This window comes from Meleagris gallopavo, chromosome 9, assembly GCF_905368555.1.
Source record: "Meleagris gallopavo chromosome 9, MGAL_WU_HG_1.1, whole genome shotgun sequence".
Classification (NCBI taxonomy): Eukaryota; Metazoa; Chordata; class Aves; order Galliformes; family Phasianidae; genus Meleagris; species Meleagris gallopavo.
The window spans coordinates 10,788,771-10,855,630 of record NC_139412.1 but is presented as its reverse complement, the minus strand read 5'-3'; the positions used below and the strand labels follow the sequence as shown (position 1 = coordinate 10,855,630).

Below are 66,860 nucleotides of genomic sequence, written 5' to 3'. Positions count from 1 at the left end.
TCTGAAGTGGACTCAGCTTTCAGCACAGGGCCTCATCTGTGCATCAGAGCTTCTTTTCCCACTGTCTCAATTCAATTGTTGGAGGGGGAGGTTCGACATATATATACCTGGAGGAAGATTAAGGCAGTAAAAGTGCATGTCCATAGTACATGCCCTTCCTGTTGGGTAATTGGCAGTTGATCATCCGATTGTGGCACGGTGGGCAGCTAGGTGTGGGCACTGACTGCATGGTGGTCCTCTCCTCTGAGACAACCCCATAAGTCAGCTTGAATGCCCAAAAGAAGCAACAGTCGTGTATAGTTCTCTTACCGCTGTGCTCATGGTAACATTAACCCCAAAAACTTGTTGAGCAGGTTATGTTTTAGATGGGTGTCACTGAACAAGCTTTGAGCCAAAAATTGTGTCCAGCTTCTTACACCCAGCCAGACTGTGTCCCTAAACATGTCCATAAAGCAGATCACCTTGCACTCTCTTCTGGTCCCGTCTGAGACTTTAATTTCGGGGCGGTGAAATCCCTTAATTGGAAATATGAACTCCTCCATCATCATTCTTCTGCCAGAGCTTAGCAAATCCCAGCAGTAAATGCAGTCCCTGTTGTCCAGATGCCAGTGCTAGTGTCTGGGCTCTGAAGGCAGCTATGAGCATGGTTGCACCTCATTGCAAAGTGCATTGTGCACAGGCAGATTGTGCTTGAGATCTCCCATTAAACAGATCAGCATTGTACACACTGGAGTTTCTAGAGTAAAGAAAGTCTCCTAAAAATACAGAAAGTCCAGAGAGCAAAAGCTAAAAGAATTATGAGACAAAGCTCAAATAGGCCAGAAGCATTCAATTTGGAGAGAAGTGGCTGGGATGGAAGTGGAAGTTAGGTTTTCCAAGTCATTAAGAAGGTGGATAAGGCAGATGCAGTGTCTGCAACCACTCGAGAGCTAAGTCATCCTGAGTAGATAAGGGAATGTACTCAAGCTGAGGAAAAGTGCTTCGGTATATGCAGGGAACATGACCATAATGGCCAGCAGCTCTTTAAATGAATACTGAAGGAACAAAGTAGAGCTGCAGCATTACAAACACACAGTACATGGGAAGGGGTGCAGACAAGACGGCAACAGCATTACCACTTTGCATGGTGTCATTTGCAGGTGGGGACACTATTCCTAGAGAATCCCCCCCAAGAGCACATCGTTGCAGGAGGAGCTCAGACCTAATGAAGGCCTAAGGGCACCTGCAGATCTTGGCCATGTCAATCACATACTGTGAGTACAAGAGAAGAACTCAACTGTGCATATCTTTGGGCTGGGTGCTGCTGGGCAGCTGTGCTGCTTCAGCAGAGCTGGGAGAGGTGGGGGGCAGGTCCTGAAGCATTTTCATGTTCCCTTGCACCTCTGTCTTGGTCAAGGAATGAGCATCTCAGCAGGTGCTGCAGTATCATTGTGCCTAGGTACCACTAGGTCCTGTTGCTGGGACAGCCTTAGGGTGAAGCTGTGCTGAGTGTGGTCCCATTGAGCAGTAACCTCCAGTATAGAAGAAATGCTGAGTCACAGCTTGAACCAGTGATTGAGCACCTGGTGGGGAGGCAGGGCCAACCCAGGGGAGCTCAGGTGCATGCAATGTACCTGAGTGACCAGAAAGGGTGGAGCCAGAATCCACCCCTTCCCACACCTCATTTAAGGGTTGGCAGTGGAGGTGAGGGTATCTTGTTGGAGATCCCTGCCTACCTGAGCTCTTCCAAGGGTAAGCAGCTTCCTTCCTTTGTTTCTGTGATCATTGCTGTTGCATTTGATCAAATTCTCACTCATTTCAGCCTAGGATCTTGCTGCTCTGCTCTCATTGTTGCACTTTTCATCATGTTACTCTCAAGGAGTACGGAGCTCTGTTATTCTCCTTCCAAAAGCAAAGAACTGTCTGAGCTTGCTAGGAACCATTTATATAACAGGTCTACAAAAGTGATGTGTTCTTATCTTAAAAAGGGGGAAGTAAATCAGATGTGGTATATGTGGCATAATGGGGGCCAAGAAATCAACAAGTCTGTGAGCCAGTCAGGTTGTACTCTGGTTTTTCTTTTAAACTAACCCACCGTGCTCTGGCATCTCTCTTGTTTCCAGGCGTGTCGTTTCTTTTCCTGAGATCCTGCCTTGGGGTGGAAATCACAGAAAGAAAACTTGCAGCAGAAGGATCCTCTGTCATGATGCATGCACCGGCGATCAGCAATGTGAACATCACTGAGTGGGAATACATAGAGGGCAGCACACCCAAATTAATCTTGCAGTACTATGCCAGCTTGCAGTCTACAGTCATTTACACCGCATACAGAGGCAGAGTGGTTTTCTACCAAACGAATGGCTCGCTTCTCCTGCAGCAGCTGCAGGAGGCAGACAGTGGCCTCTATAAAGCAACAGTTGACCTGATGCAGGACAGGGCTAGGACAACTATCCTGGAAGTAATCAGTAAGTCAGAATAGGTTGAAAGGATGTTTTGCTCTGACAAAGATCTGCTGTATGACAGATGAGATCACAAGTCCACAGACTGGACTGGAGGATTTTCTGGTTTTATCACTGCTTTGAAAGATGTGGACAGGAGTCAGGCACCCTCTTCCTTAACATATACCTCCTTGTTTCAGCATTAGCAGCTGAATTAGCAGGAGGTGAATGTCCTAAAATGTCTTCTGACCTTAGAATTGTAAACTCAAAGCATGGCTAGGGTTGGGAAGGACTTTAAAGACCACGCAGTTCCAAAACTTGCCCGTGGCAGGGACAACTTCCACTAGCCCAGGCTGCTTTTTAGCTAAACATGATGGCTTCTCTTATGCCCCATGCTTCCCCACACCACTGCTATGTGTGAGCAGCCCTTTCCTCTTGGAAGAAAGTGTCCAGAAAGTCCCTGTCATCACTTCCTAGCATAATCCTACCTGGCACCCCCTTCAGGCTGCTATCCTGACCCAGGGGTGCCATGCCTGTCCTCTGAGAGTCAGCACTAGCCATCCTTGAGTTGGCACAGTGGCTTGATGGCAGCAGTTGTTGAACTTTGTAGTTATTGCCTTGCACCTGCAGTGTCTTCTGCCTCTCTGAGCTGAACCAAGGCTGAGTTGCAAAGTGGGAAGGTGCTGCTCTCCCTGCGGGGCTCACAGTTCTTGCACCTCAACCAGGGCTGGCTTTTAGGAGGGAGGAGTGGCAGTCTCACTCCAACTGCTAGATAAAGGGGGGAGATTCTTTGATATACCTGGAATAAGACTGAGACACAAGAAAAGTCAAATGTTGTCTGACCAGTTTATTATCAGTTTAAAGTGATGGGGAAGGGAAAGAGTAGTTATTATTACAAATTAGATGATGGGGAAGGGAAGGTGGGTGATAGGAAAAGAGCAAGACTTTTATGTAAAGCAGGGGCCGATTCTCCTGGCTACCTGATGAATAAAAAAAGGAAGTGTATGGGCAAAGGAAGGGAGGGGGAGAGAATGAAATGTTCTGTACAATCACTACAAAAGATTTCCTGGGTTTGGTGACAAATGTTGCCCTGATCTGTTGGACTTCTCCATCAGTTGAAGAGGTTACAAAATACCCAGAAGATAAAATGTGTTGAATAAGTTGAATCAAACACAGGCTCGTACAAGGAATGGAAATAAGAGCTACAATAGGACAAAGTAGATAAAAATAGAACACGTTTTACCTATGGGCCCTCTGGAAGCAAAGAAAAGAGATCAAAATCTATGTTGTTCTAAATTGGATGGGGACATGAGCTATTTGCTGTATACCTTTAGCAATTTGCTTAACAACATTACCATTGTTGTCAGTCTTTAGCCAAGAATTAGAGTCACTCAGGTTTGCCGTAGACACTCCCTTCTTTGGCTGGTAAGTGGTCAAGAACCACGCAGTGCTGGAATATTGCTGCTCGCATCTGTGTGGCTTGATCTGCAAGGAGATCCAGGGCATGAGTCATTTCAGTAGTAATAATTTCAAGGAGGGTTTGTAATCTGAGAATGCAGTTCAGGTTACAAAGAGGTTCTCGAGCACCACTAACCCATTCGTTGGGGTTCTGGGTAGCTGGCCCGTGGTGTTTGATTATACACTGAGGCAGCCAGTTGTCCTTAGTCCAAGTTTGGCTGCTACCACTTGTTGTGGAGGTGTCAATGGACTGTCATCATCTGAGAACATCATATGCTTTGACACCTAATTCATCACCACCTGTCCCCAGGAGCAAAAAGAATACTAGGAGAATTGTTCCCACGTAACGTACCCCAGAAGAATTTGTAGGTAGTTGCCCGTCAGTGTAACGGGCACAAATCCACTAGTGTCCCTTCAGTGCTGCTGATTCATTTTCAGATATCCATTCCACAGCAGGCTTATTTACATGTTCTTTACCTTGGAAGTATGTGGTGTTCAGAGGTCCTGCCACATTACAGTTCCAGCCTTTACCAGTATCAGTTTCATCCCTGCACCACTTACAACTCCAAGCTCCGGCAGGGGCTTGCGGGTGAATTCATACCTCCGGTTTTTGAAAACAGCGTGCTGTTTATGGAGGACCAAAAATAAGGAAACCCATCCTCAGTTCCCAAATGATTATACCACCCCTATTTATAATTAGTGTGCTTTCCTATCTTGTAACCCGTTTTACGATAAATCCAAGTGCAACTGTTAGTCCCAACCTAGATACCACCTATTCAGACAGTAAATCGATTGGGTGCTGCAATCAATTCTGCTGTAGTTACTTGCCAGCCACTTGAGGGCAATAAGGGTTGAAACCCAAGGCTGGGTGGGTCCTCCACAGACCCAGCAGTTGATGAGGTTAAAAATGTTTGCTGCTTGCTCAACCAGTTGGCTAAAAGAGTTCTTTATACCATTCTCTTAATCCCCAAATTCTTGAAGGAGATAACGGATTGTTCTGGGAGTCGTGACCCATACAGTACATCAAAACAACAAAATTGACATTTTGCTCTACAAACCCAGCCTAAACTTCTGAATATTACAAAGATAATCATTAAAATATAAATGATTAAAATCAACTGCCTTACTGCATTCTGTCCATATTTTCACGTGTAGTTAATTAAGTATTGGGCAACCCTCCACCCACGATGTCCATAATTTGTATTCCAGCTGTTGACAGTTAGGGATTACAGTTCCTTCTAATGCTGCCTGGGTTGTTTCTCCTTGAGACATAACCTGTATTTATCCTTGCAGTTGTATATACCTGCAGGTTTCAGTGGTTCTGGAAGCCCCCTAATTATAAAGGGGTCATCTTCTTGGGATTGATGGGCATCATAGTGGGTAATTTGTGCTGCTGCTGAAGCTTTCTATCATAGATCAAGTGAGGACAAGCAGCCTTTTTGAACACTTTCTGCTAATTGGTCAACCTTCCCAGTAGTGGCAAGAGGGTCTCCTTTTTCTATTGGGTTAGGGCTGCCTGCCCAACAGGCAACCCTCTGCATAAAGGACCAGGGGGCCTGATTGTTACCATTAGTCAAACATACCTCTTACAGAGGCAATCCAAGGGAGTGCTGCCATGTAACTCTTGTTTTCAGAGCCTGTACCCCAGCCTGAACTCCTGAAGAGCTCAACCCTGAACTGTTCTTTCATCAAGTTGACCTGCCTGCTGCCCAATGGAACCGTGGCTGCTGTCTCTTGGAAGAAGGATAGACGTTCTCTTACCCCACAAAATTATTATCAACTCACTCAGAACTCCACTGAGTTGTGGATAAGGAAGGGAGACAAGTCAAACTGTGGCTCCTACTCCTGCAATGTCAGCAATGCCGTAAGCTGGAAGGAGGCAACCTTCAACTTCAAGATAGCAGGTAAGCATCAGCCTGTGGGGGGGCCAGTGCTTTGCTGCATGTTTCGGAGTTGTCCTCAGTGTTAGTTCCCCTCACTTCACTTTGCAGGTCTCTCGCCTCCTCTCCATGGTGCACTGAAGATGACAGTGGCTGCACTGGCTCTCGCTGTCATCACTGCCATCAGCTTTGTCATCTGGCTCCTGCAGCCAGGGAAGCACAGACTTGGTGAGTGCCCACACTGAAATCCCCAAACTGAGCCCTCTCTCCATGCCATGGAGAGCACAGAGGGTGCAGTAAAGCCTTTCTCTACTAGCTCACTTTGGTAGTTGGAGGAAGAACCTTGCTCAATGTTCATGGAGTTCATATACTTCTTTATGCATCTGTATATTGCACAGAAATATAGAGTCCTAGCAGCAGTTAATCCAAATGGCTTTGGGAGAAATCATGCTACTTATGCTATGTATACAATGCATGCCATGGTATCATGGTATGAAGCATGCTAGTCTTTCCTCTGCCATTTCTTGGGCATCCCTGGGCTGAAACAGAACAGGCAGGATACAAAGAGCTTTCCTGTATGAAGTTGCTGAGAGCTGACCCAATACCATGTGGCACTGGTTTTTGTGACCAAGCTCACAGGTATTTGGGTCAGGACTCTGCATAATGCTGTGCATCCATACCTAAGCCTACAGGTTAATGTGGACACTTCAATGACAATCAATATGTTGGTTATTAGAAAGCAAACCATAAGACCTAGCCAAAAGAAAGACCACCCATGTCTTTGTAGTCTTCTTCTATCTTCTTCTACCCATCAAGACAAGAACAATCCCCAGTATGAACGAGATCAACTGAGGAACAGAGGTGAAGCCCAACCATACATGGGAATATTGTCCTAGACTAATCTGTCTCCCTGTATTAACAATGGAGTTATGAATTAGGTCCTGTTTTGGGGGTAATCTTTCCTGAGAGCTCTATGTGCCCAATGCTTGTGGTGAGATACTTGTGCCATCTGAGTTCTTTGTAAACTGGATCTCCAGAAGAAATCCAGTGCTTGCCACACTGCCACTGGGCAGAAGTGTATTAAGGTGCCAAACCAGATGAAATTGCTGTTTTGTTCAGCTTAGAGCAGCCTAGACCTGGCTGGAATCTCAGTCTCTCCAGAAGTCAAGCAAAGCTTTTGTAAGCCTATCAAAACCCTTTGAAGTCCACCAGGTTTTGTCATCAGGGGTTCAAAACCTTGGGGATTTGATTCTTTACAAAGAAAATTTGTGCTTGCATTTATTTTCCTTCACAGGCTGCACCTCATTGGTGAGGTCCTGAGCTCCAATTCAAATCTGATTGCCTTTTTTAACAGGAAAAGAAGCACGGACATGGCTAACTCTACCCATGATAGGGCTGCTGGGCATCTCATGTCTTCTCCTGTTTGTCTCCTCTGTCATCTGGATGCAGGAAGAAGGTAAGATTCGCTGAAGCTGTGCATCCTTGTCTGATGTCCTGGTAGCTGACTGGTAGAAATCAGTGTTGGGGTTCACTGCTCAGCCTCAACCAGAAGCTTTCCCATTCCAATTCTTTGTTTAATTCTTTTTCCCATAGGTCCTTCTGCTGCCTTCATCCTGCATGGGCTTTGCTTCCTTGCTGCAGTCATCTTGACTATGGTGCTGATCGCCATGAACTTTCAGCGCAGACCAGAAGCACTCACCCAGCCCCTACTCCAGACCTGTGAGTTGCTGGTGGGGACACAAACCCCTGGTGCTAAAAGCCCCATAAGAGCCCAGGAGCAGCCTTGAGGTTATCATTACAGGAGGGATGAATGCTGGTGTGGGGCACATCCATGCACGGTGCCCATGCCCTGCTACCCACTGATGCCCATCTCCTCCCTGTACCAGCTCCTCTTCACCACTGCCCTCACCCATCAGAAATTCTCCTCTCTCCAGGCCATCCTGTCATCCTATGCAGTACAGCCATGACAGTGGCAGTCAACTTGTCATTCTCCTGCCTCTTGCTCCACAACTTCCAACAGGTCCACGGTAAGGGCTAATTGGGTTTTCACTGCATGTGCCCTTGCTTGCCTTCCTCCTGGGGGAGGGCTGGGGTGTCTGTGGGGCTGGGCAGTGGGACTCCATGGGCGGCTTTGCAGGCTGGTGCTTCAGGAAGGGGATCTGCACTCCTTGTAGCGAAGGCAAGCCATGTGCTGAACAGGGAGGGAACAGCAGGGCAAGGTTTGCTCCTGGAGCTCAAATGTGTGAAATCTAAGGATGCTCTTCTCCACCTGCATCTGGGACATTCCAGCTCTGGAGGTGGTTACAGGGGATGGAAGAGAGACCACTGACACTTCTTGTTATCTCCCTAGCAGAGCGTGGCTGCTCAGAGACTGTCAGTGTGATTGCCAGCTGCATCCTTGCTGTCCTGGCAGCTCTCCTGCTGCTGCTGTTCTTTCTCTGCTGTAAGTACCCAATGGTTCATTTCCTAAATAGCTGCTTGGTCTCAAAGATCCTGGGCTCAGCTCTCACACTCCAGCGGCAGCTTCTGTGGAAAGAGGAATCCCACTCTTTCCAGGAGTATGCAGAGCATTTCAGAGTCCAGAACAGAGGAAATATTGCACAGCATAAAGCCAAAGGGTGGCATGTTAGTGGTGCAGGGCTTGCAGGCAAGATGGGTGTCCATTTCTGTGCTGCCTTCTTGCTCTCCATCTGAAGCAGAAATCTTGTGTTTCTGAAAATTGAGGGGTTCTGCCAAGCGAAAGCCTCTCATACCCACTGCACCCTGCAGCCCCATTTCCTTCCTATGCCCCATGAAGCACACACAGTGTTGGAAATCCAGCAGCTGATGCCCTCTCCTTCATTTCCAGATTACAAGAAGAAGATGGATGCCAGCACACAGACTACAAGCACCCAAGTAACTGCCTGTCTCCTTCCCCTGCTATTGCTTTCAGAAATCCTCATTATTTAATGAGGAACATGCAATGCTCAGCAGAAAGCACCCAGCTGCCTTTCTGCAGGGTGACTTAGACTTGGTCATTACCCTGGGGGAGGCACCATGAGCCTGTTCTGGCCGTAGTGTAATTGATCCATGGGCACGTGGTGAGGAGCTCTCATGCCAAACGTGCATGTCAGTTTGGGTACAAACACGCTCCTGTCTTCCAAAACACAGAGCTGTGAGTGAGGGAAGCCACAGATCTACGGCATTGCCATTACATCTGCGTGCCCTCATGTTACACCCTTCAACACCTAACACCAGCCCTCAGATCCTGCTCTACCTTTTGGAGATACCAGGGGGCTTTGGGATCTGGGAACCCTTCTCTGTCCTGCAGCTGTCATGGGGCAGCCCTGTCCCACCTTGGGAAGGGATCTCAGTGCCGTGGGGGATTAGGGCCCACCAAAAGAGATTATGGCCCACAAAGGGGATTGCCACCTACCTTAAGGGGATTATGGCCCACCAAAAGGGATTACAGCACACCAAATGGGATTATGGCCCACAAAAGGGGATTATGGACACCAAAAGCTCACCCCCATGTTTTTGCAGGGGAAAGAAAAAGATCGAGAACAGAGCCAAGACAAGGAGAGCAAACTGTCCCTTCAGCATCCTGGAGATGATATCACACAGGAGCCAGGCTAAAAAAAGGATGTAAGGCACTGCAAGCTCTGTCTGCTCTCCAGCAGAGTGTGGGGCAAAAATTCAACCAAAATGTTTTGTTTTGTTTTGTTTTAAAAAAAAAGAGGAAAAAAAAGGAGGAAAAAAGATACACATTCCAGACTTAGCTGTGGACAGTTCTGAGAAGTTCTGTTCAGCTGTCCCAGCTATGGTGTATTGCTACTATTTGTCAGCATGAGAGGAGTACTGGCCCAGCCAGTACATTTTGGCTTCAAAAGATTCCTATCCTGTTTTGCTTTTAGCACAGCTTCTGAGAGTTTCCAGTTCATTAACTGCTTTCTTGTTGTCTCCTTATATGGTGCCTTATAGCTACAGCTGCTTTGTAATCAGGCCTGCAGCTCCAGCACTGCCCTGTGTGCCTTAGAGGCAGGAGTCTTTATATGGCTTTTAAAGCATCCCAGACCTCAAATGCCCTGAACTGATTTACATTCCAAGGATGCAGCCTTGTCCCACCGCATGTCAGTGTGCAGTGGGCACTGTCTGGGCTGACACCAGGACAAGGTGAGGGCGCAGTGCAGTGCTGACACAAGTTATGCCAAATAATTGTGTCATTTTGTTACACTGGCTAAGGATAGTTCTGTGAACAGTGAAAAATATGCAGCTTTGCTTTCAGTTTTGAAAAAGAAATTTGAGAATACGTTTCAAGATTGCAAAAAAATTTATCAACTTACGTTTGAAACTCCAGTTTCAGTTGACATAAATTCATTACATGTGAATTTTCAAATAGAGTGTGTTGAGTTGTGATCAGACATTCAACTGAAAAAATCTGATCATGTCTCTTAACCAGATTTTCAGAAGCCTTCTCTTACCAGGGAGAAATACCCCTCAGTTCACAGTCATGCCTTATTTATGTTACTGCTTGTTGATAGTACACATATTTGTGAAAAAATATTATCAAGAAGAGTGCACTTCCTTGCATGGGAAGAGTAAAATTTAATCTCTGATGAACACTTTGAGAACTCACTAAGAATTGCAACCATTGCCACTGAAGCAACCTCATGCATCAGTTTCACAAAAACTAAGTCATATATCCCATTAATTTTGTGGTTTTATTGCTCACTTTTTTTTACGATGTTTTAATTTTTAAAAAGTTAAAATAAATTTTGTTACTTACATACAGTAGCTATATTATATACTTACTCTGAAAATAATGCCACCTATTTTATGATGTTGGCCCATGATTTTAGAGGCAGATGTTTGTAGGATAGCAGTAGAAGTTGAACCTTCCCACCAGTATTCTGTTACATGTTGCTGTGTGACAGATGGCAGGAGAGGGCAGTGTGACCAAATGGTGTCTGACGTGGAAGGACATGTGACCAAAGATGTGGAAAAAGTGGTAACTATGGACATTCAGCACCTGGTAAACGTTTATGGAGACCAACCAGTGTACGTGAGCACAGTAAGTAGGTGGATGGTGCATTGTGACAGTACAGTGGGTCACCTCCACTGGTGCACGTTTGGACAAGCATGGCATGCAGGCTTTTGTTCATTACTGATAAAAAAACCTAGCTAATGGTGGTGACTATGTTGAAAAATAATGCTTTCTAGCTAGTAATTTTATCTATCAAATATTGTTTTTGTGCTCCGTTTATCAGTTGAAGTTTCCATGAAAATACATGAGAAGTACTTTTGGATACTTTTGGAGTGACCTACCTATATACAGCTCAAAACAATTCTTCTTCAATCAATGTTGTCAAAGGGTTGGACACCAACTCACTAACACGTTCATTCATGAGAAAAAAAATGGAAAACCCATTTAGATCACCATTTCCATCACTTTGCTACAGCTGCCCCGATAACCATATCCCACGTGCATCCTTCTGTCTGCGTTCCCAGTGCGCAGAGGGAGGCCCCATGCTCTTTGGGACCCAGCTCTGGGGCTGGATCCTAACCCCGCAAGCTTTGCACCATGCTTTTGGAATCCAAGGGGTGGGAGGGAACCTTAAAAATCCAAGCTATAGCTCAGCGATGCCCGGGTCGCCACGAATCCCATCCCCAGGGCAGGGAAAGCTCTTGTCAAACGGCCAAGGCAGAAGTTCTTGGAGCCGGGACGCAGACAGTGCAATGGCACAACCTTTTGGCAGCGAGGGGAAGAGCATGACAGCATCTTTCCTCTAAGGAAAGAACCGAGAGGCCTCCAAACTCTGTATGCGGCACGTGGCAGTTACTCATTTGGCACACTAACAAGTTGATTTGTGTTTGAGAAGATTTTTTTTTAATTTACGTCTGACAGGAAAGACCTTCTGCTCTATAATGGACCGTTTTGAGTAGAGCTGCTGTCTGCCACACATCTGGACAACATCCCCACACTGGAAGGTTTATGAACCCAGACAAACCTTGCATCCTAATGGCCACCTTCCAGTGCAAAGTTGACATTTCCTATGTCCATATTCATAAGAAATTGTCCTCCTCCCCCCCCAACAGAAATAACAATGATTTTGTTATTTTTTAGCTTTCTCCAAACCTGGAGCAAGCACAAAAGCTTTTATTTTTCTTAGGACTGAGTGAGAGCAGTGATGTGCTGGTGCTTCAGGAACATTCCTGCCCAAGAATGTCTTGACAGAGAACAGTCCTGATCACCTCCACTGTGGTTGTGTTTCGTGATTTCTGGATTAACTTCCAGAATTTCAGGTAAACGTAATAATCTGCAGTAGTCCCAATGTGTATAGTTTGGTATCCCCTGCAGAATTTGAAGTGGTTGTCACCACTCGAAGAGTCCAACACCAATTTATTTCAACTTGAAACTATGGGGATATTCACTTTCATGGGGAATCAGAACAGTTACACACCATATTCCTAATCAGTCACTGAAATGTGGGAGTGTTTGTTTGACAAACTCCACGTTAGCATGCTTCTGAACAGGATTCCTTTTGTCTTCTTAAGCTCTTTTTTCCCTCAGAGGTGAAATATTTTCTTTGTCTTGCTAGATCACTTAGAACATTTCTATTTAACATGCCTTTGAGACAGTCAAGTTGAGGGCATTACACACATGCTGTGTGCATGCTGGACTGGATGGAGGGCCTCCAAATCACTCAGAGGTAAGCACGGATTTTTTTCTTCCCTTCACAAATTATGTATTCAACTTCAAAGTTTAAGAGACAAAGATTTTCTAGATCAATTGTGTGCAGATATGCTTTTTGAGCACAGTCCGTATTTTCTTGCTTGCACGCCCCTGCCTTGCCGCAGCCTTTTTGCACAGGGGTTATCTCCCAGACATGAAGACCACAGCCAAACAAACACCAAACAACGTCCAAACTTTATTATTTAAACGGACAAACAAGCAACAGCTCCATCGAAATTTTGTTCTTATGCTCCAGGCCTCGCACAGGACGGACACCGGAGCCCGGTGAGGAGTGAAGCTGGCAGCGCGCCGCCCGGCACCCCGTCCTGCCGCCGTCCCCCCGAGGCGCACGGCGCGGCACGGCAGCACCTTGGACAGAGGCGCACCGCACAGCCCAGCCGCCCTGCTCGTCTCACAGATAAAAGCGCCTGTTACCCGCTGTGCTGCCGCGGTGGGAAATAACCGCCGTGAGGTACCGAAGCCTCTCTCCAGGGTCCCACTGGGTTGACTCTCGCCATGCCCAGGGCGGCGGAAAGCGGCGGTGCCACGCGACCACCATCGCCGCTTTCCTGAGGGAAAGCACGGTCACTTCCGGTGGGAGGCGGATATGGGCGGAAGTGGCGGCGGCTGCGCCACCTCCATGCAGGGCGCCGCCTTGCGGAGCGGAGGTTAACAGGGCAGGGTGGGACCCTCACCAAGCGCCTCTCGTCCAGGCTGCAGCCCTGCCGTTGTCGCGGATCACTGAGAAGACGAATTGACCGAGTTCTTGTAGAGTGTTGATTCTCATTCCCAACACCTGCTCCTCTCCATGTCAGCTCTATGGAAGTAAGATGGCAATTTTGGGCTTAGGTATTGACAGGTGACTTCGGAGATCAGCGCCCACAAGGTAAAAACTATTGTCCGAAAGCGTAAGTCAAGGGCAAAGAAAAATCTACCATTCAAAGCTCTTACAGAAAGAACTCTGCATCACCTGCTTTGAACTACCTCTGAGAATCTTTTATATCCACCACGTAAATGTGGGTGTGAAACCCATAATGGCAGTGAGTAAGCAGTAGTGGATTTCTGCTTCCTTACAAAGATGCTAAGTCCTTTCATACAGAGTATGCATGAAATAACAGATCCTTAGGATTTGGAGTCTGACATCTGCCGAGTACAGATAAAGTGGCATTGAACTGAAAATCACATTATGACTTCGTACTTTGCAGAGACATGAACTCTGACTTTAAGAAATAAGCAAATTAAAATATGTTTAGACAAAAAGTGGTTATTTATCTTTTTAATTCTAATACCACGTTTCCCTATCAAAGAGAAGTTTATCTGGAAATGAATTCATGTACCTGTGATCTACTGAAAGTGACTTTGATGGACCTTAACTTTATTAGAATCATAGAATCATTACGGTTGGAAAAGACTTCTGAGATCATCTGGTCCAACTGTGCACCTACCACCAACACTGCCCACTAAAACACATCCCTAAGTACCACATCTTTCTTTAACACCTGCAGGGGCAGTGACTCCCTGGGCAGTTGCACAGGCATTGGCACAGTTGCACAGAGAGGTGGTGGGTGCCCCATCCCTGAAGGCATTCATGGTCAGGACGGATGGAGCTCCAAGCACCTGATTAAGCCCTGTTCATTGCGAGGGATTTGGACCAGATGACCTTTTAGGATATCTTCCAACTCAAATGATTCTATGATTGTGGTGGATCCTGCTCAGCCCCAAGGGGCTTGGTTGTCTTACTTTGCCTCTTGGCAAAGTTTTGGTTTCTGAAGGTGCAGCTGACATGCTGAGGGCTGTTTTTCCACTTGTTAAAATTCATTCTTCCCTTGATGTTGTCTCCTGCATCGGTGTCCCGCAGTGTGAAGTTAGAGCCTGAGGAAAAGTGTGCCGATGTTTTACTGATGCTCGCAGCTCTCCAGCCCCGCGGTCAGTCCTGGACGGCAGCTGACCACCTCCCCACGGCCAGTCAGAGAAGCCCGAGCAATGCGGGCTTCCCCCACACGGTGGCACCGCCAGTCCACCTCTGCCCGGGTGACACCAGAGGGGCTGCCACACTGCGTCCCACACTCGTCCCTTCTCCCTGCACACCGGTTGCCCAAGCAGGGCTCGCATCGGAGCTGTGCTAAGGCTGCTGGGTTGCTGTCAGAGAAGGGATGAGGTGTTTGATAATATTTCTGCTCATCACTAGCTGACTCAGAAGTGTATTTCTCAAAGTTGTCTCCTGCTGCTCCTGTTCTTCACACCTCAGCTCTCGCCTGGACCTCATGTCTCTGCCATACTGAACTGCTTTTTCCAGACGAGCTCCCCAGAGCACCTCCAGTAAGTTCCACCAATATCTTTGCAATCCATCTTTGTTCATCTCTTCCAATACACCCATTACCCCCATTTCTACTTCTTCCTGTTCTCCTCCTCGTGTCCCCATACCTTGTGCTGTCACCACAGAATTGTAAAGGCTGGAAAAGACCTCTAAGGTCATTTAGTCCAACCATCCACCTACCACCACTGGTTGTAAGGTAAGAGAGGGAACGTGAGGAATAGCATGGTACAAAAGACTGCTATCACAAGTTTTCATCAGAGGCAATGCGTTGTGCTGGGCAGCAAGCACCTGACCAGGAGGAGGACTGATCCCCACAGTCAAGAGCTTGTTAGTTTGCTACAGCTGCAGCTACTGAGATACAAAGTCAGCTGTGTTGTGAATGGGAGGTGCTCCTGTTTGCTTTCACCCTCTTCTTCCTCCTTTTTCTTCTGCCAGTGAGTCCAAGTTGACCATAAAAGCAGCAGTACTGGAGAGGGATGAGAACATAGTGGTGGTTTCACCCTCAGAGTCCTGTTCAGCCTGACCTTGAGTGTCAGGAAGACATAATGGATAGGAGGATAGGAAAGTGGCGATGAAAAATATTTTAGCAGAGTGGAATTTGCTCCAGTGCAAGGTAACAAATATGTGTCTGTGCATCCCTACTAGTTAGGAGGGATTCAGAAAGGGTGGGTCAAAATGGAATGAGGAGGAGGGATGATATCTCTATAAAGGGCATAGTGGGCTTCTTCCTTGATCTGTGTGACTTTTCACTGCTCCTTCAGGCCTGGAAAAAGTCATTTTATCTTTCTGATTTATATACTGTTCCTGTACTTGCATCCTCCTTACATTTCAGGTGGAAGAAATCGAAGGTGAGAAATATTGCCTGAAAACAGGTTCTTCAAAAACCAACAGGAACTGGCAGTGCTCAGAGCTCAGAAGGTGGAAGGCTTTTACTGGAGCAAAAATCTGCATAGTTCACTGCCAAACTAAGCTGCAGGAGCTGAAAGCAAAGCTGGTGAATTCCACAGAGGAGAAGGCTGAACTGATGGAAAAGACTCAAAAATACAACGATGCACTTAGAGATGTGCTAGGAGGGAGGCACAGAATTCTTACAGGAATCCAGAGGAGGGAGAGATGAAGAGGTCAGAACTGTGAACTGGCTGATTGGCAGTTCCTATTGTCCTTAAAATCTAGGGAGAGGGCTGGAGTAACCATGGGCTGCCATCTCCATAGGACACCGCATCCCTTGCATCCATCATTCTGCTGTGTAGGTAGTGGGATTATAACTGAGGGCTCTGCTGTTGTGAAGGAGTGGAAGCAGCAATTGGATCCAAGTTGCTTGATCAGACTTCAAAGATGCTCCACCGAAAAGTGCTTTGTCTGTACTGTGTCAGTCCTACACTGTGGCACGTTCTTTGCAAAGTGTTGGGTCTGTATTGGAGATAAGAATGGAATACAGCAAGAAACTCAGTGCACATGGTACTCCTGGCAGGGAGGGTGGCAGCTGTGTATGGGATTGGGGGATCAAATCCAGACTGTCACCTTTGACTCCTATCTTTACCTTTCTTCCCTTACCACAGTGCTTGGGAGAAACATAAAAACCTGCGCATGAATGTGAGCTGGCTTCTCTCATTCATTGCCTCCGGCTCAGAGCTCCAACATATTGACTCTGAGTTGGGTCGCGTGGATGACATCTTGTAATGGAGAAAATACACATGTTGTTACAGCCATCTCTCTCCTGCCATCGTGCCTTTTGTACAGTATTATTAACAAATCACTGGTTTCTTCAGTTGTGCTCTGGGCCATCATTTTGGTGAGGCAGCGTGGCTAGGTCCTCCTTGCCTTCCCTTCATCTAACAGGACCAACGTGGCTGGCAGGGAAAGCTTGATGAAGGCTGTAGGAAGTATCCCAGGAGAGCACACTGGAACATTGCTGGGGCTGCATGGTGTGAGATTTGGGATTTGGAACTTTTCAGCCTGGGAAACAGCCTTGACTCCACAGCCCAATCAGCCCACGCAGCAGCTAAACTGGGTCCCTGCCTTCATTTTCCTCTTGAGCGTGTCTGTTTGTTAAATAATGTAGCAACACAAGGTTCCTTGAACTAAATTTATCTTCCCATGTAGCTATGGGAACAGTTGGTGGAACAGTGACGTTGGGGCTTGCAGTCAGATCTGCTGCAGGGCTCTGGGCAAGTGTGGCTAAGCCCAGTGTCTTTCCACAGATGCTTTCCTGTGTGGGAGCTTCTCCTTTCTTCCAGGTGTGCTGTCTTAGGCAGCATAACCACCCTTCTGAGCCAGGGAATTTAGAAAAACGTGAGATTTTGAGAGCAGCCATAGGCCACACATGCCACATGGCTGTAGGGATGCTGTAGCTCCTTGCCCTGCCTCTAGCATGGCTTAGGAGAAGAAACTAACGAGGGCAAGTGCATGTGGTGGTCTGTCTATGCTCTTCAAGGCTGTATTTATCTCCTGCTCAGAAGCTTCCTGAATCGAATGTGGTTTCCTACAAATATAAAACTAAAAGAGTTGAGAACACCCTCTCAAATTCTTGAATTCACCCTCCTTCCTGAAGGACGTTCCCTGGGTGTGGAAGGACAAGGGTGTGTGTGGCCAGCACAGCATTGCTCTTTTGACTTGACTTCAACACTTCATTTATCCTGCAAAGTCACAAGTCCGCGTGATAGAAACTGCTGGCTTAGATGGCGTCACCAGTCGCGTCGTGTGTGTTGTCCGAAAGTCAGGGTTGAGCAACATGGCTATGTGGATAGAGAGTGTCTCATCCTGCATGGTAAGGACTCTGCTGTGTCCTTTTCCCCTTTGGCTGGACTTGTGCCCATTACTGCACTGCTCACTTTCACTGTTGCTAGTGCAGATAGAAAGGACATGTGTATGCAAGTGTGCTTTTTTTCCTGCAGTCTGTAGGTACTGTGCCTGCGTCTACAATTTTTGATCTCCTGTCTTTCTGGCTGAATTCTGGTTTGTTTCTAGTTCATGTTTCCAGATCTCAGATCTGCTTCTGTGAGCTCTCTTGACATTTTCAGACTGTGCTGCCTACTGTGTTTTCAGGTCAATACTGTGGGTGGTAACACTGGAGTTTGGAGGTAGCTCTCTTATCTCCTTCCATTCATGGTTTGATGGTAGCATTTCTTATCTCTGCTTATGTTTATTTGTTTTTCTCTCTCTTTTTTTTTTTTTTTTCCCTTGTTCCTTTTAAAATCTTGTCAGCTGATCTTCAGACCATAGGGCAGTACCCTCATGGCATTTAATTTCCAACAGAGATATCCAGGACGTTGAATCTTTACCAGGATATCTCAATGAATTGAAGTTTCCTTTCACAGCGTTAGAGACATTTGCATGAATTTTGCAGTTGCATGAAATATGATTTCGCATAGCCAGAGCCCTGGGGAGCAGCTATGTTTCTGGCCATGCTAACAACTTCTATCCCATAAGCCATTCTTTGAATCTTCTGTGGTGGGTATGGCATGAGACAGAGCTTTACTTTCTCCAAAGTTGCTGCTGAAGCAGGCAGCACATATTCTTTAGGCGTGGTCTCCACATGCCCTAGCCAGTCATCTCAGTGGCTGCTGCTCTTCTTTGCACTTTTTTTATTCCATCCCATTATATCTAGCCCTGGGATCTGAACTTTCTCCCTAATCCTACTTGACCTTATTTCTCTGTAAGATTATTTTCAGGCATCTGTGAAGTTTGTTATGTGATGCGCAGCTGCACCTCACAGGAACTTGGCTGCATTGAGAGCCGAGGCAGAGCCCACACAACTCAAAGCTGCTCCTGTTTCATTCCTACCACTCAAGGAATGGGTGCCGTGCATACGTGACGTGCAAAAAGCAGATACTGGGTGTTAGCAATAGGAATGAGCTTTTCTGAATGAGGAGGTGGTGAGTAAAGGGCAGCTTTGATGCAAGCACTGATCAGCAGGGATCTGTGAGCCTACAGAAATGTTTAACAGCTTGCGAACAGTTAGCAGGTGTCATACTCTCGCCTCTCCGTGTGTCTCACATTGCCAGGGAGGAAAAATATGTACTCCCTACAGCAATGCGTGGGTCTTTGACATTTCTTGAGCTGATTTGTTTTTGTCTTTTTTTTTTTTCTCCTGAATTTAAAGAAATAACACAGAAAATAGTTTTGTGATGGAGCATTTCCTAAATGAATACAACTTGGCAAACAGTAGAGCTATTTATTTTCTTTAGTAGATAAGCTGCTATCAAAGTACCTGGTTCTGAAACTTGGCACTTCTCTCAGGCATCTTTCAAAGCACGGTGAGTAGTGCCTGTGCCAAAAACTTGATGGCATATTCATCTGAGGGAATTAAGTTGTGTAGTGAAGGTAAATAATTTTGCAGGCGCGGAGGTCAGTAAAGCATCTTAAAAGATAAGGCCATTTGGCAGAGCTTCCAGCTCCTAGAGCTCTGCAGGTCCTCCCTGTCAGTACCATGCTGTGAAGCTGTGGGGCTGCAGGCAGCCCAGAAAGGTTGGTGGGGAAACCCAGCCTAGCTTGCCTTAGTTTCCAGCCCTGAATGAGGCCCATGCAGGCGGAAGGAGCCAGGGAAGAGCAATGCTCTGTTTCCCCTCAGCCCATGCTGCTGTGTGTGGTTCAGCTTGCTTCATTTCACCAGTCAGCTGGGAGTTCCACACCATGCTCTGTAGGCAGCTTCCCTCTCTGCTACAGAGATTTCCTGCGGGAAATGGTTTCAAACTAAAAGAGGGGAAATTTAGATAGGATATAGGGAAAAACTTTTTTATAGTAAGGGTGGTGAGGCACTGGCACAGGTTGCCCAGAGAGGTGGTGATGCCCAATCCCTGGAGACACTCAAGGGCAGGCTGGACCGATCTCTGAGTACCTGACTGAGCTGTCGGTGTCCCTGCTCAGTGCAAGGGAGTTGGACCAGAAGACCTATAAGAGGCCCTTCTAACGCGCAACTTTTGTGATTCTATGACTCTAAGCTGGTGATCTGTGCAGTAACACTAACCTATCTGCACCTGCGGACTTACAAGCCAGAATCAACACATGGAGCATATATGGGATGCTAGTCCCTGCAGCACACCTGGGAGAGGGGCTAGTTCAGTTTTTGGGACTAACTCACAGCAAGACCCTTGTATGCAAGCATCCTGTGTTGAGGGGTCCCACAGTGTCTGTGCTCCTCACCTTGAAAGCAAGGAGTTAATTGCTTCTGCCACCTGCTGCGTCTTATCTGTGGCTTCCCCTCCAGGGTAGGATACAGTCCTGCTGTCTCTGCTAGCAGATGGAGAGAACAGCTTTGCAATCTGGCAATACCATTACAATAAGGTGAGTTCAAAACATTAGATGGCCAATGAGGAAGTCTTTGAAGGCAGGGAAAATAGGGCTAATCTGAGATTAATTGCTCTGTTTTCCCCCTGCTATGTCAGATTTGATGCCTGGCTGCAGCCAGTGGAAAATCCAAAGGTGAAGGGCAGCACTGTTTCCAGTAAAACCATACTGGAATAGCTCAAAGGGTATGGAGCATCCAGGTTAGCTCTGTAATGCCGACACACTCCTTAGGTATCTCTATGGCTTATTTCCCCCGTAAAAGGAAATGACTAAAAAATTGGGTAATGAAAATACATCTGTTGGAGCAATCTTGGGAGTGTCAGCCAGGTGTAGCTGGTGTTGTGGGACTTTGTTCTGATGACCTGAGGACCCTAGAGAGAGGCTTTCTTGAGAAGAAAGTTCCTTGCAGTTGTGCTATTCTGTGACGTGGGTCTTGTCCTGGTTTTAGCCTTTTTTTAGCAAGCTGGACTTTCCAAAATAGAGACAATTGCAAGTTCTGTGAAAAAAATTCACCTGCTTCAAGGAAATATTAGTTCCCTGGGGTGGGAAAAGCTTCATGAAATCACACTCTTCCGTTGAAATCCTGCGCAGAGACAAGAGGCAGCCCCAGGGCCATTGAAGCCTCCCTGGGCTGTGTGCACGGCTGAGAGTCAGGAGGGGTCAGCTGTGTCTCCGGCTGAGCATCTTCTAAGTACAAACCCAGGTTACAGCTGCCAAAATGTTGGTGTCCCTGGACTGCAGCTCTCGAGTTTCCCATGTATCCTGAGCTTGGAGACAACAGGCTTGCTAGGGATGACTGTGAACTGCTTTACATGATCGCAACTCACTTTATTCATGTAAAGGTGTTTAGGACTTTTAAGTCTTGATCCCCTCCTTGCAGCAAACTGTCAGTTAACCAGAGCTCAGCACTGGGGCTGCCCAGAGTGCAGTACAACTCCTGCTCAACTCTCTAGGCATTTCCCAGCTCTCCAAGAGAGGTTTTGTCTGGAGATGTCTGCTTTCACCAAAAATTCTGTAAAGTTCCCTGGTATAGCTTCTGTTTACACTTCTGTACAAATGTTTCTTGCTGATAAAACTTGCTTTGCTGGCTCAGTAGATGTAGGCTCTAATGATACTGTTCTTGCTACTGCAGATTGTAAATGTGCTGGGTTTGCTGAGATTCTTAACTTGGAGCTCCTGTAGTGTAGATTAGACTTAAATTACGGAGAAATGTAATTGTGGCATTAATGAAATGCCTTGAAGATCAAATATCTATGTCATCTTAACGGATTTAATATGTAATTTTCCAAGGTAAATAAGTTTTATAGCTCACCTGATAAATTTCTGAACTGCTGTTCAACCCCAGCCAGGAAGGTTGGGAAGGTGCTTTCTAGCAATCTCCCTGGGTGCACCCAAAGGTCTATTTCCTCTCTGTGTTGCTGTGTCATGGAGTTCGTTCCGCAATATTTCTCGCGTGCTTTTCTTTAAAGATCAAAAGATCATTTAAAGCTCCCTTAAACAGCCTGTTTCCAGAAGAAGTATGCAAAGCCTTGAGGTTGTGGACTAACTTTTCTTCCAAATTAAGGTGTTTTCTGAGGAAGAGTTGGTTTTTTGATAACCCTCACCTGCTCTGTGAAGTTCAATTAAAACCAGAAGAAGTGGGCACCAACAGGGCAATCCTCATAGCGTGGAGAGGGCAAGAAGCCTTTGGAAGTGAGGAATGAGTGCTATTGATGCCAGAGGAAGAGTTGTGTCCATGCTGTACTGAGGCTGCAGCATGGCATGGGAAACAGCTGAGGAAGGAGGAAAGCAGAGGAATGCAGAGGCTGCTTCCAAGTGCCTTGGCCCATCAGGATCTTGGCCTGAATTTTCTTCTCCTCCCTCCCCTCCTCTCTGAGTGCTTCCCTGGGTTGCACAGGGATGGCCTCTCTTATCATCTGGTCCAATGCTGCTTAAAGAGTCTGCGTGAATTATTTGCCTTCAGATCCTCGGTGGGAACAAGATGTGGGATGACAGACAGCTAACTAACCTCCACGTGCCTGGAGGCATATGTGGGGCTGAGGGCTGCCCCTTTGTCTGTGGGATGCCCAGAGAAGATGGAGGAATCTCCATGCTGACTGGGGCAGGGGTAGCAGCCAAGCTTGGTGCTGGGCACTCGTCCTTCCTCTTCTGACAGCCTGTTCCAGTGCCTCATCACTCTTTTGGGGAATATTTTTTTCCACCCTGAACCTCCCCTCGTGTGACTTGAGGCCATTCCCTCTCATCCTATCACTAGTTATGCGGGAGCAGAGGCTGACCCCAATCTTGTCACAACTTCTGTTCAGGGAGTTGTAGAGAGCAGTAAGATCTCCTCTGATCCTCCTCTTCTCCAGACCAAATAATCCCAGTTCCTTCAGCCACTCCACGTAAGACCTGTGCTCCAGACCCTTCACAGTTCCACTGCCCTTCTTGGACTCACTGTAAGGCCTCAATGTCTTTCTTGTAGTGAGGGGCTGAATCCTGAACACAGCTGAGGTGCGGCCTCACAGAGCTGAGTACGAGGAGACGATCACCTCCTGTTCCTGCTGACTGCACTATTTCTGGTACAAGCCAGGATGCCACTGGCCTTTTTGGCTACTCGGGCACACAGCTAGCTCACATTCAACCCCCCTGATCCAGGGAGATCGGAAGGGAGTGGTGTGACTGAAAGACATTTTTTGTAACTGTCCCTCCAGGTCTCAGCCCATGGCCCAGGTGCAGCTGCAGGTTTGTGTGCTGGGCATTTATGACACCTCTATCTCCTCTGAAGATAAGGGCATGTTAATCCTTTATTGCCCCCTTTCTTCATTTGAGGCACTGTCTGGAGTAAGAGGGGAAGTTCTCTCCTTACAACATAGGATTAATCACCAGCACCCAGCCCTGCAGTGAGGAGCTCCTTCCATCCTGCAAGGCCACCCTGCTGTCTGCGCACCATCCCACCCCTCCTGTTCATGTCCCCCTACATGATCTCACTCCTCTGTGCCCTCCCTGCTCCCGCTGTGTGGGGCTGACCCTGCACCCTGGCCTGCCTGGCTCCGCTGCCCAAAGGCATGGCCTCATCCTGACTGCCGTCCTCTCTGGCCCTGGGCTGGGCTGCATCCAACCTGACCTCAAGGACCCAGCTTATCTGACTAATGGGGAACATGGCTATTGCGTGAGGCAGAGATAACCACTGCTGCATTCATGCACCTGTTGTCCTTCATTTTTCCTGTCTTCATTCCTGCTCTTAGAAGAGGAAAATCTTTTCCAGCCTGCCTTTCTCTGGAGCCAAGTTTCTTTGGGTGCATTCAGCTTGGATAGAACCCACAAAAATTGGATAGGGGAAAATTTCCTGGCTCAAGGGACTGCAATCAATCACATGGGCCAGAGAGAAACCCTTGGGCTGTGGGGCAGTTGGGGCCTGCAGTGGGGCTGGGCCCCAGAAACCTTCCCCAGGGTCAGCACACTCCCAAGCAGTGCTGTGGCTCGATGCTCATGTGCCCAAACTGAGGGTATTCCCAGTACTGGTTTCAGCTGCACCTGCCCATGCTGCTCCCTAGGGAAGGTGTGCAGGAGCCAGAAATCCTCCCTTCTGCTGCTCAAACAATAGTGTTAATAAAGCCAGCAGTGGTAAAATTCTGAATAGAGTTTTCCATCGCACATGTGTTTAATTAAGACAGCGTCTGTCCTCAGACACAGGCCATGCTGTCAACCCTGAGTGGGAGCAAGGAGCAAGGGCAGAGCATTCCTCCTCCCCTCCAGCAGGAAGTCTCTTGCCAAATATTTTCTTGCCTCCTCTCTGGATCAGCTGCCAAGGAGCAAAACCTTCGCGGTGAAAGCCTTGAATGAAAGGCAGTGCCTGAGCATGGCAACTTGCATGGCCATGGGCTGCGGCTCCTGCTTGCTCTGCATACCAGCCCCCATCACCTCAGCCCCCTCCCAAAGCAGCAGTGAGTAACTCAGCTTTGTCATCTAAAAAACGGGTGCAAGGCCTTTGCCTTGAAATCCACTATGGTCCCTGATAATGAGCATCTTTCTGGATGAGGAAGGAAGAAAGTGTGACTCACACTGTTATCAGGAGCGTTATCCCTACAGGTAAATGCAGTTTCACTGACGCAAGGTTAACGGTGACATCTCGGTGGGGAGCCTGCCTCAGCAGGGAACCTGGTGCCCTCTTCTCCAGGACCTAATCTAAATTGATTTACAAGGGCTGGCAGGTAGACCAAACTTCCCTGGGCAAAGGGGTTATCTTGCATCCGGCAGTGGGATGTGGTACCAAGGGACAAAGGAGGTGGCCTGAGGGTTAAAAAGTGCTCGCTCCTCCATGGGCACCTTGCACCTCCCTCTGTCCCCCTGCCTTGGCACAAGTGGCTTTGCTCAGCATCAGCATAAGCCCCCACGCAGACCCTTGCCGGCTGCTGGGGCTGCAGCTGCACAGCACATTCCACCAGTGCTAAAGGGTTGCAGGGAGCAGGTTTGACCCTGCCCTCCCATTCCAAACCTGCCCCTGCAGAAACCCACAGGCTTAGACCCACCTGCAAGACTCCTCTGTGTTTTATTTCATTGCCTTTATGGCCAAGAGCAAGGGACGGGGCTCCCTTTGCATCCACCTTTTCAGGATGGATGAAGCAGGCGGGTGAGCATGGTCCTGCCAGAGCCTGCCCTGCCACTGGTGAGGTGCTGGGGTGCTCCTTAGTGCCACAGAAAAGTTCAATCACAGCCCATCTAGAAACATAGATTTATTGTGATATCAGCTTGCGATCAGTACTCCATCCCCCACTCTCCCCCAAAGATTCTGGGCTCCTGTGGGTGCCCTAATCCCCACACCCTGTGTCTCCAGAGCCCCAGATGAGCAGATGAGCCCCAGCGGCACAATTTCACTGTCCTTGCTGGGCTGTGGGCTGCAGGATGAAGTTTGACCATGAGAAGACTGCTGTGCAGGGGCTATGGGTGTGCTTACAGCTGGCTTGCAGGGGCAGTTCCAGCAGGCTGATAGCAGCAAAGTGGTAACAGAAGCTGGATTCAGGGTCCTTCACCATCAGCTGAGATTTCTGAGCAGTCATATGTCAAGATCCCCGAGCAAGAGATATGAGTGTGGGAGACACCGCTGTGTCTTCTCTTACCGTGTGCCCTCGGTGCCAGCCCAGGTGTTTTGGGAGCTGGGAAAAGTGCTGACCAGGCGCCCTGTTGCTGCTACACATATCCCGTCAGGTTGTAGGAGCTGAACTCACTCTTGGGCTTCTGCATCTGTTTGATGGAGGGCTGGGGACTTCTGCTTGCCAGCAACCGGGGCGAGTAGGGGCCCGATGGGTCACGGGGAGGGCAGGAGGCACAGAGGATGAAGCCACCAATGAGGGAGAGCAGAGAGGAGATGATGCCCAGGTACAGAGCCTCCCCCAACTCAAATTTGGTGCTGTCAGGGAGCAGGGGGTTGTGGAAATCTCGCAGCACCACGTGGATGTTCCACACCAGTGGGATGAAGCAGAGCAGCCCCCCGAGGATGAAGACCACACCACCCGCCACTGCCACTCGGTCCTTGGCTGGGGAGCCCTGATTGAAGACGGTGCACCTCATGCCCACCACGGCCATAAGGCAAGCAAGGGAGGAGACAGCACAGGAGCTCACCATCAGGGCCTGGGCCGCCTGGATGTCAGGAGGCAGGTTGAGCAGGGAGCTGTAGATGTCGCACTGAGTGATGCCCGTGCTATATGTAGCACACTCCATCCATAGCCCCTTGGTGAAGCTCACGGCTGTCACGATGCTCGAGCCAATGTAGGAGCTGATCTTCCAGTTAGGCAGCAGTGTGGTTGTCAGCGTGCCGATGTAGCCCAGGAAGGCCACGATGTAGCCCACCAGCTGGAGTCCCATAGAGACCATGGTTGGGCCGGGTGTCACTTCTCCTGCACGTTTACCTTCCCATGGCCCTGCTAGCGGCTCCTCTCGCTGTGCCGAAGCTTCACCCCGCTCCTGTGGGTGCTGGTTTTGTGAGGGCACGGGTGCGTAGGGGGAGTCGGGGGGAGGAGAGGTTACCTGCAAGAGTGGAAAGCAATCCCTCCCCGATTAACGATTGACTCGAGCCTGCGGAGAATCGCCAAGCACCCTTTCACCTCTGTTATCTTCCCAGGCAGGCTTCAATAGGCAGCACAGTGCAGCCCAGGCAGGCCGCCAAAGCCCTTCCTTGTGCTGCGGGCAGGATGGGGAGCTGGCTGGTCCCCATCAGGTCTCTGCTGGGTCATCTCTTACTGCATGGTGTCTCCTGGTGCAAGCCTCCCCTGCCACCTCTTCCTTCACCCTATGTCATGCTTAATGGAAATATTCTTTTGCTGTTGTTGCACTCCTCCAGCTGCCTTTGCAAACTTAGCTAATCTTTATCTTTCCCTGTTTCAGGGCAAAAAAGAAGCCAAAACACTGTGGCTGCGTGTTGTTTGTTTGGGACTGTTGGAGGTGCTTTAGAGTGGTGGCCCCGAGGTTTTCTCAGCAGAGGAATGGGGTTCCTAAAGCATCTGCTGCTATCCCTCCGCCCACAGAGAACCCAGCAAGAATGGGGCCAAGGGATGTGTTCTCCTGAGGGTGAATCACAGCTATCAGCCTGCCCATGTCATGATGACAGGGAGGAATGGCAGATGACAGTGACACCTACATCCCTAGGAGAGCCCGGAGGTCCACGAAGGACAGCGATGCACTGGGCATGGTGTGTTAATGGTGAGTCCATGCCAGCATTCTGTTCTGCAGCAGAGTGCAGCGTGCAACGTGTGCTCCCCATGTGGGTGCTAGTGCCATGGGTTTTTTTTCTGCCCCAGCTGAGGGTGGGCAACAGGGATCTAGCAGACACAGGGTGGTTTGTTTTCCCTTCGCCTTGTTTCAAAATTCCCCCTGCTGTGGTTCTTGCGAAACAGCAAACCACACAGATACTGCCTGGCCAGCGGCCTCCTGCCCTGGGAAAGTTGCCGGCTGAGGGTGCACCCCTCCCTCCATTCCCTTTCCCCAGCCTTGGAACATCAAATGTTTGCTATCAAAATTTCCTGACTTTCATCTCCTTTCCCACGTTCAAACCAAGATACAGCCACTCAATCTTAGGGGTGCTGCTACAGAATTAACACTCAGGTTTTGGGGGCTGGCAAACTGGGGCATGCGAGGGACTGTGTACTTACAGAGATGGCTGGAGATGTGGTGCAGGACCGAGGGCAGCTGCAGTCCTACAGGAAGAGGCTCGTCAGGGCCGGGGATCAGGGACTGCGAATGGTTCACCTCGGCTTTGCAAAATCCATCCACAAATCTCAGCCTGGAGGCTTATTGCAGATCAGAATTAAACCCTTTCGGTGTCAGGAAGGATTGAGGAGCTGGGATGCCTTGTTTTGCTTGTTTTCTATTAATTATCAGGGTAGGTGGTTGCCTAAGTGGCTTGGGATACCAGGCTAGGGCGGGGGCAGTGGTGTGTGGAGGAAAGGCGGTGAGAAGAGATGGGGTGGAGTGAAGGGAGCAGAGCCAAGGATGGAAATCGGCTGCAGAAATGAAGCCAAATTCCTCCCTTGCCCTCCATCTGCACTGGCTCCAGGGGCCCTTTGCTCTCAGTGGTGATGCCTGACTGGCAGGGGCACAGAGGGGACTTTTCTCCTGCGGGGTTCAACAGCCCCTGAGACCTGTCTTGGCCAGTGCTAGAAGAAAGTGGCTGGAGATTGAGCTGGGCATTGGGCAATGCAGTGTGCAAGCTGCCAAGGTGTCCCACAGCACACCAGTACCCCAAGAGATGGATAACCACAGCGTTTCCATCTTGTGTGCTGAATCCTATCCATGCCAGGCTGTGTGCTGGGATCACAGGGCAGCAAAACACCAGCAGGTTGAACTCTCCAGCCTTGCTTGTCCTCTGCGGGGTTTGTTATTGTAAGACTCCTGGCCCAAATGAGGAGCAAATGGGGACGGTAATGAGGGCTGTTGCTCGTGCCATGCCCCCTCCAGCTCCCCGGCTGCTGCAGATGGACAGGGGCAGGGAGGGCCCCTGGTGATAAATTGTGCTCAGAGCCAAGCCGATCCTGGCCAATGTTTGGACACTGCTGGCAGAGCTACAGCAGGGACCATTTGCTATTTTCTTTCCTTGTCTCAAACTGAAACTCTCCCAGGATCGGGGGATGACCTGCCTGCAAGTGGCACCTCGTATCAAGTGCCCAGTCAGGAGCAGCAGGAGGGGTGGGATGCATAGAGGTATGACCCTTGCATCCTCCTACTGAGAATCTTTCCTCCACCTCCTGATACTATCTGCATCCCAAAGAGCCTAGGGAGAGCCAGGCAGGCAGAGATCACTGGCAAACATTGCAGCAGCAAATTACAGAATCATAGAATTATTTGGGCTAGAAAATACCTTCAAAGACCATCTAATCCAACTGCCTTGCTGTGGGCATGGACATCACTTTAGCAGATCATACTGAACTGTTCTGCTGGGAGGGGACAGCCAGCTCTGGGTGGGTTGTGTCAACTCAGCAGAGTTTGCCACTGCTTTTGGTTGCCAGCTTCGTGCTGCAGCTGTGCCCAGCCCTGCAAGGCTAAATCCCGGGGAGAAGCTGCCTTGCGTCTGTGTCCTGCTCACCTTGGGGCTGGTCCTGCAGCCAGCCTTGGGGATACAACAGCCATTATACAATATACATTATAGACAGTACCTCTCTGCTGTAGGAATAGAACCTGGGACCTCCCTGAGGGACCTAAGCAGGGACATGTGTGCCTGAGCAGGACCGCTGCAATCCCCTGGCACCTATCTTCACCCTGTCCTCTCTTGAGCATCCTTTCTATCACCTTCTGGTTCATCTGTGTTTGCTTCTGCTGCAGCCCATCACACTGTCACCATCATGCCATCCTCATCCCCTGCCCATCGTGATGCCCAAGCACTCCTTATCATTTCCCCAAATCCCCTCTCCCTTATGCAAATGGCTACTAAGAACACTTAATCATCCTTGTTAATTGTCTTTGCCCTACCCTGTTTCCCCCCACACCCCCCCTGAGCCCTCCTGGGGACTTTCTCACAAATGGTGTCTAACTTTTCCCTTCTGTGTTTTGCTTTTCCACAACACCCTGCTTCCAGTCCCCCCCAGCCCTCTGTTTACACAACTGGGACAAATTTCACACCCTGGGGACTGCTACCCCTGAGCCCCCAGTCCAACACTCTCCTGCCACAAAGAATTTGTGAGTCACTGGTGAGGGCAGAGCTATATATAAAGCTATCCTCACAAAGGACCTGCAGCCTTGGAAGGGACACCGTTGCCAGCATGGAAGCTGCTGCCTGTTGCCTGCCTCTCCGCCAGCTCCTGTTGCCCACAGCTGGTGCCTGCCCAGCCCCAGGGCTGCAGCAGAGGGGAAGGTACTTTGGGTGCAGCATCGCTGGGGGGGCTGGAGCGGGCAGAAATGGCTAGGTGGGAAGGCTCCAGATGAGTTTGGGTGAAGGCTGTGTGCTCCTGGTTTAGGTGTGGACTCCCACGATCCCAGCACAGTAGGTGCAGAGCCTAGGAAGAAAATCTGGGAGCTCCTGCAGGGAAGGGATGACAAGTGGGGTGGTGGATATGCCTGGCATCAGGGCAGGGGTTGTGGATGTACTGGCAAAACTGGGGTGTATGGCTGGGGTGTGGGTGAGCAAGGCAAGGGGGGGGGGAATGCAGGGTGGCCACGGTGCTCATCTTTCTGTCCTCCCCAAGACCCAAGCCACTCTGGAGACCATGGCTGCCCCAGGAGGAATACACAACCAGGCGACAGAGGGAACAGATGGACACTGTGAGTTTTATTCTTCCTGCTGCTGCCCACTTTTTTTTTCCACTGGCAGTGTTGGGGTCACCAGCCTCTGGCCCCAGACTCCTTTATCCCTTGCAAGGGCTGAGCAGAGGGCACTATCCCCAAGGGTGCCTGCACCCTGACATCCTGCCCAAAGCCCACGGGAGGATGGCTGCAAGAAGGAGTGAGCAGGGGGTCCTTTGGGTACCCACATTCCCCAGCATCTCCTCTCCACTCCCCAAGCCTACAGCCTGCTGAGGCAGTGCCAACTGCAGCAAACACAGCTGCTCTGTGGGGTCTGAAAGGGATGCCTGTTCCCGGCCTGGCGGGCATTCCTCAGGGGGTTAGCAGGACGCGTGGGCACAGTGGGGGAGATTACTCTGGCAAAAAGCCCTTGTGTGGAGTTTAGATGCCAGCTTCCTTTGCGTGAGCGCAGGGAACTGAATCCATTCAGCAGAGGAGCGGGGAAAATCAGGTTGCAGTCTGGCCCCATAGACACACTGCTCAGGGGCTGCGAGGTGGTGTGTAAACCTTTGATGTTAGGAAGAAGAGGTCTGTGTCACTGCCATCACGGCAGGAGCAGGGGCAGAGGGACATGGGGCAGGTCCTAGCCCGACTCTGTTCCCACAGGCTCAGCCTCTCGATGCTTCAGGAGACCACAGCAGCGACAAAGCGCTAGCACTGTTCCGCCACCCAGTCAGGTACGTCCCCGTGCCGACACCATGCCCAGGGCTGGGACAAGCAGGTTCTCACGGTGATTTTCCCCAACAGGCTCCTGTGGCCCAAATCCAGGTGCTTTGACTATCTGTACAGCGTGGGGGAGAAGCTGCTGGAGAACTTCCCGGTGCAGGCCACGCTCTGCCTCTACGATGACTCAGACAGCGAGGGGGACGAGACCGAAGATGACGATGAGGATGGGGATGAGGGGAACGAAGGCGAGGCCGGAGGTGCTGTGCCCGCGGTAGGGGCAGGCCCCCCGCGGCCGGCCTGAGAGCAGCACACGTGGCACAGGGATGGAGGATAACCGAGGCGCAGGGCAGCGCGGGGCCCTCGTGCCGCGGGGCAGAGTGAGCCCGGTCCGGCCGCTCGAGCAGCCGTGACGCTGAGCGCGGTGCAGAGCCCAGCCCCGTGGAGCGGGCGCAGGGCCCAGCGAGGTTGGCGGACGGTTTGTGGAGAAATAAAACGTGTGAAACTCCTACGGCCTCCACGGTGTGAGGGGCGGGGCGTGGCCGCCCGCAGGTGGTGACCGATCCCCGATCGCGGCCCCGCAGCGCCGCCCGCAGCACGAAGCGCTGCGCCGCAGCGGGCGTGGGACTACTACTCCCGGCAGCCTAAGCGGCCGCATCGCGCTCTCCCATTGGCTACACGCTCACAGAGTCCGCGTTTGATTGGGGAAAGAGCTCGTAGGCCCGCCCACTCTTCCTCTCCGCGCTTCTTATTGTAGAGGCGGGAGGAGGAGGCGGGGCGTGCTGGCTGAGGGGGGATATGATTGGCTGAGGGGTGGGAGGGGGGCGGAGCTTTCCTCTTCCTGCCCGTCGGCGGGAGGGAGCGGCTGCGGCGGGGTGCGAGGCCGCCATGAGGTACAGGTGGGGCGGCATGGGGCGGGCTGTGGGGCGGCGGGGGAACTCGAGGTGATGTGGGGTACCGGGGGTGAGAGTATGGGGAGGGCTTAGGCTGGGGCGTTGAGGCTCTGTGTAGGGGGGGGGATGCTAGGGCCGGAGGTCGGTGTGTGGGCTGGGGGAGCTGCGGGCCGGGCGGGCCTGGCTGGGTGCGGGAGGTGCTGTGGGGTCGGGCTGCCCGTGGCGCCGCTGGGGCGGGGCGCGTTCTGTGGGGCCGCCCGGAGCCGAGGGCGACAAATGGGGCCGGGGTCTGGACGTAGAGGGAGGGGGCCGGGCAGCGCGGGGCCGGGCCGCAGCATCGCATCGAGGGCTGCCGTGGGGTGAAGCTTCGGCCCCCCGCGGGGTCTGGCGTGCGGAGCGGGCGCAGCCTGGCACCGCGTGGTGGATCCTGGCACAGAGCATCGCTGGGAGCAGGAAGAATCCCCGCTGGCTGGAGCACGGCTCTGGCGCCGGTCGGTCCCTCGTCACACCTGTGCCCTTACCCTGGACTCTGCGGGCTGGGATCGCGCGCCGGGCTTTGCCAGCACGATTTCCTCCGTTGACATCAGGGAGGGGGGTGGGGGGAGCCCGGGGAGACACGAATGTGCGACTGCAGCATCCTCGCACTCACGGACGCATCCCTCGCGCCTCCTCGCCGTTGCTGTAGCAACCTCCCGTCGGTGGGGTATTTATAGAGGAGAGCTGAGAAGCGTGGGGCGGACGGGGCTGGGTGGGTGTCTGCCGGGTCAGCCTCCAGCTTCTCTCGTACGTGGGTGGGTGCTCAGGCAGTGCTGCTCGCCGGCTGCCGGCCCTCCTGCTCGTCTCACCTGGGGGCGGTCAGGGATCTGCGTGTGGAAATTAAAAATAAATACCCGTGTTGCTCACCCTTGTTGCGTGCACCCGGGCAGGCATCTCTTGTGCTTGCAGGCTTGTGCAGAGCAGGCTTATTGTTGTGTGGAATAAACTGTCTCTTGTTTCTGACGCTGGGTGGTGCATTGGCACAGATGTTTGGGGAAAAAAAAAAAGTTAAAGATGATGAAACTGATCATTACTGTACTTCTATGCCTGCGGTGTCAGGCTCCACGAATGTAAAGTGTGCTTCGTGGAGCCTGGGATCCCGGCAAGTCTAGTCTTGAATATGTTTATTTCTGTGACTTGAATTCTCACGTGTATCAGGTAGAGAAGGTGTGATGCTCATTGCCTGTAATAATGAGTGGTACGAAGTTTGTGTACTGTGTGGATGCTGGGGCAGGTTTTCCTTGCAGCCTGCTCTTTGATACAGAGGATTTGAGTTTCTTCATTAAAACAGACAGCAACAAAATCAGGTCAGTATCTGCTCACAGCTGACAGAACCTATAAGGGAATGTGCGGCTCCTGCAGCCTGTGTGCTCCCATCAGACTTGGGAATGGTTTGGGGGAGCAAGATCAAGTGTTCCATTCCTTGTGAAGAGAAACATGGATGAATGCCCAGCCTGGGGAGTGTGAGATGGCAAATCTGTCACATGTAATTGTTCTGTTGCTTTCCCTCTGTCCTGTTTAAATCCCAGGCTAGGTGTTGCAGAATTTCTCAATCTGTTTAAAAGAAATTGTTCTTTGATGATGGAAAGCAGCTCCAAGCATCGCCGGTCTCTTGCTGCTTTTGGTACAGAAAACATGCAAAGCCTGATTTTGGCAGTGAGAGATGTTAGCTTTATTGAGAAGGTGTTTGTTGGTGAGATCTGATAACTCCCGATGTAGCAATACACCAGCACTGCTGTGTGCCTGGATTCCAGCCTTTTGAGTGAAATGGGAAGTGTGTTTCCCATGCTGCTGACCCAGCGGATGACTTTGTACAGCCACTGACCTCACCCCAGCAGAGAGCTAATTGAAGTGCTTTGGGGATTACTCTGAATATCTGCAGTTCTGGACCTCAGAACAGCTCGTTTTAGTTCCTGCTGTTTCTAAACTGCCTTTCCCGCTACAACCACAATACATCCCTGTGGGAGCTGGCTCAGTCTTTTGATGGAGTTGTGGTTTTGTCACAGCAAGGTGTCACAGAAGGTGAGAGATGAGTTTGGCCAGGATGGTCTGATCTGTGGGATCTTGAGCGCAGTGAAAAGACAAAACGTGGAAAATAAATGAGTGGAATTCCTCCTGCAAGCAGATAATAGTTTACTCCTTTACTGAACTTCACTGTTGCGGGTTTTTGGTTTTTTTTGGTTTTGTTTTTGAAGTGTGAAAGGTGCTTTTCTAGCAGGAGAGTTGACATCCTGGATATGCTGGGAGTGCTGCTGCTATTCTGAGCTTTGCCAAACACCCTTTAGGAGATGCATATCCTTTTCTCTCCTGCTAAATACTCAGCTTGATGGTAATGGAGAAAACAATCCAGCATCCTTACTGCAGATTGTGGGTAAGCGTTACAGAAGTGAGAATTTACAATGGATGCAAAACGAGTTGATAGCTTTACCTGTATCCATCAATCCTGTCTTGGAGGGAAGAGCACCAGTCTGTTCCCAGCAGCTTCCAACTCTTAGTTCATCCTATGTGTTTGCAGATCCTGATCTTCCTAGTTAGCTTGTGTGTTTGCCTCCTTGGGCAGCACAGGTCCTGCAGGCACCTGCCCTGGGCAGTGATGGTAGCAAGCATGCCAGGCAGAGGAAGGCTCTGGGTGCCAGGTGTACTCTGTGTCCAGCAAAGCATTGTTGATCACTCGCCAATTACATGTCCTCGTTGGCTGTGCCTTGTTTCCATGAATGGGAGACTCTTGGTGCTGGGTGTATTGGAGTCTGCTGCTTTCAGTGGAACTGTCACTTTCTAAGCATTCTTTATTCTGTGAACTCAAAGGTTGGGAAATTAGCTGGTTGCAAGTTTGGTCTGACAGTTTCATGGGTCTTACAGATAGCACCCTGCTTTCTGCATCATTCTGACCCTGGATGGTGGAGGGCTTGGGCTTTAGTGTCTGCTGGGCTGCAATTGAAGCTGTTGATGACTCTCCTACTTTTTTTCCTGCAGGTAGGTGGGAGTCCCCTGCAGCCGAGCAAGGCAGCATGGCAAGTAAGTGTTCCCTGTTCCCCTCCAGCACCACTACCACCTCTTCATCTGCAGTGAGAAAGTGTTTTGCAGATGCCTCACAAGCAAGAGGCACCTGTATTTTTTGGGGAGGGTCAGATGCCATTGCCTCTTATCCCTGTACATGGTCTGAGGTCCAGCCTGCCTTGTTCCTCTCTCCTCTGTGCAAGGTGGGAGGTACTGAAGGGCGAATTTCTCCAGGACTGCCTTTATTTCTGTGAGGATTGCTGCACAAAGCCTCCCCTGAGGCTTTTTGGACGGACTGACTCCTTTGCAGGCATTGCTGGTCTGCACCAAGATCTCCCAGCCATGGTGCTCCCCAGGAAGGTGGCCCATGATTCGGGCCATGCTCTCCTGCAGCCATGGGTGGCCTGGGACACTGCAGCTCTATGTTCCTGGCAGAGACTTGGGCAGTGGTGTAACATAGCCCCCTGCTGGAGCATTTTGCATCTTGGTGAATGAGTGCCCAGCACACGTGGCCATTTGGTGCCAGCAGCTGTGAGGACTGGGCTGAGAACAGTAAGGGTGCAGGGTGGAAAACAGCATGTGATCTGTGAGGGGCTGGACTCAACCCTCTGTCCTCACTTATCTGGACAGCCTGCACAGAGGCTGCATGCAGTGATGCAATGGGAACTCTAAGCGGATGGTGGTTGTGAACAGGAAGGTGCTAGAGCTGGAATCTCAGGATCTGCTCAGGGTGTCACCAGAGCCAGCTGTGAAGGTGGAGGCAGAGTCCAAGCTGGACAGGAGAAGAACTCCAGGGATGACAGGTACGCCTCCTTTTGTCTGTACTGTGCTAGGTGAGGGAGGGAGCAGAGATCTCCAGGCAGGTTCTGCTACAGAATGTACTTTTAATCTTGTGTTATTGAGCAGGGTACCCAGTTGTTGCCCTGCCTTCTAGCACTTTCTCTCCCTTGCAGCTTTTAGGTGCTGACTTAATAGCACTTGCTTCTTGTGGAAGCTGTCCTTGAAATGGCAGTGCAAGGCAGTGCCCCCTGCCAAGCGGTTTCTGTCATGCAAACAAATTAAAGAAATAAACCACTCCTGCAAGTCGCATTTTTAGTTATTTTGTGGTGTTCAGCACGTTTGCCTTCGTGCTTCCCAAAACTGCAGCCCTGGCTGCTCCTTTCCAGGCACAGCCATGTGTCATTTGGGCAAGGCAGCCCTGGGTAGAGGTATGGCTAAGCCTGCCTACCACCAGGGGCCAGCATCACCTTAGGAAACTTAAAAGGGATGGCAGTGAACTCCTGCTCCCCCAGCCTAAAGCTCTAATCTTTCCTGTGCACTGGTGCTCCAACTGGTGTGGGGAGACTTGGAGAGGCACAAGGAGTCAGTACAGACACTGCTGGGGTTTGAAAAGTCTTCCCTCTCCTGTGCTTTGGAGACAGCTCCTGCTCAGCTGTCTGCTGTCCTGTGAGTTGAGGATCCCAAGTCAGAGAGGAGAGTTTACAAGGCTCTTCTGTCCTGAAAGCCACTGGTTTTCCTCCCCTGACTCCCTTGCATGTGGAAGCTGTTTGTGCTTTCCACAGAAAAGAGGGGAAGGATCAGTGACTTAGTTTCTGCTCTCCTGTCATTTCTAGGTCCTCAGGGGAGTTTCTCTGGGGGAAGAGGCTCATGCCTCCATCACAGTATGTTTTCAACTGAGACACTGTTTGTGATACCTGCCTGTGTGTCTGTTTTTATTTCCACCATAGTGACCAGTTCAGCAAAGCAGGGTCAAGCGAGTGGTATCTGGAGGGATGGAAGACCTTGCAAGAGAGATCTGCAGCTAAGCTTGTTGCTCCAAGGTGGGAAGGAAGATGGAAAGAGTCTCAGCCTCAAATGCTGAGGAGGGGAGAGTTAATAGCACAGCTTGATCAAGTCAGGAAGCCAAGGAGGTAAGGCCAGATTTCTCCAGTGAAAGATGGGACGTTTGAGGAATGGATGGTGCCTTTGTGAAACTTCATCCAATTCTGGAAAGGGTCGGGAGAAAGCCAGCCTGCTCCATCTTCAGCCAGGACAGCCCTCCTTGACTGGGAAAGCCAAGGCAAGCTGATCCCTGCCCTCCAGCAGTATGCCTCTGTGCCTCTTAAAGACGCTTTTTCTGGTTGTCTTTGTTATTTAAGGGAGGAGGGGAAAAAAAAGATATATTTGCATAATAAAGTTGATTCTGAAGGGAAAGTCTCTGACTCACATCATTCATGCTGTTCTTCATTCACACCTCAGTGGTTTCAGCCTTCTGCAAACTCTCTCACCGAAGCAAGCCATTAATAAATCACTAGGAGGAAATGCACCTACACAGCACATAAAGAGCACAGTATCTCCAAGCACGGAGTCGCATAGCACTAGTAGTTTCTTATGTTGTGATCTTTCCCTTGCCTTGACATTTCTGAGTATTCTCAAAAATACCTTGCTATATTATTTTAAGAGCAGGATAAATGGAAGGTAAAGCTGAAGGAAAACATGTTGACCTCCCTGGTGGCAGGCTGCTACTGAATGTTATGTTTGATCATTTACTAAGCATCCTTTTCTATTCAATCCAAGCTGGTCTAATGGGAGGCTCTGTCAGTCCCCTTACCTCCTTGTCCTGCATCTGTTCTTATTGCTGCAGTGTGAATTAGTTCATCTGGTTAATCCACTGGAAGACTGAGCCTGAGGGTAAGAGGTAAACAGGCTTCTGTAGATCAGCCAGCTGACCCGATTCATCATACTCAAAGAATGCAGTGAGATTGGCTGGGTGGGAAGAATCAATTGGATGTGTTTGGCTGCATACAGAAGGGCTGCCTTGTGAAATGTGTGTGGGATATTTGTATCCTGGGAGTGTCATGGTTTGTGTGCAGTGCTGCTTTCTGGACAGCATCTCACTGTTCCTGTGCTAACGGGGTCAGCGTCCTTATGCTGGGAGCTCCCTTTTCTCCAGGAAGCCTCTGCCTGACCCTGGATCCTCTTTCTGATGTAGTTGCCATGTAGTAAAGGAGCAGTAACGTGAGTTCCCGTCAAGGGCAGAAGGTTAAAAACAAGTCTGTTGGAGCTGTCCTGTGTGATCTGACACTGCCAATTTCTGTGTATCTGGCATCCAGTCCTCTTGGAAGGATGTTGCTGGTGCTGCATGTCTCTGGGCAGACTCCAGAAACCCTACTACTGTGTGTACTTCCTCAGCAGGCAAACTGCTGCGCTAACTGAACTGTAGCTGTGGGCCATTTGGTGCTTGGGATACCTGTTCCACCGAAAGCAGGTGGGAAAACCTGGCCGTACAGAGGCCAAGTGTGGGTTTGTCGCTGTTCAGCATCTGTGCCTTGTGTGTTGCAGTGTTCTTGGGGGCCAGGAATGCCCACTCAATCCTGAAGCGCTTTCCCCGAGCCAACGGCTTCCTGGAGGAGATTCGGCAGGGCACCATCGAACGGGAGTGCATGGAGGAGGTCTGCAGTTATGAGGAGGTCAAGGAGGTGTTCGAGAACAAGGAGAAGACAGTGAGTTTGTCCCAGTCTGCTCCTCAGTGGATGTGTGAGGCACTTACACCTTAGTATGCTGTGGGTGGAGAAAAGCACAGTGGGAATGGCCTCTCCTGTTCCCTCTGTCCTCTTCATTCCACAGGTAGTATGCTGTAGCCTCACTTTTCAGCATGTTTTACCCTTGCAAGGCAATGTTCTCTCCTTGTCATTGCTGGGACACCCTGCACAGCTGCAGGTTGAACTGGCACTCCCCTGGCATGTGTAAGAGATTTATACCGCTGTCCCCACATCTCCAGGTGGATGTTGACTTTGGCCATGTTTCTCCCTGCTTAATATGGGGACTGGTGGCTGCTGTTGAGTTTTGTTCCCATCATCTTTTTTGCTGGGTCCCGTAGTTGGTTCAGCAGGGCCACTCACAGCCTTGGTGAGAGTGTTGCAAGGCAGCTGGAAACGCCTCTTCTGTGGGCTTGGGAACAGCTGTGTTTATTGCATGTGATGGTTAGGGGCTGCTTGTCCCATGCAGAAGCACATGGAAGTTCCTTCTGTGTTCCTACTGCAGATGGAGTTCTGGAAGGGCTACACCAACTCTGTATACTCTGTCAAGGACCCTGGGCACAGCACGGAGCGCTCAGATGCTATGTATGTGGTGGTGCCCCTCTTGGGAGTGGCTCTTCTGATAGTCATCGCCCTCTTCATCATCTGGAGGTGCCAGCTGCAAAAGGCCACGCGTCACCGCCCTTCCTACGCCCAGAACCGCTACCTGGCCAGCCGAACAGGACGCAGCCTCCCCAGGGTCATGGTGTACCGTGAGCGGTCACAGAGCCAAGGGGAAACTCAGTATCAGCGAGAAGCAAGCAACCGAGGGGCTGGAGACAGCAGAGCAGGGGGCACCCCCCAGCAAGATGGCACTCTCTGTCCACCAGAGCACTCAGTCTCTGTCCTCTCCAGACTGTCCAGTGCCACCCCTCCACCTTCTTACGAAGAAGTAACGGGGCACCCAGACAGCAGCAGCGGTGAAGAGACCAGCATCTCCTACAATGACCCTCCACCAAAGTATGAGGAAATTGTGGCTGCTGCTCCCACTGCAGGCAAATAGAGAGTCTGCCTCTCTCTTGCCTCTTCACACACTCATGCTCATGCACCACACCCCTTGCCATGCCCAAAACCTTGTTCAGGTGGCATTGATATTCCTGTATCACTTGTACAAGCTGGTGCCATCACACAATAGCCTTACCTTCCTTACCAAAAAACAACTGTCCCCAAGCAGGGTGAGGGTGGGATGTGGGGCTCTGGGTTCGACCAGCCATCCCCCTTCCCCCTGCTCCCTGCTCACATAAGTGCTGCAGCAGCCAGAGCAGAGCAGCAGCTTGTTCCTGGCTCAACGTGGGGGTCCTCCCCACGGTGCATTGGATTTCTTCACTTCCCCTTAGACATAACATTTCCCATGACTAAAACAGCCTCACTGCCTCCCTAAGACTCTGCTCAGCCTTACCCTGTGTGCATGCTGGCTCATGGACCTGAGGCACGTGTGGGGCTGGTGTTGGGATTGGTCCTTTCCAATACCCAGGTCAGTAGGGGCTGGTTTGTGATGTGCTGAGACCCCAGTCCTTACTGTCTTCTGTTTGATGCTTGGTGCTCTGAAGAGGAGGTGAGGAGGTGGGAATAGTGCTCGTTTCTGTCTCCACGGTTTGTGACTGGGGAGAAAATTCCTCTCTTGTGTGGATTTGCTGCCTGGTGGGAGTGGGGAACCCAGTCCATCCTGTAGTGCCTGTAGTGATATTCATTACTGGGAGAAAGAGGAGGGACTGGCCAAGGAGGTGTTTTGTGATCTAGAATCCTTTGGAAAGGGAGAAAGGTTTGTGGTGGTCTTGCACGTGAGGTAAGTTGCTTTGGAACCACCAAGATGGCTGCACGGCTTTAAGCAGTGGGGATGTGCCTCCTTTCTGCAGGTGCCTGCCTCACCTGTTTGGTGTCCCCACTAGGTGCGGGATGCAGGCACAGGGAGGCTGCAGATGTGCCAAACCTCCCTTCAGCCTTCCCCTAAACTCTCAGTCCTGGCTCTTTTTCCAGGGCTCTTGTCCTCCAAGCTGCTCTGGTGGGCAGAGCACATGGCCACGGCCATGGCGCAGAGGGCCTGTTGGCAGAGATGGCTGCAAAAGTGAACAATGATTGTGCCACCAATCAGGCTTTGGCAGCTGGGGATGCTGATGGGACAGGAGCAGAGCTGAATCCTGCCCTTGGAGCCAGGGCAGAGTAGAGCACGTGCTTTGCCGAGGGACCAGCGTGTCCCCTTTCTAGGCACCACTTCTGGGGTCCGTGCGATGGGGCTATCCTTTCCCAGTCATGTCTAATGGGCTTTAAGGGGGTTCTTCTCACCAGCCCCCAGTACCAGCCCAGAACCTTGTAGCACTGCCGCCCTGTAGCATTCACCCCAGCACCAGTCTCCACCAGCACCAGAAGGCTGTGGTGTACCCGCAGGCTGCCCACACCCGCTGTCCTTCTCTGTCCCAGTGATGCACTCAGCCCAGAGCTGAGGCTTGACCAGCATGGCTGTCCCTGGGGCAGGATACAAGCCCGTGGGGTCTGCAGCTGCCGGCACCTCGTCTGTCCCTTCCCAGGCCTTCATGCTGCCTTTCGGCCTTAGTAAACGCAGGTGATGGGACAACCTGGCAATGAGTGCCAGGGTCAGAGCTGGGAAAGACTGGAGGGAGTCAGAGGGCATTCGTGGATCCTCTGTCTTTGATGCACGGTCATTACCTTTGCGGTTTGTATTCTGTAAAACTTGGTATATTTCTGTGCAAAAAGGTATTTATTAAAAAACCCTCACTGTCTAAGTGGCACAGGTGGCTTTTTCCCAAACTGCTGGGAAGGGTTGTGGGATGGGGCATTGCACCCCACATACCTGGGCATGGTAACAACTGAGAATGTCCTACGAGCCCGGCTGGTTAGGTGAGTGTGAGGGATTTCCTGGCGGCCGGGAGGGGATTTGGGCGCACAGCTCGTCTGCATTCCTCTGCACGCGCCTAAACCTCTTAGATAATCCCCTTTAAATAGCAAGACTAGGGCAGCGCGAGATTTATTTTAAGCCCTTTCAGAACTGGATTTTATGGTAAGGCCTTGGACTCCGTTCCCATTCAGAAGCTTTTAAAACCGTCATTCATCCCAAACGGATAGTTTTATCGCTGCACGCTCCACTGAGAGGCGGAAGAGCTCAGCTCCGGCAAGGCGATGCGCGGCCGCTGCTGCCCGGGGGCCGCAGGCAGGAGCACCGGCTGTGCCTTTAAGCCCGGCGTTGTGCCAGGAGGGGAGGGCTCGCCCCGCTGACATCACCTCCCCGCCGGCCGGGCAGGAAGAGCGGCTGCTTACAGGGTTGAGAAGTTGCTTTAAACTGCAAAAAAAAAGTAAGTGCCCACTCCCACCCCGCTCCGCCCTTTCCGCCAGCGGGGAGCGGGCGCTGCGCGGGAGCAAAGCCCGGCTCCGGGGGGGCTTTGGGGGAGAAGAACAGAGTAGATCTACGGTCACGAACCTCAAGCGGGAGGTGCCAAGCCGTCTGGGGCGGAGGGATGCCGTTTCCCCTCCTGTCCGTGCCGGGAGAGAGGCGGCCGGTCCCTCCGCAGGGAAGGACGGGGGGTCCCCTCCGCTTCCCCCCTCCTCAGCACTGCATCCCCCGCACTGCCGATGAGAGGAGAAGCGCAGCGCGGAGGTGGGGAGCGATCGTGTTCCATCGGCGTGAGCAGGATTGCTCGGCAGCAGCTTGAGAAACCCTGCAGAAAGTTAAAGGCGGAAATCCGGCCATTTAAGCTTTTTCTTCCTATGGATTTTGACATTTGTGGGTGTTTGTTGTGTGTGTGGCTTAGATTGTCACAGCCCGCTCCTCTCTCCCCCCTCATCCCTTTTCTCCTTGGGAGCTGTGGCAATTCTGTAGGTGGTTAGGACATGAGCCTCTCTCCTCTTTCTGATTTATCGCTCCTCATATGCTGCTTTCCCAGAGAGAAGGATGAGAAGACGGCGCAGGGTGTTTATTCCTCTAAAACCCCAAAACCGGAGGTGGAACCCAGTGCTTGCCATGGCTGCGGGCCGTGGAGCTGCGTGTCTGACACAGCATTCGGGAATGGCACCTTTCTGGGACAGTCCCAGGACTCGGCGTCGGGGCCGACCCGATTTGCAGGCACGGGGATCTCGTTCCTACACAGGTGGAAGCAGCGAAGTGCCGCAGCTGATGAGAAGCTGGGCAGGCTTCTGTCCCTTTAATTAAAAGGTTTTTAATGATGGAGGAGGAGAGAACAGAGTGAAGTCATTACTGTTGGCGGGGAGCCGCCCTGGCATGCCTGGAGTTACAGGGCTGCTGGTGCTGTGGAGTGGGATTGGTGCTCTGGGGCTGCATCTCCGGCCATGTGTGCGGCTCCGGGAGTGCTGGTGCTGCTCCCGGGAGGTGGGATGGGGATGGAGGTGGGGATGGGGATGGGGATGGGGATGGATGGGGATGGCAGCGGGGAGCCCTGGCTGCTGCCAGCTGGGAGTGGCTTGCTGGGCTGGCAATACAGCGTCAGAGCATAGGATGCTAAAAATAGAGCCCGACGTGATCAGAGCGTGCTGAGCTCCTGCGTTCTGCTCCTCGCCTCCTCCCCTTCTCACCCTCTGAGCTTTGAAGAGGAAAACGTCCCCTTCCTGCAGTGCTTTGGGCTGTGCTGGGGGATTTTGACTCAGAAGCAAAGGGTGATTTCTCTCTGTTGCGAGGGCAGAAGGGAGGGCCGAGGGGTCTGTAGGGGAATGGGGTTGGCTGGGGTGTGGAAGAACCCAGAACAGTACATCAGTAATGTCAAGAACAATAAATCAGAAAGCAGAGAGTCAGAGGGGCTGGGGACCTGCGGCCCTGCCGTGTCCTTGCTGGAAGAGACCTCCTTTCCTTGTGGGAAGATGGTCAGTGTCTGACACCACTGCCTGAAACAGAGTCCATCCCGTGCTCCTTGGTGCGGATCCCTCCAGGAGATGGGCATGGATGCAGTAGAGCCCTAGAGGATAGTATGGTGAAAGTGTGTGTGGGGACAGTTTAGTTCTTCCATCCCATCCTGCTGGCAGCTGTTCCCACCCCACGCCTTTGCCCCTGCCAGCTGGGCTCCATAGGACTCCCTGTTCTCCAGCATATCTCCTATGGTTCTGTTTGTTGTTGCTTCTGTATGTGTGTAGATGCCTCACAGCACGTGTGTTGCCCCTGTGCAGGTGTCACTCAGCTTCCTGTGCAATCCGGGGGAAACAAACAAGATGTGGCCACTTTTGGAGCAGAAAGTGAACGCAGTCCGCTGCGACCTGCTCTTCACTGAGGACATCAATCGAAGGATGCGGGTCCCCAACAGACTCACCGTGGCAAACAGCTTCAGCCCTGTGGATGAGGAGCCCATGTCTGAAGGTGTACCCCCTTCCTTTCCAACACACATCCCTGTTAGGATTTCACTTGCAGGTAATGTACTGGGTTTTTTGGGGTGCCTGAAGTACAGAGCCTGGCGGGCTCTGTAACATTGTAGGGAGAACTATTTTCTAAAGCACTCAGTGGTTTGCTTTGCGAGAGAGGAAGGAGTCAGATATTGTAGTCATCTTTCTTCTGGAAGGTAGTGTGGGAAGGTGGTTGAGATGCCTAAGGATGAAAGGTGGATGAAGATGACTAGCAGAAGGCAGGAGGGGCCTTCAATCCAAAATGTGAGGAGCAAAATCTGGAGGCATCTTCTTCCACGTCTTCCAGTTTCCTCTCAGTTTTGGGGATGCTGAGACAAATGGCCCTGCTCTTTGACAAACTGTTCTCAAACCTTGCTTTCCTAGAGTGGTACGTCCAGTTGATTTCCATTCCACACCTCTCCAGGTTCTCTAATTGCTCACATCCTCAGAATGTGACTCTTGATGTACATCCATTAAGAGTGGACACGGGGCTGGCAGTCCTGTATGAGAGAATCTCTCTTCCCTGCTGCCCTGAGGACAATGGGGCACATTCAGGTTGTTTCATTCTTCCCTCTCTCTTTTCTGTGAAAGCATCAGATGCAGATCTGAGACCCATCCTGCTGGACCAGCAGAGGAATATCCCCTGCGCTGAGGTGTGCATGTCCCTAGACTCCTCAGCTCAGCACTCTGCACTGGGGGAGCTTCCTTTCATGCACATGGCTGGCAGATCAAGTGCCCAGAATCGCAGACGACTGGTACTGTAACGAGAGTGGATGGGCTTGCATGTGTTGGCAGAGGGATCACGTTCCCTGTGGTTGCTTTGCTCTGGAGGTCCAGGATCATCTTACTGGGCTGGGGCTTGAGCAATGCCCCCACCAGTGAGGGCTTTTCATGGGACACAGGGCTGCTCTACCTAAATTGAGTGTGGTGGTGATGGGTTGGACTGGATAATCTTAATGGTCTTTTCCAACCTTAACGATTCATTGACTCTAATGCATCTGTGTTTGATGCCAACAGGGCCACCACAGCGGCAGGTCACGGCGGCAGAACCAGCACAGCAGTGGGTCACGGCGATCCCCAAGTGACAGCACCCAGTTGGCCTTGCCCAGCCCAGCCCTGCACCATGAGCGGTGAGCATGGACCTGGAGTGGTGCAGGGTGGGTAGGGACCGGCATCCGTGGGGTCTTTGGTGCTTTGTGTTGGTGCCCCAAGATGGGGGGAATCCAAATCAGGGCTAGCTCTAGTCTTGCATGAAGCTAGTTAAGAGGAAAGTGTCCTCTGGTGTCAGTAAGGAGAGGTTTGCTGCCACCTGAGGCACATGGGACAGCATGTCCCCACTTGGAGCTTGGTGGCAGCGCTGTGGGTCCTTGCCTAGCTGTTGGGTTTGCAGCCAGGGTGAGCAAAGAGCACGTGTGCTTTTTGTGAACAGTAATGTGGTTGACGTCATGGTCTTTCTCTCCAGTGGAGAAAATCCTTGAGCTTAATTCCAGAGCAGAGCCATCTTCTGCCTAGAAGAAAGCCTGTCCTGGGCTGGCAGAGGGGTGTGGTTGTCATATTGTCATTGCTGCCTTTGGAGGATCCAAGTGACTGAACTTGGGCTGCTGGAGGAGCTCCTCTCACCCAGTAACACAGAGATCTGGGTGTTGATGGCATCGCCTTATGGTGCTCAGAGCTGCAGGAGGGACATAGGGCCAATGGGGCCATGACTGTGCTGTGCAAGGCCAGGCAGTAACCACTGTGGTTCTGTGTGCATCCCAGGCTGGACACCTGCCCCCCACCTGCTCACAGTGCACCACTTCCCCTCCTTGCCAGGACGGGCAGGATCTACTCCATGCAGAACATCTTCCAGACCATGTACCTGCTGGGCCAGGTGCTCTTCCACCGTGTCCAGAACTCTCTGCAAGACTCAGTGCCACCCAGGTGACGTTGGCTTGTCCTGAGCCACCTCCCTGCTGCTCTACATAGACCTAGCTTTGCCTTGCAAGGCGGGAGCCAGCCCTGAGCTTTCTAACCTCACAGGATGTGGCTGCTCCAGCCCCTTCTTCTTACTTATCCTGCCAGCTCTGGGTGCCTCCTGCTTGTTTTTGTGCCACTCAAGGGACCTAACACCTCCCTTGGACACTACTGGGTTTCAGCTACTCTTCAGTGCTACTCTTTCTGCATGCCTTGATAGTGTGATGGAGAGAAATGTGGGAAGGGAATCAAAACCCAGCACAGATGGCCCAGTCTTGATCTTGTCACCAAGGCACCTCTCCCATGTCCTCACAACATGCATGACAATCTCTTGGTTGCTCTTCAGTAACCTTTTCATAGAACCATTGATTATCCTGTGTTGGAAGGGACCCATAAGAATCATCTAGTCCAAATCCTGCCTCCACACAGAAGCACCTAAAAATCACAGAATCACCAAGGTTGAGTTGTCAGAATACTTCTGATTCTCCTTGAGCGAAACCTCCAGGCAGATGGGGAGGAGGGGGAGCATCCATCATCCATGCCACTCTGGCACATGGTACCTTCCCTCCCTGGCTGGAGCAGGGCTGCAGGCAGCAGAGTTTCTCTCTGTGGGCAGTACCCGGTGATGGCCAGCACACTGCTTGAAAGCAGGGACATCTGATTTTTTTTTTATTTTAGCTTCTAAAAATTTGGTTATTGCACATATAGACCTTCTCATGTCTGACATGGAGGAGTTTTAGTTGTGATACTGTGGAGGAAGGAACTTAGAGAGTGGGGCGAGTCCTGAGCTCTTCCCAGCTCTCCATCTCCCTTTGGAGCCAGGCAACTTGGAACGCCTTTTCTTGGTACTCTGCATCATTTCAAATGCATGCATTCTTTCGTACTCCCCACAACAATAAAAAAGTGACTGAGCTCACTTGTTTATCCTGAAATTTTAATGAAGAAAGCTCTGGCCTTAGAGAGAGGCTGGATTATTTTCATGGCAGTGACCTCTTGAAGAGTATGAGTCATCAGAGGTAATTTCTGTTCTTTACTCTAAAGGGTGTTCACTTGTGTCAATGGGGATTTTTCAAGTATAAGCTGCAGGAAATGTCCAATTTTAATGGCTTTGTACTTGGTGAAATTGGATATTCTTTCTGTTGTGACTTTCATATTTACCACAGCTGCATTACGTGAATGCATTGTCTCATGAGTGTGTTTTCAGGCCAATTCCTTGAATGTCATGAGTGAGTTCCCCAGAAGAACTCATTCAACCCTGTTAACCTATAACATGTCAATGAGGGCCCGTGGCAAAACGTAGATTGGTTTGAGTTGGAAGGGACCCTTAAAGGCCATCAGATCCAACTCCCCTGCAATGAGCAGGGACATGCACAGCTCCATCAGGTGCTCTGAACCCAGTCCATCCTGACCTTGAGTGTCTCCAGGGATGGAGCATCCACCATGTTGGTGTGTACAGTAGAACTTTGGATTACAGATGAGCTGATGAAGTGCTATCCTATAATGATGGGAACAAAGATGAACATGGCAACTCTAATTTCTCAGCGTGGATCTACTTTACTTGTAGTTTTGTGCTGCGAGCCCTGGACCAAGGTTGTATCTGCAGGAGATGCTCATCCATGGCTTCTGTCCCTTTGTTTTCAGGGAAGGAGGGAAGCGATGCATGGTTGGAATCCTTGTTTGTGCTTCTGGTTGCAAATAACATTTGCTGTGAGGGCAAAAAATGCCTTTTGTGAGGGAAGTATTGGAGAGGACCAAATCCTGGTGCCAGCAATCCCAGGCAGGCTGGCACATGGTCAGACAGGTCCCCCCACCAGTAGCTGCTTCCTACCCACTGGGTCCTCTCTTGCTGGGTAAATACCATCCCTCCATTTGGGCACTGGCTGTGGGATCTCTGTTTGCCTGACCTGCTCTAATGATGGTTTATCCAATCCTCAGTGGATTCCTCTGGCTATAGGAAATGGACTCCGGGTAAATATGTTTTCTCTCTGTTGGATCTCTAAAGAAACATAAGCATGTGGTTTTCTTGTTGCCTGTTGTAGCATGTGTTGAGTGCTTTGTTGTGACCACTGCGGCCTGCATGGTGGAGGTATAAGCATGATGGGGGTACGAAGAAGTTGGTAGATGCCATGTGAACTGTTTCCTCTCTCCCAATGCTGCATGCTGACAGCACGACCTGGGTGTGCACACAGTGCTGCATGGTTGGGCTCCCCATGGCAATGCCATGTGTGCAGGAGGGTAACTGCACCTCCTGAACAGTGTGCATCTCTGTTTTCTTCCCACAGCTCCCAGGAGATTGGCGCAGCCCCGGAGGAGGTCATCATGGCTGAGGCTGCAGCGATGAGAAAGGAGGTGAGAGAAGGAGCGTAGGGCTGCAGTGTTTCTTGGGAAAGCTGCAGAAGGGTGGCTGAGGGTGCTCCAGGGCTTGTTGCTAGGGCCTGGTTTGCTGGCATTGCCAACTAGCCCTGGGTGGTGCTCCTCACGCTGCTCTCCTTGCAGCTGGCAAGGATCTCGGAGCGGCTGTGTGTGCTGGAGGAGCAGCACAAGGCCTGGCGGAAAGAGGAGCCTCTGGTGTACTCCATGCTGCTCTCTGCCTGCCTCGTCAACACCTGGCTCTGGCTGTGGAGATGACTCTGTGCCTTGGGCTCCCCGACCCACCCTGGTTGAGAGCAGAGAAAGGATCCTTGCTCACGTACTGTGGATGGTAAAACTGTGTGTTTCTTCTGAACTTGACCTGAATTGGAACTATAAAGCTGGACCTGGCCACAGCAGCTGGAGATGGATGACAGGGAGTGTTGGAGTGGGACAGGGAGCATGGTCCAGTGTGCATAGACCCAGGGCTGAGTTGTGTTTGGTGTATGGTAGCAACTATGCGGTGTGTTTGATGGGGTCAGCGGTCATGTGGGAAGCTGCTGTGAAAAGCCCAAGCCTCATAAGAAATTTGTGAATGACACAGGAGGCATTTGTCCTGCACAGATCAATGAGAGAGCCTCTGCCCCTTGGGCTGTGTATTGGAGGAGGCACAAATCCAAATGTTGGGTCTCTGTGGGCATCAGGTCCTGTTACAGGCTTAGGCCATGGTTGAGCTGGTTCCCTGCCTGTGTCACAGCTTGGACAACTTAGTTCTGCCTCCGTAAAATTTCTCAGCCAATTCATAGAACCATAGAATGGCTTGGGTTGGAGGGGAGCTTTCAGCCCACCCAGTCCCAACCGCTGCCATGGGCTGGCTGCTCCCACCAGCTCACCTGCCCAGGACCCCATCCCACCTGGCCTTGAACACCTCCAGGAATGGGGCACTGGTGCTATCTGGGCAGCAGTGCCAGTGCCAGTTGCTGTGGTTTCTTCTTCAACTTCTACCCCAAAAGCTTGTGCAGAATGTTTGGGTGTTTTTGAATTGCTGCTAGGTTTTATTTTCTTCCTTGAGCAACTGTGTGAGTTGTCCTGTGCCAGGGCAGCCCCTGCTCCAGGAGAGGGGTGGGTCTGGAGGAGCCAGGGGCTGCCATCCACAGGGGAGTTGGACTAGCTGACCTTTAAAGGTCCCTTCCAACTCAAACAATTCTATGAGTCTATGATCTCTATGGCCTCTGCTGTGGCACCACCTTCTTGACTCCTGTCGTGCTGGAAGCTCTCAGCAGTGGGTTTGCAAGTGCTCATATCCCAGATGGCTGTAAGAGCACTGGTGAGCTCTGGACTCTGGACTTATCCAGGAGCTTGGCTTTTTCCCAGGGAGATGTACATGGGAAACCTCCCGGGGTAATTGTAAGACCTTGTAATAACAGTGCAGGCACCAGACAGGCCATGGACAGTTGCCCGTTTGGGCAGCAGTGGGTATCTGTGAGATTGCCAGTGCCAGAGGGCAGGATCACTCCCAGTCTGCTGCCAAGCTGTAACTTCAGCGTGGTACAACAGCACAGGTGAGGGGAATCCTTGGCTCAGGTGCCAAAAACCAAGCCCAGTTCAACAGCTCTGCTGTTTCTTTCCTTCCTTGATGTTTAGGAACACTTGGATTCACAGTGAACTGAGATTCTCATAGTGGTTCATCCAACGCATCTGCTGAAGTGGTGCCTGCAGGCCTGGGGCAGGAGTTGGCAACAGGACCTCTCTGTTCCACCTGGAAATGATTTTAGCTGGATCTGCAAATCACCCAGGTGTCTCAATGGCTTATTTACAGACACGGATGCTTAGCTGTTCCCTGTCTGCCACTGCTTCAAGCCTCCATGGTGTAAATCTGGCAGCTGGACATTTACTAATAAATAACTGTCCCACAAGTAATTGCAGGTCTGAACCTGTGGCTGATGTCTGGGTTGAGGACTGCACTGAGATTTACTGCAGGTGAGAGAGCTGGAAGGGGGTCTGTGCTGCAGCAGTGTGTGTGTAAGGAATGGCAGCAGGGCTCCTGGCATGGCTCAGGGATGTGGACAGGCTGGAAATACATGAAAGTGAGGTGATCAGATGGGATGTGTTCCTGAAGGCTAATTATTGGCAGGTTGTATTGGGTAGAAGGTGACTTTTTTGTCCTGGTTTCAGCTGGGACAGAGTTGAATTTTTCCTTCGTAGTGCCTGGTATGGTGTTGCATTTTGGTTTTGGGCTGATAACACACCGATGTTTGGCTGTTGCTGAGCAGTGCTGTAACTACCAAGGACCTTTCAGTCTTCAGCTTCTGGCACTGTGCTGCCAGTGAGGGCTGGGGGGGCACAGGAAGATGGGAGGGGATGGAGCGAGGACAGCTGACCTGAACTGACCACAGGGGTGTTCCACACCACATGGCATCATGTGGAAAGCCTTGGCAGTGGTGGGGAGCTGGTGGAGCAGCTGCTGCTTGGGGACTGGTGGGCATTGGTTGGTGGGTGGTCAGCAATTGCATTGTGCATCACTTACTTTGTAGATATATGTTATTATCATTACTATTTTCCTTTTCTCTTCCTTTTCTGTCTTAGTAAATAGCTTTAAACTCCATCTATGAGTTCTACTTTGTGTTCTTTCCCCTGATTCTCTCCCCCCTCCCACTGGGGGGAGGTTTGAGCAAAGGGCTGTGTGGTGCTGAGCTGCTGCTGGGTCAAATCCCAGTCCTGTACCTGAGGCACAAGTCCTTCTTTAAATCTAGAAACACTGACCCATGAAGTGCATATTTTAATAAACTCTATGTGTGCTGGATGTGTCTCCTGTGCCCCTGGTTTGGGGTGGCTGAGGTTTTCCCCTTGGCAGCAGGATGCTGCCCTGCTCCTTTGTGCATCTGCTGTGCATCTGCAGATTTCCTCCTTCGTTGTCCCAGGCAGGTACATGTGGGAGTGCTGGGTGTCCCCTGGGGAGGCTGCCACAACAACGTGCTTAGAAAAAGAGGCAGCTCGTGCAATCTGGCACTGGAGGGAGGTGTGTGGTGTGCACCAAAGGGACAGAAGCAGTGAGGCTCCTGGAGCTCCCACATCCCAGACAAGGAGCAAAAAGAGAGGTGGGAAGGGAAACAAGCTGCTGCCACTGCTTCTGGCCTGTTCCTGGTTCTGTGGCATGGGGACAAAGGAAGGTGGTGTGTCCTTCCAGTGCTGCTAGCCGAGGGTGCAGAAGTTCCACATCTATTCAAGCTCACTGCTACCAAGATTTTCAATGAGGTGGGGAATGAAGCTTTGAAGGAAGAAAAGGTAAAGTTTTGGTGCTGAATGGACCCTGGATGCTGGTGCTCTCAGATCACACTTGAATGATGTGCTTGAATCTGCACCCATGGAAAGAACTGACCCAGCTTCAATCGCTGCATACAGTTGGATGTGAGAAGGAAAGAATAAAAGTTAACCCCTTCCTTATTGTCTTGGGGATGCAAGCGTTCTGTTTGTCAGAGTGACTCTGTGTGCAAAACAACAAGGCAGACACCAGTGATCATCATCAAACTCTGCAGCTCTCTTCTCCGGGATTCCTTCTCTGAGAAGCAAATGCGGCTTCCTGCTGCCTGAGAACAGGTAATTGGATGGAGGGGAGGGAGGGTTGGTGGGGAAGAAAGGGATGCGTGGGAGGGAGCAGTGTCCCTCCTCGCCTTTGATCCCTGGGTACAAAGCTGCTGTGGCTGACCACTCTGACGCACACTGTGCTGCTTGGGGCATTGAAGGAGCCCAGGGGCCAGGAGTGTGCTGCAGTGAGGGGACACACACACTGTGCATCACCTGTCCTGGGCAGGTGGGGGACCCCTCTGCAGCCACGTGGCTGTGGCGTTTGCTGAGGCTTCTATGAGGAGATGCCCCCTGCCGACCCCTGCTAGCTTGCTGGAGGCCTCGAGGGACATCAGGCTCGTAAGTGGGTGGTGTTGGCATCTTGGTGGTGGCTCTGTCACTGTGGGGAGGTGGCTGGGTTTGTGGGCAGCTCTGCGTGTGTAGTCCCCGACCACCACAATGTGTGTGCGTAATGGTGACGTGGGCAGGGCCGTGCAAGGCATTGTCCCTGACCATGCAGTTCATCATCAGTGGGATTTGCTGTGGGAGAGCGCTGGTAAGCTGTCCCCAGGAGCCTGCTTTGCTCATGTGCCCATGGCTGCAGGGTCGTGGAGGGGCTCAATGGGCGGGCTGCTCAGATGCAAGGGTCTTGTACATGCTAAGCCCATCTTGTGCTGCTGTGTGTACAGCATCTCCCCCCTCGGTGGTTATGCTCTCCCATCCCTCCTGGGGGCTGTTTTCTCACCTTTTGGCTGTAGGAGAGCTGCAGCTCGTCACTAGGGCACAGTGCTACAGATGCTGTTGCCCTGGCAATGGCTGAGGAGCCCAGGTGGTGGGGAGAGCATCTTTCAGGGGCAGATGTAGGGCCTCCTGGGGAGAGTACAATGCCTCACAGGGCTCTGCAGTGAGAGCTACATGAAAAACATGGGGTTAGGCTTTGCCTCTCTTTCCTCTGGTGCTGTACCATAACTCAGTGCTCACACCATACACTGCCTCTTGCCCCCCGAGCTCCTGCTCTTTGCTCTTCCTAGGTCCTTGGGGCAGCTCGCTGGAAGGATGATGGCAAGAAGTAATGGCCTGCAGCTGCCTGGCCCCTGCCCATCCCTACCAACCAGAGCCAGGACTGATGCACAGAGCACAGAGCTCAGCACGAGCAGGTCAGGATGGCTCAGGAGAGGGTGGCATTGGTGGGGCAGGGCTGAGTCTCAGGGCACAATGGCGCATCCCAGCTGTCTGCTTCCCCTGGTTCACCCAGTAGGGTGTGTGCTGGATTGAGATGCGCAGTGAAGCCATGGCCCTCCCTTCTCCCCACTGCAGGACCCGCTTGACCCAGGATGAGACCTTGGAGCTGCGCAGAGGAACTCCTGCATATGGGGGGGAGCAGCCAGCTGCCCCCCCTTTCCAAGGCAGACGAGCCCTGGCCAGGTAGCGGTTTGGGACTAGGCTCCAGGGCAGGGTCGGGTCCTATGCATTTCCAGAGCATGGAACGAAGCTGGAGAGCTGTTGCATAGGCTCTTGTCTGAATCTTTTGTGCCTGGCTTTGACCGGGCTTTTGTCACAAACCTTTGCTTTCTCCTCTCTGTGTGGGCAGCTCCTGACTCTGCCTCTCTCCCCCATTTAGGATTGTCAGGCTTGTGCTGGTGCTGCGGGACTGGGCCAGCAAGAGCTTGCAGGAGGAGCAGCAGAGGCCAGACCCCTTCCTTGAGCGCTTCCAAGGCCCTGAGCTGCAGACAGTGCCTGCTGATGCCAGCAGCGATCCAGAGGATGAGGAGGCCGAGGAGAAAACCAAAAAGTAGGGCCCTTCCCTGTGACGCAGCCTCCCTGGGCTGAAGATTGGCCACATGCGATGCTGTGCCAGCAGTGATGGGAGAGGGGCAGGTGTCCCACAGGCAGTGGGCTCAGCTCTGCCCAGGGACAGGGTGGCAGCAGCGGGAGGGCTCCGCTGTGCTCTGCTGGCATCTGAGCCAAGATGGGACTGCAAAAAGCTGCACTGGCAGCTGTGCATGTGAGGAGCCAGGGGACATGGAGAGTCCACGCTGGATGCCAAGGCGAGCACAAACCAGTGGGCACCTCCAGCCTCATTCATCATTGCAGGAGGAAGGGAGATGAAGGGAGTGCGTTTGTTGCCTGTCTCCCCGCCTTTCAGGGCAGACACCGTGACGGCAGCTTTTTGAAAAGGCTCATTCAGACCCAGTGCTTTCATCTCCTCAGCTTGCACTGCCGGTGAAAAGCAATAACCTGGCTTTTCTTCTGCTGGCTAATTAAGGGGCAAAGCTCACGGACTAGTCTGGACCCTACCGTTGTACACGGTAATTAAAACACCAAGAAATGATCCTTTTCTATAGGAGGCAAGTATCTGAGCCTTGTATCAGGGCTGTTGCTAGTCATGGAAAAAAAAAGCGCTCTGCTCTGCGAGGTGAAAAGGAGCTTGTTAATTACTGGAGGGAGAGGAGCTGATGTGTGCTGAGAAGGCTGCTCCGTGCCTATGGCTCCCTGGGAAAAGCTGCACTCTGCAAGGTATCTGCAGGGGATGGGACAGTAGAGCTTAGTGCCATCACCCTACAGCCTGTAAATCCCTGCTGAAGGGATAAGATAAAGGTCCCTGGGCTGGGGGTGTGTGTGCATTTGGTGCTGCCCCACAGACTTCAGAAGGGAGACTACCACAGCTCTCCTGGGGAGATGATGGCATTGGTGACTTAAAACTGAAACTACCAACATGATTATCATTGCTACATTAGTACATTAGTACTTGTGATGCAGTATTACAGCAGTGCTGGCTGGTTGCAGGTGAGTTGGTGTTTCCCAGATGCCAGTTACCTTATGTCTCAGAGAGCAAGGGGTCCCTTTCTCAGAAAATATTTAAGCTGCACATCAATCCTGTCCTGAGCAAAACACAACTGTTTACTCCTGTAATGTGGGGAGAAACACATGGTTCAGGGTTGCACCCAGAGGGAGAGTGAAGGAGCACTGCTGGCCCTGCTCTGAGCTCCAGTCCCACCTGGCACACCACTGGTGGAGGCTTCAAGGCACACATCTGCTTTTGAAGCTGTCGGAAGCAGCGGGGTGAGCGCAGAGAATGTGCTGGCAAGTAGGTTGTTTTTCCTATTGCTGGAGGGAGCTTTGCACATTCCAGAGCTGGAAGGGAGGTGAGGATGCAGGGGGAGGTATTTTGCCCTAGCTGGTGGTAGTGGCTGAGCCTATCAGTCCAGCTGCAGAGTTCCTGTTCCCCAGCTCCTCCAGTGAGATCTGGCCAGGGGAGCACATGCATCTTATCTCAGAACCCCAAGATGAGCAGGATCAAATGATTGGGAGCAGTTCAAAGGCTGGACAGAGGGCTGAGCAGGCAGGCAGGCGGTGTGGGATGGCAGCTCTGTGATGCCGGCCACCGCTCTGGGGCTTGGGCAGCCCCGTGGTGCTCCCTCTGGTGTGCAGCAAGCTTTCCTTCCCGCTCTAATTAATCTTCTTCTCTCAGATCTGTCTGGCTCCAATCCATGCCTCATTTAGGAGAGGCAAGGTCATCTAACAGAAGTTTTCTGGTCACCCACTCCCATACATCTGCTTCTGGCTCTGCCTCTGCGGCTCACGGAGGCCACCTGCTCTGCTTTGCCATGCTGTGGTTTCTCTTCTGCTATGCTAATGAACATTACTTTGGGGATAAAGGAACTTAAACAATGTGGGACATTTTTACTTATCACTCCTGGGACTGGATTTAGCTTACAGACTGGCAGTCGGGCTGCAGCTGTTTGATCCAGGCTAGTGCAAAGGATGAAGGGGATGACGCGGCTGGTTCCTTCCAACCCTATTTTCTATGTTTAGCCCTTTATTCACGCATTGCCAGCTCTGGCCTCTCTCTGCTTCCAGGAAGAAATGGCAGTCCTTTGTGGTGGACCCTGCAGGGGACTGGTATTACCGCTGGCTGGCCGTCATTGCTGTTCCTGTTCTCTACAACTGGTGCTTGCTTGTGGCCAGGTGAGCTGGGATGTTGCAGGGCTCCTGTCTCCTCTAGCCCTCATCTTCACCTCCTTGTTGTGACTCAGGTGAGGCTCAGACAGCTGTGCTGATGACTGTGGGGTGGTGGGAAGCTAAAGGAAAGAATCAGCCTATATTCGGTTGGAAGAGAGATTTGTTGGTCTTACCACCTCATCCTGCAGGGCTTGCTTCAGTGACCTGCAGAAGACTTACGTTGTCCTCTGGCTGGTGCTAGATTACATCTCAGACTGCATCTACACTGGGGACATAGTGATCCGCCTGCGCACAGGTGAGCATCCTGCCTTGTGAATGCTTTGTTCTAATATCCTAAAAGTGGAGGGACCTAATCTACAGTTCCATTAAAAGGAGGGTTTTGTCTACCTTGGTTCTTACTAGTATGAAGCAAGTCTCCAGAGAAAGAGTCTAATTTAAAGATCTGAGAAATGAGGTAAGTTTCAGAATGAAAGATTAATCATCCTGGCTTCTAATTTCACCTTTGAATAATTGTACAAAATTACCCACATTACTATTAGTATTCGGGCAGAGTTGAATGTCTGTATCTCTGATTTTGCACAAGTTCAGCTAGTGAATTATCTACATGGAAAAATGGTAGTATTTAATGCTCTTGGAATGGAGGAGGTGGCTGTACACCTTCTGTCTGGAACTGCAATAATTCCTGATCTGGAGAAGGAAAACCTTTGTGTTCCTATTTCTTCCTCGAACAGAGTGAATTCCTGAGCATTATCTTTACATGGCCTTTCCCAAATGCTTGATAACAAAAGCTTGTAAGCCAGCTACTTGGCTTACAGGTGGAACTGGTAATGTTTGGAGGATTGTATATATGCACGCATTTTCATGGCATACCATGAAATACTTATCAGAAGTGCTTACAAAGCCTGCCGTAGAGTGTAACAAAAGCCAAAATAATTCTCTCATTCCCTGCTCTGTTAGGTTTCTTGGAACAGGGCCTTCTGGTTAAGGACCTGAAGAAATTACGGGATAACTACATCTACACCTTACAGTTCAAGCTGGATGTTCTCTCCATCCTACCCACAGACGTGGTGTACTTCGCTGTGGGACTGCACCGCCCTGAGCTGCGATTCAACAGGCTGCTGCACTTCTCCCGCATGTTTGAGTTCTTTGACAGGACAGAGACCAGAACCAGCTACCCCAACATCTTCCGCATCGGCAACTTGGTTCTTTATATCCTGGTGATCATCCATTGGAATGCATGCATTTACTATGCCATCTCCAAGGCCATAGGCTTTGGAGAAGATACCTGGGTCTATCCCAATGTCACAGACCCTGAATACGGGTATCTCACCCGGGAGTATGTCTACTGTCTCTACTGGTCTACATTGACTTTGACTACCATTGGAGAGACCCCTCCTCCTGTGCGTGATGAAGAATACCTCTTTGTGATCTTTGATTTCCTCATCGGTGTCCTCATCTTTGCCACCATTGTGGGGAATGTAGGGTCCATGATATCCAACATGAATGCCACCAGAGCAGAGTTCCAGGCAAAAATTGATGCCATTAAACACTACATGCAGTTCCGCAAGGTGAGCAAAGACATGGAAACCAAAGTCATCAAGTGGTTTGATTACCTGTGGACCAACAAGAAGGCAGTAGATGAACGGGAAGTTCTCAAGAGTCTTCCTGATAAGCTTAGGGCAGAGATTGCCATCAACGTTCACCTGGAGACACTGAAGAAGGTGAGGATTTTCCAGGACTGTGAGGCAGGTCTACTGGTGGAGCTGGTGCTGAAGCTTCGCCCTCAGGTGTTCAGCCCAGGGGATTACATTTGCCGGAAGGGAGATATTGGAAAAGAGATGTACATCATCAAGGAGGGGAAGCTGGCCGTGGTGGCAGATGATGGAACAACGCAATATGCTTTGCTCACTGCAGGCGGCTGCTTTGGTGAGATCAGCATCCTGAACATTAAAGGGAGCAAAATGGGCAACAGGCGCACAGCCAACATCCGTAGCTTGGGCTACTCTGATCTTTTCTGCCTGTCAAAGGAAGATCTAATGGAAGCGGTCACAGAGTATCCCGATGCCAAAAAGGTCTTGGAGGAACGTGGCCGGGAGATCCTTAGCAAGGAAGGCCTGCTGGATGAGTCAGCTGAAGAAGAAAGCATGGAAGGGAAGAGTGTGGAAGAAAAGCTGGACAGACTGACCTTGAACCTGGACACACTTCACACTCGCCTTGGACGGCTCCTGACAGAGTACAATGATGCCCAGATGAAGCTCAAGCAGCGCATCACTGTTCTGGAGTCCCAAATGAGGCAGCAGGATCTGGAGGACTTCTTCTCAGATAGTTCAGACAGTCTGTCTGAGGTTGAGGGTGAAGCTACACCTACTGGGTTGCAATGAGAGCGTGCAGATCTCAGCTAGATGATGCCTTGCCTTGTGCTGAGGCAGTTTCTATTTCCCGTGGCAGCACCTTTGACTGCCTTGACAAGACTTCTCTCATGTTCTTAGCATTGCCACTGAGTGGCAGCTCCTGAGATGGCTCCAAATCAGGCAACTGTCCTAGCTCCTCCTCAATCTTGTCTCATTTCTTGTGAAACCTCTGATTTGGGTCAGTAAGAAGAGGAGGATGGCTAATGCCACTACTGATGTTTCCTTCCAGCTTCAGGAAAAGGTCTCTGTCAATCACACTTCTTCTTTTTGCCTTAGTAGAAAGTGGGACGTGAACCTTGATGGGGGGGTACCTGGACTCAAGTGAGAAAGTCCAACTTGTGCCTCTCATATCTGCAGACAGGGAAGCTTGTCTGGGTCACTGTCACCCCACAGGTCATCTTACTCCTCTTACTCCGAGGCTGGGCATCCAGCTGGAAGAGCAGGCAGCTGCCCACTGCTCTGTTCTTTCTGCTGTATTCAGTGCTCAGCCATCAAATCGCCCCAGCATAGACACCTGGGCAGCCCAAGCATCTCTCTTACCAGGAAACAGCACTCCCTCCTGCTTTCCTGCTGCAGTGGTGGAGGGATTTCCATTTGGACTACAGAGGACTCGGATGATGAGTGCAGTGTGGATATGAAGACTGCTCCTTGTTGAATGACAGTGTCTGTTGCACTGTGAGAGAAATGAAGATAGCAGCTGTCTCTCATCTATTTAACGATGGCTGGATGTGCCAGGAAGGGTATGACTGAAATGACATATTTTTAAGGAACAAAGCGGTGATAGGACCCAACTGTGCCCATATTCGCTTTACTGTGGGTGGCTCAGAAAGAGTGTAGAACACATTTATTTTCTTAGGCGGGAGGTTTTCTTGTAGTCGGTGGGAGTTTAGGGCCAGTTGCTGTCTGGAGAAATGAATGGCAGCCATGGGGATGAGTGTGCAAGGAGAAAAACCTTACACCATCACAGCCACTGGCAAAGCCCTATGGGTCCATGGTGCAAGCAGGTGAGATTGCAGGCCATGCAATCCCTGCAAGCTCAGCACCTTCACTAGAGGCTTCCAAAGAGGAGGAAGCCTGGTAGAGAAGGAAATTCTTGGGAAATTCATGTGCTGGGTCAAATTCAACTCACAGTTTGGCTAAAGTAGTGGGATGACAGATGAGGGCATGCCAAAGCACAAAGGCTCCTGGTGGAAAATGGAGAACACTTGCTTTGTCCTTTCTTTTCCCTCCAAAATGAGCCTGACTTCCTTTATTTTGGATGATGTTCTGTTTGAAATGAGATGGCCTTGCTTTCTGGGATTTCTGAGAGAGGGAAGATTAAATTACCAAAATTAGAACTCAGAGCACAATAATGTTTTTTCGGTTGCCTCGATGAAATTTGGGGGGTGGAGGGGAAGAGGCTTCTGTCAGACCTAAGCTGACTGTGGTTGGAGATGAACTGTCTTCTGCTCTGACTTTCCCTTTCGCTACCAAACCCTCCCAGCTTCTCCCTCCGCTCAGACCGAGAGCCGTGAGCCACCCCGGGCGCGGGGGGACGGGAGGGAGGCGAGGCTGCGGCTGCTGCGCTTGGGCCGGGAGAGGGAGCTGTGAGCCGCGGAACCGCCGCACGGCGCCGTACCGACGGGCAGAGCAGCCGGGTTTGCTTTTCCCTGCGCTGGGTTTGCAGGGCGATGCGGGCGGCCCGGCGCTGTGCCTGCGCTCCTGTCCGAAGCGGGGCAGCTCCTGCCTCCGGCTGGGGGAGATGCTCACAGTTTAGGGGATATCTTCGCTTCTTGCTGGAGAAAACGAAAAAAAAAAAACCAATCTTCCTCTCACCCCCCTCAGTTTTAATCCGAGATAATAATCACTCGGGAAACTTTAAGCTGTCAGACAAATTACCCCGGAGGATGGCTTTCCGAATGCAGAGCAGATCCCGTTTGTTTTCTCGAGGCAGCAAGCCAGGAAATCACAGATTGATGAACCGCTTGATGGGCCTGCTAATGAAATTAGCAGTAGCTCCATGATTTTTCCAGCGAGCCGACAGGCAGATGCTGGAGAGAAGAGCACAGTGGCACAGCTGCACTGCTGGGCTGCCCGCATCCCCAGCAGAGAGCACGTGGGGCACAGCAGATGCACCCTGGGGTTGCTCATTACTGGTGGCTGCAGTATGAATGTCTCCCTGTAAGGCACTCCTGGAGATGCCAAAGGCTGTGCACTCTGGTTGGCACCCAGGAGGAAAAGCTGAGGGTCCATTAAACTCTTTTGGCCATATAATATCTATAGTTTTGTTTCTGCTGGATCTCTCCTATTGAAAAAAAAAAAAAAAGAAAAAAAAAAGAAAAAAAAAAGTAATCCCCTGTACGACAGAGGCTCTCACTCAGCTGTATGTTGTGAATAGAAGACATCAAATCTGAGCAAATATTTTGCGGCTTTACCTCCAGAGAGGGCAGAGGGGGGAGGCGTGGGGATTGCCAGGCAGCTCCTTCCAGTGCTGTCGAGCCAGAGGAGCCCCCTGACCTCTGCTGCAGATTTCTGCAAATCTGCTATACCAGAGCTGTAGAAAAAGGCTGGGTGAATCAACCATAAATGCTTTTTTGGTATTGGGCTCTCCTTCTCCTCTCTGAACACTGTTTCTAGGAAAGAAATAATCATCTCCAGCTGATACCTAGAAAATCTCTCCTGTGGGCCTGTGGAAAAGGTAAGTGCACATCTCACAGTTGGGGAAATGGAGAGGTTCTGCCAGGACACAATGGGGATGACTCCTGCCCACCTGCTGTTTGTTCTTCTGAAGATGCTCATGAAGAGGCAGTTTGGTGAACTGAACGGGCTCCAAACTGGTCTCTTCTCCTTAGACAACCGGGCTAATAACCTGGCTTTGCTCCTGTTCCAGAGAGGTAAGTTAGCCAGTGTCAGGTCAGCAAGGTTCATATAGGCCTGGACAACTGGATTTTAGGATTGCAGAGTGGTTCCAGATGGAGCCTTGGATCTGGTATGTAGGCTGAAACCTCAGCCTGAGTGCTCTTCCTCACTGCACTGTGTCTGCTGAGGTTCAGCTGAGCTGCTGTCTCTTGAAGCTCCAAACTCTGCCAAAGGGTCTGTTATGGTTGAGCAATGGAAGTGTTGTTTGCAGCCCTATGTGTCTAAGGACTTGTAAGAGACAGAAACCTTCCTGAGATGTTTCACTGAGTCTTAACTCACTGATGCGGGCTCTGCCCTGTGGAGGAAATACTGCTGAGCACCCGCTGTGCCATACAGCCTGGTTGGTGCTCAGGCCCTCTTTGGTCCTGTGGAGCTCAAGTCTTCTGTCAGCCTTAGTGCAGGCTCTCAGTGTGCTCTGGAGAGAGTATCTCTGGCCCCAGGGGCACATCGCCCAGCCATGAGGAGCAGAGGTGGAATGGCTGAGTGCTGCAGCCCTCCTGCAGGTGTGGTGTCGGTAAACTTTGCCTTGCTGAAGCACAGAGTGGCCAGTCTGGGTTATCCTGTCCATGATCCACCTCTGACTGTCTTGCTTGCTTCCCTGCTCCTCCCCTGCTTGAAATACCAGGGTGCTGCCTCCTCCTTGGACAAACAAGCAGAAGTACCCATTTTTTCCCAAATGGGAACATGTGTTACCATGACAGCGGCTCAGGGTGAGCAGGAGGTGAAGCCATTCTTGTCTGTCTCTCTTGGAGGGATGGAGGGAGAGACTCGGAATACCTTCCCAGCACCTCTCCTGCCCTGCCCCACCAGTTGCTGCCTCCTGGGGATAGAAGGAGGCTGAGTATGCACATGCAATCCCCCGTGGCTTTCCCTGGGGCTCAGAAGAAGCCCAGAAAACACTCAAGGTGGAGGCTGAAGAATGTTCCAGGCCCTGTGCCCATGGTGTGGGTGTGAATCTTGCTGAAAAGGCTGCCAGGGCTGTTCTAAAGATCACGAGTTTTGAAGGTACTCTGGTAGTTCTCTGAGGAGTTTTTGGAGCATATGCAGTAGAAAAGTCCTTGCCTGAGGATCACTCCAAGCAAGAGTGATCCTGAATCATAAATCACAGAATGGCTTGGGTTGGAAGGGATCTCAAAGATGATGTAGTTCCCAGATGGTGATGCTGCACTTGGGGACCCTGTTCCCAGATCTAGGCCATGGTGGATCTGCTTGGTGTGTGGGATCATGGGGACCATGTTTTTGGCTCTTCTGCCACTCCATGAGGACAGCTGTTGGTACCTTCACGGGATGGAGGGGTGGGGAGATGGTGACGTTTAGTAATGAGCAGAAGAGCATTGGTTTCTCATCTCATGGATGTCTGCAGGTGCTTCTGAGTCTATTCATAGCTCTGTCACTGGCAGAGAGCTGTCAAGATGCTCTTCACTCTACTTGTTTTTTTAATTACAACTCAAAGTTCTAACTCCTGTTGAGAAGCAAGGATTCAGCTGACGCCCTCCTCTGCAGACAGACGTGCTGGCCAGACATGGACAGTCTCAGCATCTGCCTCATCTAATGAACCAGATGTTTCTATTGAGAGAAACCCAACCCAAAGTAGAGCCCCAAGTCCGCAGTGATGGCCTCCATCTTCCCTTTTTCCATTCCCATGGGAGCTGCAGACAGATTTTGGTACTGAAAGCCATGCTCTCATAGTGGAGAGTGGTTGTTGAAGTATAGGATGGATGAACTGTGGACCAGCCAGATTGGAACCGTCTGGATCTGCTGCCCCAAGGTGCCTTCTAATCCCTCCAGCAGCTTCTCCTCAGTTGACGTACTGTGTGTGCTTGGCTGTTTATAACTGAATCACAAAGGCAGTGAATTTTGTGTGTTTGCACACAGTTTTACAGATGTGAAGGTCAGAGGGGACAGTGAGCAGTGACCTTTAAGCAGGCTGTGCCACTGCAGCAGTGTGTGCTTCCCCCATCCCAGGATCCTTGTCTGCCCGCCATCACTCTTAGAAATACCTAGGGCATAGTGAGCTTCAGTTGGTGTTGGCACAGGGCTGGTGTAATGGCAGGCTTGGGAACTTCAGAAGAGAAAAGACCTGGTGTTTTGGAGACAGTGCCCTGTAGGAATGGGACTGCTGCAGGACAAAGATCTTCCCCATAGTGAGAGGTCCCAGGGAGCAAGGTGCACCCATCCGAAGGGCTGCAGTCCTCTTTTCCCCTCTTCTGCTCCAGGTCCCTCATCTCTCCTTCCCTCCTGGCCCTCTCTGCATGCTTTTGAATGCCACATGAATCGATACTTTTAATTAGCTGCTATTCCTCATTTCCGCTTTATTGCTCGGGTAAGCAAATTAAAAGCCAGCATGTTGCACTGAGCAGCTCCCCAGGGAGGACTGCAGGCAGGCACTGCTGCTTGCCTTGGGTGGGGGGGCACAGAGGCTGGGGGCTGTGGCCAGGGGCTGGAAGGAAGGGCTGGGGGCCGACAGAAGGGCTGGAGCAATACCTGACTCTTGTTCCCAGCCCTGCAGCATCCTCCTGTGGCTGGGAATGGCTGCGGAAGGGCTTTGTGGGGCAGAGGCAGTGGGTGAGCCCAGCCCCCGACCCACAAACACCCCTTTGCAGGAAGGGAGCAGCAAGTGTCAGCTCCCACTTTGCCCCGAGGAGAGTCTCTGCCAAGGGAATGACGGGAGGACCGCAGCTGTAATTAAAACTTTTAACAACATAACCAAAAACGCAATGAGCCGTTGTTGTTATTAGTCCAGCTAAAATGATAGTAGCACAGAGAGCCTGAATTCTGTAATTAACACTTAGCACATGCCATCAGCAGCACTGCCATTCCCAACCGCTGTGCACGGAGAAGTGGCATTGATGTGTTTGCCAGGAGCAACGTGCTGCACGCGGGGCTCTCACCTCCTGCTGTTGGGTCTGCTTAGGGCCACGGCCATGCATTCCCCAACAAGCATTACATATTCAGCTTTCTTCCCTGCTCCGTGAGCTCACAGTGCAGCTGACGTTGCTCCATCTGCATGTGTGCAGAACTTCTGCTCTCTGAACTCCATTTGCTCACTGCAGATCTCACTGTTATCTAGGTGGAGCTCCAGTGCAGCTGTATTCCCTCCCCTTGGAGAATGTCTACTCTGAGATTTCCTACGGCAACCAGCTCCCGTAGCATCTCCCTTGGAGAAAACATAATTGCAAGGCCTCTCTTGTGCAAAGTCCTGCCTTGTGCTGGTGCTCTCGGGTTTCTAATAGTGCAGTGGCCTTCTCTGTTAGGAGAATAAAAGAGCATCGAACGTAGCTGGGAGGCAAAGTGTGGTCTGGCAGTTCCTCTGGCTTGTCAGAGCCTTGGAGTGATGGGCGCCAGTGGGCTGCTGTCTTTAAAAGTGACCTTTTGAGAAAGACAAATTGAGAGAAAATGTCTCATGAAAAAAAACAATCAAACAAGAAACAAAAACACCCAACCACCAAACCAGCCGCTGTTTGTGGAAATCTCTCTGCCGCAAAGCAGTGGCAAAGGTTCCTGTGAGCTGGCCTTGGCTTGATTGCTTTCTGTCAGACACAAAGGGCATAGCTGGTGTTTCTGTGAGAGCTCAGCCTTACCTGTCCGCATAAAGCAGTTAGCTTTTACTCCTTTTCCCTTCTCCAGTCTTTTTTCTGCTACAACCTTACACGAACCTGGCATGCTGAAATTTTGAGAGGAAATTCTGGGTGGTGTTTGGGAACCCAATCACCCCAAATTGCTCTGAGCCTGAGCAAGAGATGTCAGTGTTGGTTTCTGTGATGGGGCTCGTGCCCCTGTGCCACCCTTGCTCCACGTACCCAGCAGCAGCAGGGAGGCTGAAGAATATAACCTTGGGTGCTGGAGAGGGGAACCCCCCGCTTAGCTCAGCATCCCCATAGGCTTTACTGTAGTAAATCTCAGTGCCCGGGGCCTCCAGTCACCTGGCCTCACTGTTTGGGGATGGGCTTTGGGTTGCAGCATCTTGGAGTCAATTAATTGTATTGATGTTGTTAACATTCTCTGTAAATTCACAGAAATTACCAGATGAATATTTGATGAGGCTAATTAAGCCTGAATTACTGCCCCACTCCCCCTTTCTTTTCCGCTGTTCTCTCTGGAACGCGAGTGAAGATTTGATTTCCTAAATTGTCCTGTCCCCAAAGCCTTGGTCTTAGACTCATAGAACTGTTTGAGTTGGAAGGGAACCTTTGAAGGCTGTCTGGTCCAACGCCCATAATGACCAGGACACCTACAGAGTGGGACAATCCCTTCCCTTGCTCGGTGGCAGTGCTGAGCCTGTTGCACCTGAGGATAAAGTTGGCTTTCCCGGCTGGCTGGGCTGTGGTTGACTCACGTTCAAACCCTTCTCCTTCCTCCTGTTCCGCCTGCCAAGCATGGCCTGTGTTAATGTTAATGAGTTAATGAGCCGGGATAAGTAACAGGGCTTTGTTCTTAGCCTTGGTTTCTTTTTTTTTCCACTTCACCTTTAAAGACAAGAAAGGTGAAAATAAAACAAAAGCAGCTCTGTGGGTACACTCCCCCCTCCACTTTTCCCAGGCTTTTCTCCCTCACATCCACCTCTCCTGCTCCCTGCTGTGCCCTGCTATGCCCTGAACCTGCCAGTGCTGGGAGCTGACTCTGCTGTCAAGGATGCCCTTATCTCCAAGGGTATGGCTTGCCTTTCGGATTCAGGATGGCGTTAGGATCAAGGCTCTGACTAATCTCCTCTGATACGGTATGCCATGACAGGGCAGAGGGTCTGACAACATGGGCTGCTGCCCGATTTGTGTTCATTCCCCTCCCTCCCCCCAAATGCAGCTATGGAGACACTGCAGTGTCTGCAGAGGGGAGTCCTTCTCTGCACAAAGCAGTTTCATCCCCCGGGCTGCTCAGCTCTGAGCTCATGCCCAACAGGAGCTGCACATTGTAAAACAGGCCAGGTGTGATGCAGTAAGTGGAGTGACAGGCAGAAATAAGCACAAAAGAATTAGATGGATAGATAGGAATGAGGGATCAATATACCAAGACTAAAGATAGCAAGAGAGATGCTCTGAGTGCTGTTGACAGAGAAATAGATGTTGCAGGCAAAAAGATCCTTGAATCAGAGAAACATCAAATGGGAGAGATGAGGCTTTGAGAAGGGTCACTTTAAATGCACTTTAGTTCCGGGCCAGGATTAGCCAGACAATACCTGGCTAATGCTTCCTCTTTTCTCTCCTTGTTTTAGATCCAAGTGCTAGGAAGGAGCAGCACCACCAGCCCTACTTTCAGCACCTCATTCAGAACTCTATCTCAGCATCAGCCCATCTCCTCTTCTGCAATAATGCCTGCTTTCACCACAGCTCAGCCTGGCTTTACCCCTTCCTAAGGTAGGGACGCTGTTCTGGGCCCTCATGGGGCTGCTCAGAGTGACCTCACGGAGCTGGGCTGCATCACATCTCTTGACCTGATCCATCTGCTGCACAGTCCGGATTTCAGACAGACTTCAGCTGAGGGCTGCCTTTCTCTCAAGCCACTGCCAACCAAGAGAGCGGTGGCTGTGGGGAAGGAGACAGCAGAGAACAATAGGATGGGGATCAGGCCTTGTCCTGGAGGCTGCAGTGGGACAGAGGGGTGCAGCTGGTGGGAGGGAGTGAAGCCTTCCCAGGTGTGCTCTCCATCAGGTTGCTTTGTGGCACTCAGCCTGGACTGGGCTGGGATCAGTTGTTTCTTTTTGTGAGTGTGATGGGGAGTCATAGCCATCCCGTATCAGCTGTCCTCAGGAGATCCTGCCCCCAGGCATTCCCAGCACAGCTCTCTACCTACAGAAATCCTGAGTTTGAGGCAGCATGGTACTTTATTACGTTGCTTTATTTATTCTTCCAGGGACTGATCTGACAAAGGAACAGAGAGAGCATTTATCTACTTTCTTTTCTTTTTATTAATTAGATGAGCTACTGCCCATTTCCCTCTTTTCCATAGGCATCTGGGCATGAAGCCACTAAAGAGACCAGTCCATCCCTCTCTTTGTGCCCTTGGGGCACAAAGCCCCTGGGGGACTGCTAGGTGTCTGGTTTGGAGGCGAGGGATCAGGCGAGCCCATTCTGCCAGGAGATGCCCGGTGTGGTCCTTCCCCAGGGAGGAATCTGTGCTCCGGGTGCTTTGTCTGTGGGGCTGCTCTGCGCTGGAGGCGTTTATCAGTCCCGATGCATATTTAATGCCAAAGTGGTGAGCAGAAGCAGAGCAGTGTTTGCAGACAGGCGAGCCGGGGAGCTCTGCCATGGCTGTTAACAGTCCTGCATTAATTATGATGGAATAAATAATTCACGGGGCTAATAACAAAGGCTTGTTTTTAATGGCGATGGAAATCCCGCTGCTCCCAGGAGGCAGCGGAGGAAATGCTGTGCACTGAACCCAGTGGGCAGCAGAGCACGAGGGCCCTGTGTGGTGGCATTCTG

General features: G+C 51.1%; 6 protein-coding genes across 29 annotated transcripts in view; 5 read left to right on the top strand and 1 right to left on the bottom strand.

Moving 5' to 3' along the window:
* The window catches only part of LOC104912188 (uncharacterized), a 22,045-nt gene extending 5,552 nt beyond the window's left edge, over positions 1 to 16,493 (top strand). For 3 of the 7 annotated variants that reach the window (XM_010715290.4, XM_010715289.4, XM_085230749.1), the window contains 10 exons: positions 1,140 to 1,253; positions 2,103 to 2,444; positions 5,510 to 5,779; positions 5,867 to 5,983; positions 7,110 to 7,211; positions 7,349 to 7,474; positions 7,690 to 7,782; positions 8,106 to 8,198; positions 8,604 to 8,650; positions 9,278 to 10,521. In XM_010715290.4, coding sequence (XP_010713592.2) covers positions 1,238 to 1,253; positions 2,103 to 2,444; positions 5,510 to 5,779; positions 5,867 to 5,983; positions 7,110 to 7,211; positions 7,349 to 7,474; positions 7,690 to 7,782; positions 8,106 to 8,198; positions 8,604 to 8,650; positions 9,278 to 9,370 — 1,299 coding nt within the window. In that variant the 5' untranslated portion in view covers positions 1,140 to 1,237 and the 3' untranslated portion in view covers positions 9,371 to 10,521. Of the gene's footprint in view, positions 1 to 1,139; positions 1,254 to 2,102; positions 2,445 to 5,509; positions 5,780 to 5,866; positions 5,984 to 7,109; positions 7,212 to 7,348; positions 7,475 to 7,689; positions 7,783 to 8,105; positions 8,199 to 8,603; positions 8,651 to 9,277; positions 10,522 to 10,668; positions 11,043 to 11,904; positions 12,038 to 12,333; positions 12,445 to 12,723; positions 14,787 to 15,616 lie in introns of those variants that run through there. The other 4 variants (XR_014885008.1, XM_010715292.4, XM_010715293.4 and 1 more) reach the window with 4 other exon arrangements.
* An 8,279-nt stretch (positions 16,494 to 24,772) lies between these two features.
* Positions 24,773 to 27,350, bottom strand: CLDN2 (claudin 2). Its single transcript, XM_003208385.4, has 2 exons — positions 27,198 to 27,350; positions 24,773 to 26,076 (listed from the first exon to the last, which is right to left on the bottom strand). Exon 2 carries the CDS (start codon positions 25,921 to 25,923, stop codon positions 25,240 to 25,242), a length of 684 nt encoding a protein of 227 aa, XP_003208433.1. The 5' UTR covers positions 25,924 to 26,076; positions 27,198 to 27,350; the 3' UTR covers positions 24,773 to 25,239.
* Positions 27,351 to 28,669: 1,319 nt separating this feature from the next.
* On the top strand, positions 28,670 to 30,981 carry LOC104912187 (uncharacterized). The gene is made up of 4 exons (XM_019618216.3): positions 28,670 to 29,392; positions 29,724 to 29,799; positions 30,427 to 30,497; positions 30,568 to 30,981. The coding sequence occupies exons 1-4, from the start codon at positions 29,061 to 29,063 to the stop codon at positions 30,785 to 30,787; spliced, it is 699 nt and encodes a 232-aa protein (XP_019473761.1). The 5' UTR covers positions 28,670 to 29,060; the 3' UTR covers positions 30,788 to 30,981.
* A 313-nt stretch (positions 30,982 to 31,294) lies between these two features.
* PRRG3 (proline rich and Gla domain 3) lies at positions 31,295 to 40,707 on the top strand. Of its 5 annotated transcripts, none has more exons than XM_085230760.1 (4): positions 31,295 to 31,376; positions 34,386 to 34,427; positions 37,731 to 37,891; positions 38,433 to 40,707. In XM_085230760.1, exons 2-4 carry the CDS (start codon positions 34,421 to 34,423, stop codon positions 38,967 to 38,969), a joined length of 705 nt encoding a protein of 234 aa, XP_085086886.1. In that variant the 5' UTR covers positions 31,295 to 31,376; positions 34,386 to 34,420; the 3' UTR covers positions 38,970 to 40,707. The 5 variants fall into 5 exon arrangements, 1 of the variants encoding a protein (XP_085086886.1); XR_014885015.1 differs by lacking the exons at positions 37,731 to 37,891; positions 38,433 to 40,707 and adding exons at positions 35,103 to 35,212; positions 36,137 to 36,602 and having other exon boundaries at positions 31,299 to 31,376; XR_014885014.1 differs by lacking the exons at positions 37,731 to 37,891; positions 38,433 to 40,707 and adding exons at positions 35,040 to 35,212; positions 36,137 to 36,602 and having other exon boundaries at positions 31,299 to 31,376.
* Positions 40,708 to 41,011: 304 nt separating this feature from the next.
* LOC104912186 (mitochondrial fission factor homolog B-like) lies at positions 41,012 to 50,210 on the top strand. Of its 13 annotated transcripts, none has more exons than XM_085230752.1 (8): positions 41,012 to 41,274; positions 41,863 to 42,041; positions 43,094 to 43,331; positions 43,895 to 44,058; positions 44,321 to 44,433; positions 45,062 to 45,223; positions 47,539 to 47,605; positions 47,753 to 50,210. In XM_085230752.1, the coding sequence occupies exons 2-8, from the start codon at positions 41,871 to 41,873 to the stop codon at positions 47,882 to 47,884; spliced, it is 1,047 nt and encodes a 348-aa protein (XP_085086878.1). In that variant the 5' UTR covers positions 41,012 to 41,274; positions 41,863 to 41,870; the 3' UTR covers positions 47,885 to 50,210. The 13 variants fall into 13 exon arrangements, 11 of the variants coding, with proteins under 11 accessions (XP_085086878.1, XP_085086881.1, XP_085086877.1 ...); XM_085230751.1 differs by lacking the exon at positions 41,012 to 41,274 and adding an exon at positions 41,281 to 41,702; XR_004160662.2 differs by lacking the exon at positions 41,012 to 41,274 and having other exon boundaries at positions 47,753 to 47,957; positions 49,250 to 50,210.
* A 148-nt stretch (positions 50,211 to 50,358) lies between these two features.
* Positions 50,359 to 58,880, top strand: LOC100543783 (cyclic nucleotide gated channel subunit alpha 2). Of its 2 annotated transcripts, none has more exons than XM_085230748.1 (7): positions 50,359 to 50,703; positions 50,793 to 52,326; positions 52,487 to 52,594; positions 52,791 to 52,961; positions 55,031 to 55,138; positions 55,321 to 55,427; positions 56,090 to 58,880. In XM_085230748.1, exons 2-7 carry the CDS (start codon positions 52,226 to 52,228, stop codon positions 57,511 to 57,513), a joined length of 2,019 nt encoding a protein of 672 aa, XP_085086874.1. In that variant the 5' UTR covers positions 50,359 to 50,703; positions 50,793 to 52,225; the 3' UTR covers positions 57,514 to 58,880. The 2 variants fall into 2 exon arrangements, with proteins under 2 accessions (XP_085086874.1, XP_085086873.1); XM_085230747.1 differs by having other exon boundaries at positions 50,359 to 51,529; positions 52,201 to 52,326.
* Positions 58,881 to 66,860: the final 7,980 nt, after the last annotated feature.

Bases quoted from the DNA above. Each gene is read 5' to 3' on its own strand.
- CLDN2 (XM_003208385.4), bottom strand. From the start codon at position 25,923: ATGGTCTCTATGGGACTCCAGCTGGTGGGCTACATCGTGGCCTTCCTG.
- LOC104912187 (XM_019618216.3), top strand. From the start codon at position 29,061: ATGGTGTCTAACTTTTCCCTTCTGTGTTTTGCTTTTCCACAACACCCT. The intron at 29,393-29,723 runs GTACTTTGGGTG...GTCCTCCCCAAG, and splicing joins GGGCTGCAGCAGAGGGGAAG to ACCCAAGCCACTCTGGAGAC. The intron at 30,498-30,567 runs GTACGTCCCCGT...TTTCCCCAACAG, and splicing joins CTGTTCCGCCACCCAGTCAG to GCTCCTGTGGCCCAAATCCA.
- PRRG3 (XM_085230760.1), top strand. The intron at 37,892-38,432 runs GTGAGTTTGTCC...TTCCTACTGCAG, and splicing joins TCGAGAACAAGGAGAAGACA to ATGGAGTTCTGGAAGGGCTA.
- LOC104912186 (XM_085230752.1), top strand. From the start codon at position 41,871: ATGAGAAGACGGCGCAGGGTGTTTATTCCTCTAAAACCCCAAAACCGG. The intron at 44,059-44,320 runs GTACTGTAACGA...TGATGCCAACAG, and splicing joins CCCAGAATCGCAGACGACTG to GGCCACCACAGCGGCAGGTC. The intron at 47,606-47,752 runs GTGAGAGAAGGA...CTCTCCTTGCAG, and splicing joins CTGCAGCGATGAGAAAGGAG to CTGGCAAGGATCTCGGAGCG.
- LOC100543783 (XM_085230748.1), top strand. From the start codon at position 52,226: ATGATGGCAAGAAGTAATGGCCTGCAGCTGCCTGGCCCCTGCCCATCC. The intron at 52,595-52,790 runs GTAGCGGTTTGG...TCCCCCATTTAG, and splicing joins GGCAGACGAGCCCTGGCCAG to GATTGTCAGGCTTGTGCTGG. The intron at 52,962-55,030 runs GTAGGGCCCTTC...CTCTGCTTCCAG, and splicing joins GCCGAGGAGAAAACCAAAAA to GAAGAAATGGCAGTCCTTTG.